This window comes from Panicum virgatum, chromosome 7K (assembly GCF_016808335.1).
Source record: "Panicum virgatum strain AP13 chromosome 7K, P.virgatum_v5, whole genome shotgun sequence".
In the NCBI taxonomy this organism is placed as follows: Eukaryota; Viridiplantae; Streptophyta; class Magnoliopsida; order Poales; family Poaceae; genus Panicum; species Panicum virgatum.
In genome coordinates, this window is record NC_053142.1 from 32326561 (window position 1) to 32387508 (window position 60948).

The 60948-nt window shown below is 50.3% G+C and overlaps 5 protein-coding genes, 2 long non-coding RNA genes and 2 pseudogenes across 11 annotated transcripts; 5 read left to right on the plus strand and 4 right to left on the minus strand.

Moving 5' to 3' along the window:
- Positions 1 to 15526: 15526 nt before the first annotated feature.
- On the plus strand, positions 15527 to 23615 carry LOC120640131 (annotated as a pseudogene).
- A 2412-nt stretch (positions 23616 to 26027) lies between these two features.
- LOC120640996 lies at positions 26028 to 28288 on the plus strand. The gene is made up of 2 exons (XM_039916940.1): positions 26028 to 26876; positions 27752 to 28288. Exons 1-2 carry the CDS (start codon positions 26127 to 26129, stop codon positions 28076 to 28078), a joined length of 1077 nt encoding a protein of 358 aa, XP_039772874.1. The 5' UTR covers positions 26028 to 26126; the 3' UTR covers positions 28079 to 28288.
- Positions 28289 to 30010: 1722 nt separating this feature from the next.
- On the minus strand, positions 30011 to 30185 carry LOC120643278 (annotated as a pseudogene).
- Positions 30186 to 32858: 2673 nt separating this feature from the next.
- LOC120643032 lies at positions 32859 to 33404 on the minus strand. Its single transcript, XR_005662833.1, has 2 exons — positions 33254 to 33404; positions 32859 to 33130 (listed from the first exon to the last, which is right to left on the minus strand). It is a non-coding gene; the product is annotated as an uncharacterized LOC120643032 (long non-coding RNA).
- Positions 33405 to 35674: 2270 nt separating this feature from the next.
- LOC120640999 lies at positions 35675 to 38418 on the minus strand. The gene is made up of 4 exons (XR_005662102.1): positions 38302 to 38418; positions 37665 to 37799; positions 36733 to 37563; positions 35675 to 36439 (listed from the first exon to the last, which is right to left on the minus strand). It is a non-coding gene; the product is annotated as an uncharacterized LOC120640999 (long non-coding RNA).
- Positions 38419 to 38769: 351 nt separating this feature from the next.
- LOC120640997 (subtilisin-like protease SBT1.5) lies at positions 38770 to 42275 on the plus strand. Its single transcript, XM_039916941.1, has one exon. It carries the CDS (start codon positions 38948 to 38950, stop codon positions 41264 to 41266), a length of 2319 nt encoding a protein of 772 aa, XP_039772875.1. The 5' UTR covers positions 38770 to 38947; the 3' UTR covers positions 41267 to 42275.
- On the minus strand, positions 41620 to 46222 carry LOC120640998 (thioredoxin M3, chloroplastic-like). Of its 4 annotated transcripts, none has more exons than XR_005662101.1 (3): positions 45820 to 46170; positions 44126 to 44937; positions 41620 to 43357 (listed from the first exon to the last, which is right to left on the minus strand). XR_005662101.1 is itself a non-coding variant. In XM_039916942.1 (2 exons), exons 1-2 carry the CDS (start codon positions 46079 to 46081, stop codon positions 44603 to 44605), a joined length of 597 nt encoding a protein of 198 aa, XP_039772876.1. In that variant the 5' UTR covers positions 46082 to 46222; the 3' UTR covers positions 41620 to 44602. The 4 variants fall into 4 exon arrangements, 1 of the variants encoding a protein (XP_039772876.1); XR_005662100.1 differs by having other exon boundaries at positions 43529 to 44937; XR_005662099.1 differs by having other exon boundaries at positions 41620 to 43457; positions 43529 to 44937.
- A 1840-nt stretch (positions 46223 to 48062) lies between these two features.
- LOC120641000 (uncharacterized protein At4g26450-like) lies at positions 48063 to 52520 on the plus strand. 2 transcript variants are annotated; one of them, XM_039916943.1, is made up of 5 exons: positions 48063 to 48167; positions 48349 to 50330; positions 51037 to 51217; positions 51349 to 51397; positions 52061 to 52520. In XM_039916943.1, exons 2-5 carry the CDS (start codon positions 48400 to 48402, stop codon positions 52111 to 52113), a joined length of 2214 nt encoding a protein of 737 aa, XP_039772877.1. In that variant the 5' UTR covers positions 48063 to 48167; positions 48349 to 48399; the 3' UTR covers positions 52114 to 52520. The 2 variants fall into 2 exon arrangements, with proteins under 2 accessions (XP_039772877.1, XP_039772878.1); XM_039916944.1 differs by having other exon boundaries at positions 48064 to 48167; positions 48352 to 50330; positions 52061 to 52437.
- Positions 52521 to 54743: 2223 nt separating this feature from the next.
- Positions 54744 to 56798, plus strand: LOC120643033 (putative magnesium transporter MRS2-D). Its single transcript, XM_039919572.1, has 6 exons — positions 54744 to 55217; positions 55316 to 55471; positions 55576 to 55704; positions 55880 to 56025; positions 56108 to 56270; positions 56377 to 56798. The coding sequence occupies exons 1-6, from the start codon at positions 54834 to 54836 to the stop codon at positions 56656 to 56658; spliced, it is 1260 nt and encodes a 419-aa protein (XP_039775506.1). The 5' UTR covers positions 54744 to 54833; the 3' UTR covers positions 56659 to 56798.
- The last annotated feature ends 4150 nt before the right edge of the window (positions 56799 to 60948 follow it).

Here is a 60948-nt window from a genome sequence, read left to right on the forward strand (position 1 = left end):
ATCAAGGTGGAGCCTAGGTAAAACTGAGAAAGAAAATCCCCTTTATTATTGTGGTTGTCACGGTATACATCAGAGGTCGGGATTACGAGGTCGGACCTCTACCGCTCCGGACCGCTTTTTGCCTGTTTGTGTGATAGGGCCAGAGGTCGGGTTTACAAGGTCAGGCCTTGACCGCTCTGGACTCACACGTAGGCGCCACGTTATTACAAAGGAGGAACTCTCTTAGTCCTTTCTTAGGAGTAACCTACGCTGCATGCTATACAGCATGTTCTTCTTTGGTTGGAAGTGGTACCGCTTCTCCTGGATTCTTCATAGTCGTTGGAGGCGAAGGCGCCCTGGATGAGCCTGAACTGCATCATCCAGCATCACCTCGGGAGCTCGGGGGGCCACTCCTTGCCTAAGAGCTGTCATATGCTTAAGTAGCATGAGACGAATTCTTTGGCTTTGAATGGAAGGGCCCCCTGCCGTCGTCGTCTTCCACCGGAAGCCAGCCCGCCTGCCGCTCGCTGCGGCAGAATCTGGACTTCCGTCGCGGCGCAGCACGAGATTGGGTGATCGTATGGACGAGCACGGAGCGTGGAGATGGGCGGTCGCTCACCGGCTTGTCCTTGGTGCTAGCGCCAGGGGCCCCCGCGCCTGGTGGTGGGGTCCTGTCTGCAGCAGCACCAAGAACCTTGGGCGGTGCCGGAGACGCACGACGACACGGTCAACTTCCTCCGGGATGGCCGTTGGCTCCAGGCTCCATGTTGAGAGGAAGCCTTGAGCCGACGCGATACCACCGCAGAGGAAGCGTGGCCGTTGCTTGAGAGAAAACCTTGAGCCGACGTAGGGGCAGCAGCGCCCAGCGGCGCCTCCGCTGTGCGTTGCCGCGCCAGCTCTGAGGTGTCGTAGTGGCGACGCACAACAGACGCCACTGCCGTGCGCCGCTGCACTGTGGGCGTTGGTGACCTAGTGCCACAGCATGTGGCGTGGGTGACGTCCTGCCTTCCTTCATCTTCTCGTTCGCCGTTGCAGAGGATGAACACAGCCCAGAAGCCTGAAGATCCAGCCAACACCAGACTTCCCCACGGACGGCGCCAAATGTCGTGGGATTTTTAGGGTACCCACAGCCGGGTGGCGGAGCGCACCCGCCTATTCCCAGTGAGGGAGTACTCGGGGAAGTACTTGGCGATTGGGCTGATCGGACACTGAGACAAGCACACAAGAACACACGATTTAGAGTGGTTCGGGCCGCTGGAGCGTAATACCCTACGTCCACTGGGAGAAGTATTGTTCTTGATTGTGTATGAACCTATCCTCTGCCGGGTCTTGGCTTTCACCCAGCCTGAGTTTTTCTTCTAGCGGGCGCCCCCTTTTATAGACCAAGGGGTGCGTATACATAGGACGTTGGGGCCCCGACAAGTGGACCCAACGTACTGTGCAGCATACTGCGCAGAGTACTCAAATGGCTACAGTGGTTACAAATCTTTCCTCCGATATGCTTCCATGCCCTGCTGACTCTCTGACGAAAGGAGGTCTTCTCTTGTCCCGTCAGCAAGGTGCCCGTTGGGGGAACGTAGCTTGCGGCGTGACCTGTTGAGGCTATTATGTAGGCGTCATAATGGGTGGAGCCGAGCCGTCGTATCCATCTGTTATGGCAGACTGACAGGCACGGCGTGGGCGGCGCCAGCAGCTCCACTATGCACCTTGGTAATACGCGATCAATGGTGCCCCCTGGTCAAAGAATCGCCTCGGCTTCTGCTGCATCAATGCGGACGTCCACCTACCACAATGAATGCAGTGGTGGGTGAGGCTTAGTATGGAGACCAAGCGACTTTGTATACGTGTCTGTGCTTGTAGACACGTGTCGGCTCCGGACCCCCCCCCCCGGGGAGGGGTGCCGATTCCTTCCCACGGTGAGGGGTCCGGTTACTATTCAGGGGTCCCGGACCCCTGTGGGGGTCCGGGACTCCGCGGGGGTCCGGACTTCCACGAGAGGTCCAGATCCCCCGGTTGTTCGGGCTGAGCGCCTGCTTCTCCCGGAACACGTGGTGCTCCCGGACCTTTCCCAACCAGGGGATGGGTCCGGGACTGTTGTTGGGCGAACAGGGCTTTCGGTCCGCAGAGGTCCGGCCGCTGGACGTAGTTAAGGATGACTACAAAGCTCTTCTCGCCTAGACACAGCAAGAGGGGGTACCCCAGTCCTGGGGTACCGACAGATGTTATCTTTATCAGAAAAAAAATTTGTATAATTTTTTACGCACAAGTTCATCACACAACTAATGAGTAGAAATTCTTGTTATACTTTTTTTAGTAAATTTTTATGAAAAAAATTGTCAAGAGAATTTCAGCACATAATAGAACGTAAAAAGGAGAAAAACTGAAAAGAAAAAATAATAGCGCTTGCACCGCGTAATAGAAAAAAAATAGAAATGAGTAATAGAAAAAAAATAGAAATGAGAAAAAGGAAACAACAGAGTACGTGGGTATGTAATCATGTGGGTGACTGGAGATAGCTTCATCATGCCAGTCGCGTCGTGCGCGAGGAGCCACCTAGCATAACGAGCCAAGCCGCCAGCAGAACTGGGCTGAAAAGAAAAAGAACGAACTGGAAGAAAGGGAAGGTGTGCTCCCGCGCTTGTCGGATCGATTGTTGGTAAGAGAAGTAGCGCGCGATGGCTAGAATGGATTTGCGGCTGGGATTCCCTCTCTTTTTCGAGAAATTTGCCTATTTGACACTACAAATAATCAAGGTTGCTCATTTGACATCCAAACTTCAGATCTTACCTACATGTCCCCAACTCAAAATTATGTTGCCAATTTTACACTTACGTCACTTCTGTTAGCGGTCACCGTTAACTGTGTGGGCCAGGCAATAGGAAAAGACCAAAATGCCCTTTGAGTAAAAAAGAAGCGGAGAAGTCACGAGAGCAGCACTCGCCGAGCCCTTCCTCTCGGCCTCCCCACACGGCTCCTTTACAACCCTAGGCTACGGCGCGTCCATGGAGGGGGCGGCACAGAGGAGGACGACGCGACAGACGCCAACACAGAGGCAGCCCGCGCGGGCTGGGAGGCACCCCCCGCGGCCACGGGATCCGGCGGCGCGGGCTGGGAGGAGCCCCGCGTGGCCACGGGATCCGGCGGCGCAGGCAGGGAAGCACCCCGCGTGAGCTCGGAGGCGGGCGGTGCTGGCAGGGAGGCGCCCAACGGGGCCTCGGAGGCGGGCAGAACAGAGGGCGCCCACGCAGCCTCAGGGGCGCCCCGCGCGGCCGAGGAGGCTCTCGGGGACTCGGCCGGCGCGGCCAAGGCAGGTCGACGCGCGGCCGAGGAGGTGCCCGGGGACGCGGCCGGCGCGGCCAATGCAAGTCGACTCGCGGCCAAGCTGAGGGTGAGGCGGCTGGCCAAGCAGGGGCCCGGCCAAGCAGTGGAGCCGGCCAGCCACGCAGCCAGTGCAGCCAAAGTGGCAGGGTATGTTTCGTGATGTCCTTGTCCTCCATAGCTTCACCATTGCAGCCATAGTTTCATGCCCTTGTTATTGTGCTCTTACAGGATGGTTCAGCTAGTTGTTATCTATTGAAAATTCATTTGCTTGGCAATCGCAAAAAGGCTAGAAAGGATCTCAAATGTTTTACTTTCGAGATGGTTGTTGATTCAGATTTGTCGAATTATAAGGATTTCATAGAATCAGTTACAGACAAGTACGCTGCAGGTTACTTGGAAGTTGCACATGTCCAATACTATGATGTTGTTCTTAGGAATTTTCCAGAAGTAAAATCAGACCATGATTTGATGTCTATGTTTGATATACACTGTAAGGAGAAATTTGTGCAGATGTCCATCTCTTATTGTGATCCCTCTGAGACATTTGAGCCTATCACTGAGTGGGAGTTTGTTGGGGAAGGATAGCCTGAAAACACAGTGCAGGATGAGGATGATTACCCAGAGGATGATCATGTTGGTGTTCATGAGGAGACCATGTACTTGGACATTGCCCCTGGATGTTCTGAGAAAGGGAAGGAAATTGTACCAGTGGAGACTAATCCTACAGAGGCTGAGGATGACTCAAAGGTTGAGTTTGATGATAACTCAGAGGATAACTCAGAGGAAGAGGCATATGAAGAAATAAATCCGCATCCAATTCTTGATTTCGATCAAGAAGATCCTCCTATGGTAGCGCGCACTTCCCCCTTTCCCCTCGCGCACGAAAGCCCGCCGTGGAGTCCTGATGCTGCCACGCGTCCGCCCGGCGAGCCCGTCACATCCGCGTCGTTCCCCGGCGTCCGGGCCACCCCTAACCCTAGTGCCTCGCCTATAAAAACCCTACGGCCCCGACGCCAAAACCCTACCACCCAGGGGGAATTCCCCTTCCACCGCCGCCGCCAAGAGAGGGGAAGAAGCAGAGGAAGGAAGGAGAAGGAGGAGGGAGCCGCCGCCACCGGAGCTACCCCGAGCCGGTGATCCGTACCCCTACAACGACGTTGCAGCTCGGCACGGCACTGCCTCGGCCCGCCTGCACCGAATCGCCGCAGCTCCGAGCACATCTTTCTCAGACCCGACGGGTGAGCATCGTTCGCCCTTTGCCCAAATCCCAGCTTCGGTGAGCCTTGGCCGCCGTTGAGCCGCCGGTAGAGAGCCCTAGGAAGCCTCGTTCCCTTGTTTGTGCGCCTGCAGGAACCCGTCAAGCCGCGCCGCCATAACCCACAAACCGCCGTCGCCTACCCTGTCCTAACGCCGCCGTGCCTAGCGCGCGGCCACGCCGCGGCTCGGGCAAACCCGATGTCCGCGCACGTGCGCACAGCCACGGCCAGGCCACCAAGGCGACGCCTTTGCTCGCCTTGGGTGGGCCCGTGCCGATCCGCACCATCGGCGTGCCTTGGTGCCACCGCGGGTGACGTTCATCACCGCCCCTACCGCCGCGGAGTTCCGCCGTGGCCTTGCCACGATGGAGCTGCTCGTGTGCACGTTCTTGGAGCAAGGCCAGGCCTTCGTCTGGCTGGTGGCCGAGAACGGGCAGCCGCCACTGCCTCACCAGACTACCATGGCTGCGCCGCCGCCTTGCCGGCGTGCGTGCGCTCGGGACCGGCCCAGACCGCCTTTGACCCTTCCTAGACTGCGTGCGTGCATGCCACAGCCAAGGCAGAGCCTTTGCTCGCCGGAGGCACGGGCATCGCCGCCGTTGTCGCCTCGGACCGCCACCCCGACGCGCAGTTGCCGCGTCGTCGCCACACCCACGCCGCGACGTCGCGTTCACGGCGTTGCGAGCCTGCCCTACACACACGGCCGCACACACATGCCTGTGACCGCACTGGATCGGATGGAAGATGCACCGGATCTCGGAGACACCGACAAGCGGGGCCCAGATGTCAGCGACTGAGAAGAAAAGATGAAAAAGAAAAGAGAAGGGAAGGAGGAGAAAGCAGGCCGATTCCAGCCCAGAAGGCCCAAGAAGGAGATAAGCCCAGAAGGAGATCCGGCCCGATGACGCGCTGCTCTTTTTCTTTTTCTTTTACACGGCACTGACACGCGGGTCCCACCTGTCGGTGAGACCTACTGACTGACCAGTGGGCCCCCTGAGACCGACGACCGCTGACTGTTGACTGGGTCAACGTTGACCTGGTCAACGATGACGTCTGCATGGGCAATGCTGACGTCATCATACCCGACCCCCCTGCTGACGTCATGCTGATGTCAGCATGCCACGTGGCACGCCCAGAGGCTGCCATGTGTCACTGATTTTCTTTTATGTTTTCCGAAATCCTTTTATTATTTCCAAAAATGCTTTTATGCTTAGAAATTTGATAATAAATTAACCGTAGCTCCGAAAATTATGAAACCAGTTTCATAATTCTTCTAAAATCAAGACCTACGTGTTAAAGTAGGAGTTGCTGTGTTTTGGATCTTCTTTTGAAGAGTTTTGTGCATCTTTGCACTTGGACCCTTATACTTTCCCGTAATTACGATTAGGACCTGACGCCGAGGAGCAGACCGGAGGCTACGACTACCCCGACTTCCAGGAGCACTATGAGGAGACCCCAGGTTCACGCCCATCCATGTTTTGAATACCTATTAGGCATTGCTTGCGAGACACGCTACGCCCCCAAATTGAGTGTTGAGATGAGCTTGCATAACCATTTATTACCGTATTCCTTGTTTCCCATATTTATCATTTGTTGATGTATGCTATTGCTACTATGTGTGTGTGAGATTGGGGTATGGGAATATATATATATGGTATAGTCCTTGCGTGCTGGAAGATGCCTCCACCTATACAGGAGATGGGGATAGGTTACAGCGGGGCGAGCGGACCCTTTCTCCGACCTTAGGGTCGGGAGCTGGGGGTTGTGTGTTGGGCACGATCCTGTGAGCACCTGTGATGGGTGACGAGCACCTGTGGCGGGTGCAAGGCTGTTCCCGTGGGAACATGAGTTGAGGAGTTGAGGAGGCGATACCTGTAATGGGTGCCGATCGCGAACCGTGTTTACGGAACGCAAACTGTGGACGAAGACGCTCGCCCTTGCAGGATTAAGGACTTGACTTTGTGGCCCTAGTGACGGAACTATGTCAGACATGCACACCACTTATCCTTTATGAGGGGGGACCCATCCCGAGCAAGCTACGCGCGGCACCATTACTGCAGGAGGAGAGTGTTTCAGTGTCAGGGGGAGTGGGCAGGACCCTTTAGCCCCCGATCGCAGGATCCATGGAGATTCCATTCTAGATAGCTTCACAGCCTCGGGAGACCTACTGCGGGAGGACGCGCCCTAGACCGGGAGTAGGATGGTGCCGTAGCCGTTAGTTTCGTTGACTGGTGCCTCGGAGATAGTCGGAGTTGCTTGCCGGCTAGATTCGGGGCGAGTGGGTACAGGTGTATAACTCTTGCAGGGTTAAAACTATATATATAGGCGCGTACTCGGTCATGTACAACTCTTGATCTGGCCCCACGAATGTAGTTAGATCCACATATACTTTTCTACCTTCCTCTAGTCCACTTTCCTGATCAGATAGCAGCTGAGGTGCGGGGAGAGGTAGTTCCCGCACCGAACTTGGGTAGTTGTTGTAGTGGAAGTTAGTAGACCGGGAGTCCGGAGTGCCGGAGCTGCCCGCGTCAGAAGGAGAATGGATGACTTATTATAAATGCTTGCATAGGAAACCATAACCTTTCCTTGGCATTGTTTTTACCTTTATGCATCCACATATTGCTTCATGCGGATGGTGACGTGGACCTATCCCATCCTTGGGGATAGATTGGGTAGATGCAGGGTATGACTCGGAGTACGATAACAATGACGACGGGTGGTACGACTGAAGGCGTGCTACACTTAAGGATGCCTGTGGAGAAGAGAATTCCCGGAGGAGGACCAGCATGAAGTCTTAGTTACCATTACGCTTTCTGTTTGCACCTCTTTTAGCCCATCGGGCTTGTACTCGGAGATTATTACTGTTATCCCAAATGTTGTAATAAGTTAAACCCATTAATGTTCTGTAATCGCTGGTATGACTGTGATTTCTGCCTGAAATGAGTTCTGTATGTGATAGCGACTGATCCAGGGACTATCACGACGATACAGGGAGTCGGGTTGCCCTCTCGGGAACCCGGTTCGTTTCAGTTGGTATCAGAGCCATACTTGACTGTAGCACGAGCCCTAGAATGGTCGTTAGCTTAGGAACGATCTAAAACTACTATGTCTACTCCTATATGCCCCCTTGAATTATAAATAACTACCTTTTCACTCTTACCACCTCCTTCATCTAACCATCTCACCTTTTGCTAACACCTTCTTTTATGTTCACGCGCAGATGGACAAGGTCGAGGAGATCGAGCAGCTGTTGAGGCAATGTCTCCACCACGACGAGGAGGCTTACCAGCTGCACCGCGCCGAGGCTTTCGGGTGGTTCGAGCGAGTTCTCGGGAAGGCCGACATCTCCAAGGACCGCGTCAAGTTCGCCATACAGAAGGTGACCGAGGGAGACTTTGAGAGCTACGACGCCGACTTGGTCGTGATACCTGATCCCACTACCCCCGGCTCTACCGGCTTGTCGGTTAAAGCAGTTTTGACCACAGCCACCGCCTGCGCCCAGCTCGCCGCCTACCGAATGGTGAAGAAGGTGGTTGCTCAGTACTGGGAGAGCAAGTTCTGAGACAGTAGCTACCGTCTCCTTCCCAGAGCAGTGCTACCAGGAGAGGACCCTGACGTCACCCGTCTGGAGACGTTCTCAGCACCCGTCCAGGAGGGGAGTAGAGGTGGTGCGTTGGTACACACCACAGGTTTGTACTTGCTCAGTACTGACCGTTTGCTGGAGGACGTGGTTGAGGAGAACCGCCAGCTGGACTCTATCTCGCGAGGCCACGCGAGGCTGATACCACGGTTGGAGCGAGAGAACAGGAACATGGCTTTTGCTCAGACCTACTTGGTGTCGATGCTCCGCCAGGTCCGCGAGTCTGAGTTGCAGACATACAAGATGATGGACGCCAGAGACAAGGCTGAGGAGAAGCTGCGACGGTCAGAGGCAGAGCGCCGCAAGATGGCCAAGCAGATGGAGGATCTTTACCGGATCATCGCCGATCGGAAGATCCTGGAGAGTACCGTCAGCGACAAGGTCATTGAGCTGGAGACCCATTAGAGGGAGAACCAAGACAACCTCACCCAGCTACTCCGCACTGTTGCGTATTACCGCGACAAGGCCGACCGTCTAAAGCAGACTTGGAGACTGACTGATGCAGTGAGGGTGTGCGAGCTACAGGAGATGCAGGACCAGCTTCCAGAGGGAAGTAGGACCAAGATCCGCAAGGAGAACTTCGAGCCTATCCCTACGGACCTACACCTACACCGTTGCCCCTATGAGAGCCTGCCGCCGGCAATTGAGACCCCGGAGGTTCTACAGAGTCTGAAGACTGTCGGGAAGATCTTTCCCCTCAGCTACCCAGAGGAGATCAAGAGGGTGCTCCCGTTCCGCAAGCGCCCCCGTTCAGGATAGAGAGTGTGAGTAGTAGAGCTAAAATAAGGTAGATGTAGAGTAGCAGCCGTCGATGTCCCATTCCGGCGTGAGAGTCATGAGTAGTCTAGTGCCGAGGACCAAAATGCCGGCAGTGTTGACATGATGTGTCTTGTAACCGTTAAGAGTCACCCCTTTTGAGTTTTTCACGATGTATCTCTCCAGAGCGTGAGTTGGGTGTGCTATCCAAGGGTTAGGGTTTAGCCTCGGATAGGCACTGGTGTCTCTTGTACCTCATGCATGATTGACTGAGTGTTTGGATCTTATGTTGGTGCTTTATGTTATTGTTTCGTTCTTCACATTGATTGTATAATTATTAAGTTTTATATATGACTCTTCTTTTTTTTAGTGACGTTCGATAAAGCTTTTTACCTTCGTTTCTGAAAGATGTCGATCCGTCGGTCCAACCGGATCATGGCCCGCTTCGAGGAAGCCGCTCGTGAGGAAGCCGCTATCGCCGCACGAGGCCGTGGACGTGGCCAAGGACGTGGCCGCGGACGCGGACGTGCTCCCGCGTCAGCACCGCCTGCGGGGCGTGGCAGGGGCGCAGCCCGGTTGCCCAAGCCCCTCAACAGTACCAAGGACAGGCAGAGGGAGAAGGTGACGAGGACGAGGAAGTCGACGAAGAGATCGAGGTGGAACCACCACCGCAGCACCAACAGGCGCTGCCACTGCCACCACCACTGCCTAACCTCGTTGAGGTCATGGCAGCTCAGACTCAGTGGATGCAACGCCTGACCCAGCTCGCCGAGCAGGGGGTTCAACATGGGGGACCACACCCCACCCCCCAGGAGGAAGGCCTGCACCAGAAGATCGAGAGATTCATCCATCTGAAGGCACCGATGTTCAGCTACTCGGAAGACCCGATGGACGCCGACGACTGGCTCAGGGTCATCGAGTCGAAGCTTGACCCCACCGACTGCAATGACGAGGAGTGCGTCGCCATTGCCGTGCACCAGCTGGAGGGACCCACTAAGTCCTGGTGGGACAGCTACTGCGACTCCCACGCAGATCCCGCTCACATCACCTGGGAGGAGTTCGCTAAGGCATTTCGCGACCAGCACGTGCCGAAGCAAGTGATGATTCAGAAGGCCCAGGATTTCCGCACAATGGTCCAGGGTACCATGAAGGTGGAAGAGTACGAGCGCCACTTCATGAAGATGATGCGATACGCCCCCGACGACACCAACACCGATGAGAAGAAACAGTTCTGGTTCCAGCGTGGCCTGCACCACAAGATTCGCCAGCTGGTGGCCGGATGCGAGTTTCCCACGCTCCGCCACCTAGTGAACCGTTGCATCGCCGCAGAGAAGGAGAGGCTTACCTGGGAGGATCGCCAGCGCAACAAGAAGAGAAGGGCTGACCAGCCAATGCACGACCACCCTTTCCAGAAGAACAGGAGTGCACCACCACCCCCGTCCAAGAGCAACTACCGCTCCGGCTCCGTCCCACCAAACAGGAACTTCGGAGGGGGAGGCAACCAGAACAACTACAACAGGGGACCAGCTCAAGGTGGAGGAGGCTACAACCGCTTCCAGCAGGGGTAGCAAGCTAACACCGGTACCGCTCCGGTTGTTTGCTTCACCTGCCACAAGCCTGGCCACAAGTCCTTCAACTGCACCGACAAGAGGACCCAGACGCCTGCGCGCGGTCCAGCACCCGTTGGCCGTCCTGCGTAGACGCCTCGCACCGCCGACCGTGGTCGCCTGAACCACATTACTGAGGAGGAAGCCCGTGAAGCGCCAGAGGTGGTGACAGGTATGTACCTAGTCAATGGTGCAAAAGCTTTGGTGTTGTTCGACTCTGGAGCGACTAGCTCCTATGTTTCTACCAAGTTTGCTACACAGAACTCCCTCCCCATGACCATTAGAAGCCGACCCATAGTAACCAGTTCCCCACTGGGAGATCTTAGGTGTACCCTTGAGTGCAAAGGGGTGAGGATCATGATGCAAGGAATGCCTTTCATGGCTGACCTGACTGTATTGAAGTCAGAAGGGATAGATGTAATCTTGGGAATGGATTGGTTAACCAAACATAAGGGAGTCATCTCATGCTCACCTCATCTTGTAACCTTAGAACACCCCAGTGGGAGGAAAATAGAGGTAGAACCCCTAAAATCCCGAGAGGTACCTCGGATGTACCACCTAGATAGTTCAGAAGCGCAAAAACTACATGATGTACCAGTAGTATGTGAGTACCCGGATGTGTTTCCGGAAGAGTTGCCAGGACTACCGCCTGACAGGGACATCGAGTTTGCGATCGACCTAGTACCAGGTACAGCTCCGATCGCTAAACGGACCTATCGGATGTCGGTGGAAGAACTGGTAGAACTAAAGAAGCAGCTGAAGGATTTGCTAGATAAGTGTTATATCCGACCAAGCACTTCACCATGGGGACCACCAGTCTTGTTCGTGAGGAAGAAGGATGGGTCCATGAGAATGTGCATTGATTACCGCTCCTTGAATGCAGTAACCATCAAGAACAAGTATCCGTTGCCAAGAATTGATGATCTGTTAGATCAACTCAAGAGGGCCAAGTTCTTTAGCAAGATAGACTTGAGGTCCGGTTACCACCAGATGAAGATTCGCCCCGAAGACATTCTGAAGACAGCTTTCATGACAAGATACGGCCAATATGAGTTCACTGTTGTGTCCTTTGGGCTGACCAATGCCCCGGCCTACTTCATGAACATGATGAACAAGGTGTTTATGGAAGAATTGGATAAGTTTGTCGTGGTCTTCATTGACGACATTCTAATCTATTCCGAGACCGCAGAAGAACATGCAGAGCACCTGCGGATTGTACTCGAGAAGCTAAGGTAGAAACAGCTATACGCCAAGTTCAGCAAGTGTGAGTTTTGGCTAGAGAAGGTTGCCTTTCTGGGACATGTCCTGACAGCCGAGGGTGTTGCAGTGGACCCCGCCAAAATAGAAGCTGTAACAGAGTGGCAGCAGCCAAGAAACATCACTGACAACAGAAGTTTTCTCGGATTGGCCGGATACTACCGCCGATTCATTGAAAACTTCTCAAATATAGCCAAGCCAATGACAGAACTGCTCAAGAATGGTGTACCTTTCGTCTGGTCAGAGAAGTGTGAAGCTAGCTTTCAAGAACTCAAGTCCAAGCTCACTACTACCCCGGTCCTTACGCTCCCGGACATCCGGAAGGACTTCGTGGTGTATTGTGATGCTTCTCGCCAAGGTCTTGGATGTGTACTGATGCAAGAAAGCAAGGTGGTTGCCTATGCTTCGCGCCAGCTTAGAAAGCATGAAGAGAACTACCCGACGCACGACCTTGAGCTCGCAGCAGTTGTGCACGCGTTGAAAATTTGGAGGCACTATCTGATTGGCAATAAATTTGATATCTACACCGATCACAAGAGCTTGAAATACTTCTTCACCCAGTCGGAACTGAATATGAGGCAAAGAAGATGGCTAGAGCTGATCAAAGACTACGATCTCAATATTTAGTACCACCCCGGAAAAGCCAACGTAGTGGCAGATGCGCTCAGCAGAAGAAGTTATTGCAATAACATGATGGTTCGAGATGAACAGCCTGACTTGTGTGACGAGCTAGATAAGCTGAAGCTTGAGATAATCGAGCAAGGGCAGCTGAACGAAATGATCATCAAATATGATCTCGAGGATAGGATTCGTGAAGCCCAGAAGCAGTGTCCCGAGATTCTCGAGATACAAGAACTAATGAAGGAGGGAAAGGCAGTCGACTACAGAGTTGACGAGCAGGGAACCTTGTGGTTGAAAGATCGCATATGCGTACCCAAGGATGAACAGATTAGGGGAGAGATTCTGAGAGAGGGACATGATTCCAAGTACTCCATACATCCGGGGAGTACGAAGATGTATCAAAACCTCAAAGACCGATTCTGGTGGAAAGATATGAGGACAGATATAGCCGAGTATGTGGCTAAGTGTGACACGTGCAGAAGAATCAAGGCCGAGCACCAACGTCCAGCAGGACTGCTCAAGCCTTTGGATATTCCAGTATGGAAGTGGGATGACATCAGCATGGATTTCATCGTGGGATTACCCCGTACCCAGAACGGGCATGATGCGATATGGGTGATTGTTGATTGATTAACCAAGGTGGCTCACTTTATACCCATCAGTGACCGATACAGGGTTGCCAAGTTGGCAGATTTGTACGTCGACAACATTCTGCGACTGCATGGGGCACCCAAGAGTATAGTATCAGATAGAGGGCCACAGTTCACCGCCCGGTTCTGGTAGAGCTTGCATGAGTCCATTGGAACCACACTAAAGTACAGTTCTGCGTACCACCCCCAGACAGATGGTCAGACAGAAAGAGTCAACAAGATACACGAAGATTTGCTGAGAGCGTGTGTTCTGACCTACGGCACAGACTAGGAAAAGAGCCTATCATATGCAGAGTTCACCTACAACAACAGCTTCCAAGCTAGTCTCAAGATGTCACCTTTCGAGGCATTATATGGCAGAAAGTGCAGGACACCACTGATGTGGTCAGAGGTCGGAGAGCGACCCTTCTTCGGACCAGAGGCGATCGAAGAAGCAGCAGAGAATGTGACCAAGGTTCGGGAGAACTTGAAGATAGCCCAAAGCCGACAGAAGAGTTACGCAGACAAAAGGCGATACGACCTTGCCTTTGAAGTTGGAGATCATGTGTACCTGAAGGTATCACCACTTCGTGGAACTCGGAGGTTCCATGTGGAAGGGAAGCTTGCACCAAGATACATTGGCCCATATCCAGTGATTCAGAGGATCGGAGAACTGGCGTACAAGCTGCGGCTACCAGAAGAACTTGCAGGTGTACACCCAGTTTTCCATGTGTCTCAGCTACGCAAGTGCTTGCGAGTGCCAGATGAAGCTATGCCGGCAGAAGCAGTGGATTTGCAAGATACTCTAGAGTATATGGAATACCCGGAGAAAATATTAGACAGAGCCGTCAAAGAGACAAGGAGGACCTCTATACCCTACTGCAAGGTTTTGTGGAGCAATCACACAGAACGAGAGGCCACTTGGGAGAAGGAGGCTGACCTGAAGGAGAAGTACCCGCACCTGTTCGAAACCCAGATAAACCCTTAATCTCGGGGACGAGATTCTCGTGAGGGGGGGAGACTGTAACATCCCGTAATTTTACGGAATGTTATGATCTTCGAAAGTACGAAACTTCAAAAACTTTTTGCGTGGAAGTGTTAGTAGCTAGGATCACTTAAGGGATAATGCTATTCTTTCCCAAATTCTTAGAATCTAAAATATAATTCTAACACAAGGACCTAAATGTTAGTGTGCTACATTTGGATTTGGAGTTTATTGCCTCTACTTGTTTCAAATTCGTTTGGATGGTTTTTGTTTGAATTGTGTGGCATTTGATTTGAATTAAAACCATTCAAATCAAATACAAAAGCTAACCTAACCCTCTAACAGAAACGGGCCGAGACCCACCAAACTTAACCGGCCCGACCAACCTTCCCTCCCCCCGTTCGGGCCAGAAACCACCGTTGCGGCCCGGTCGCGCAGCGGACGCGCCCGCACGGCCCAACCGGCCTGCTTCGCCCCGGCCTGAAGCACCACTCGGCCCAGCACCCGCTTCCCTTACCCGTTCACCGCCCAGGGTCGCTGACAAGCCAGCCCCGCCTGTCAGCTTTACCCCTCACCTCACGCCCGCCGCGCTCCCCAGCTTTTTCCGCCGTGGTGCAACGCGACAGCGCACAAAGCGTGACTCCCGCCGGCCAACTGCCCTGCTGACGCCTGCGTCTGCCCCCGCGGTCGGCCCCGATTCCTTGCCGCGTGCGCTTCCCCATTTCCCCTCGCGCACGAAAGCCCGCCGTGGAGTCCTGATGCAGCCACGCGTCCGCTTGGCGAGCCCGTCACATCCGCGCCATTCCCCGGCGTCCGGGTCACCCCTAACCCTAGTGCCTCGCCTATAAAACCCCCACGGCCCCGACGCCAAAACCCTACCACCCAAGGGGAATTCCCCTTCCACCGCCGCCGCCAAGAGAGGGGAAGAAGCAGAGGAAGGAAGGAGAAGGAGGAGGGAGCCGCCGCCACCGGAGCTACCCCGAGCTGGCGATCCGTACCCCTACAACGACATTGCAGCTCGGCACGGCACTGCCTCGGCCCGCCTGCACTGAATCGCCACCGCTCCGAGCACATCTTTCTCAGACCCGACGGGTGAGCATCGTTCACCCTTTGCCCAAATCCTAGCTCCGGTGAGCCTTGGCCGCCGTTGAGCCGCCGGTAGAGAGCCCTAGGAAGCCTCGTTCCCTTGTTTGTGCGCCTGCAGGAACCCGTCAAGCCGCGCCGCCGTAACCCGCAAACCGCCGTCGCCTACCCTGTCCTAACGCCACCGTGCCTAGCGCGCGGCCACGCCGCGGCTCGGGCAAACCCGTTGTCCGCGCGCGTGCGCACAGCCACAGCCAGGCCACCAAGGCGGCGACTTTGCTCGCCTTGGGTGGGCCCGTGCCGATCCGCACCATCGGCGTGCCTTGGTGCCGCCGCGGGTGACGTTTGTCACCGCCCCTACCGCCGCGGAGTTCCGCCGTGGCCTTGCCACGATGGAGCTGCTCGCGTGCGCATTCTTGGCCCAAGGCCAGGCCTTCGCCTACCTGGTGGCCGAGAACGGGCAGCCGCCGCTGCCTCACCAGACTGCCATGGCCGCGCCACCGCCTTGCCGGCGTGCGTGCGCTCGGGACCGGCCCAGACCGCCTTTGACCCTTCCTAGACCGCGTGCGTGCATGCCACAGCCAAGGCAGATCCTTTGCTCGCCGGAGGCACGGGTACCGCCGCCGTTGTCGCCTCGGACTGCCACCCTGACGCGCAGTTGCCGCGTCGTCGCCGCACCCACGCCGCGACGCCGTGTTCGCGGCGTGGCGAGCCTGCTTTGCACACACGGCCGCACACGCACGCCTGTGACCGCACTGGATCGGATGGAAGCTGCACCGGATCTCGGAGACACCGACAAGCGGGGCCCAGATGTCAGCAACTGAGAAGAAAAGATGAAAAAGAAAAGAGAAGGGAAGGAGTAGAAAGCAGGCCGATTCCAGCCCAGAAGACCCAAGAAGGAGAGAAGCCCAGAAGGAGATCCGGCCCGACGACGCGCTGCTCTTTTTCTTTTTCTTTTACACGGCACTGACACGCGGGTCCCACCTGTCGGTGAGACCCGCTGACTGACCAGTGGGCCCCCTGAGACCGACGACCGCTGACCGTTGACTGGGTCAATGTTGACCTGGTCAACGATGACGTCAGCATGGGCCGTGCTGACGTCAGCATACCCGACCCCCCTGCTGATGTCAGCATGCCACGTGGCACGCCCAGAGGCTGCCACGTGTCACTGATTTTCTTTTATGTTTTCCGAAATCCTTTTATTATTTCCAAAAATGCTTTTATGCTTAGAAAATTGATAATAAATCAACCGTAGCTCCGAAAATTATGAAACCAGTTTCATAATTCTTCTAAAATCATGACCTACACGTTAGAGTAGGAGTTGCTATGTTTTGGATCTTCTTTTGAAGAGTTTTGTGCATCTTTGCACTTGGACCCTTATACTTTCCAGTAATTACGATTAGGACCTGACGCCGAGGAGCAGACCGGAGGCTACGACTACCCCGACTTCCAGGAGCACTACGAGGAGACCCCAGGTTCACGTCCATCCATGTTTTGAATACCTATTAGGCATTGCTTGCGAGACACGCTACGCCCCCAAATTGAGTGTTGAGATGAGCTTGCATAACCATTTATTACCGTATTCTTTGTTTCCCATGTTTATCATTTGTTGATGTATGCTATTGCTACTATGTGTGTGTGAGATTGGGGTATGGGAATATATATATGGTATAGTCCTTGCATGCTGGAAGATGCATACACCTATACAGGAGATGGGGATAGGTTACAGCGGGGCGAGCGGACCCTTTCTCCGACCTTAGGGTCGGGAGCTGGGGGTTGTGTGTTGGGCACGATCCTGTGAGCACCTGTGATGGGTGACGAGCACCTGTGGCGGGTGCAAGGCTGTTCCCATGGGAATATGAGTTGAGGAGTTGAGGAGGCGATACCTGTAATGGGTGCCGATCGCGAACCGTGTTTACGGAACGCAAACTGTGGACGAAGATGCTCGCCCTTGCAGGATTAAGGACTTGACTTTGTGGCCCTAGTGACGGAACTATGTCAGACGTGCACACCACTTATCCTTTATGAGGGGGTACCCAGCCCGAGCTAGCTACGCGCGGCACCATTACTGCAGAAGGAGAGTGTTTCAGTGTCAGGGGGAGTGGGCAGGACCCTTTAGCCCCCGATCGCAGGATCCATGGAGATTCCATTCTAGATAGCTTCACAGCCCCGGGCGACCTACTGCGGGAGGACGCGCCCCAGACCGGGAGTAGGATGGTGCCGTAGCCGTTAGTTTCGTTGACTGGTGCCTCGGAGATAGTCGGAGTTGCTTGCTGGCTGGATTCGGGGCGAGTGGGTACAGGTGTACAACCCCTGCATGGTTAAAACTATATATATAGCCGCGTATTCGGTCATGTACAACTCTTGATCTGGCCCCACGAATGTAGTTAGATCCACATATACTTTTCTACCTTCCTCTAGTCCACTTTCCTGCTCGGATAGCGGCTGAGGTGCGGGGAGAGGGAGTTCCCGCACCGAACTTGGGTAGTTGTTGTAGTGGAAGTTAGTGGACTGGGAGTCCGGAGTGCCGGAGCTGCCCGCGTCAGAAGGAGAATGGATGACTTATTATAAATGCTTGCATAGGAAACCATAACCTTTCCTTGGCATTGTTTTTACCTTTATGCATCCACATATTGCTTCATGCGGATGGTGACGTGGACCTATCCCGTCTTTGGGGATAGATTGGGTAGATGCAGGGTATGACTCGGAGTACGATAACAACGACGACGGGTGGTACGACTGAAGGCGTGCTACACTCAAGGATGCCTGTGGAGAAGAGGATTCCCGGAGTAGGACCAGCATGAAGTCTTAGTTACCATTACGCTTTCTGTTTGCACCTCTTTTAGCCCATTGGGCTTGTACTCGGAGATTATTACTGTTATCTCAAATGCTGTAATAAGTTAAACCCATTAATGTTCTGTAATCGCTGGTATGACTGTGATTTCTGCCTGAAATGAGTTCTGTATATGATAGCGACTGATCCAAAAACTATGACGATGATATAGGGAGTCGGGTTGACCTCTCGGGAACCCGGTTCGTTTCATTGGGGGCCGGGGGGGGGCGGCGGCTGCGGTTGTGCTCGCCAGTGGAAGCAGAAGCACACTTCCCTCAACCGGTGCTTCGATTTTGTTGTGCTCTTTGCTCCCATGTCTCTATCTGGTGGTGATTCGGAGTTCATGACACCTTTTTTTTCTGCTGGAGATTGTTGGTGACGATTCTGCAGTTCCAGCTCGCATCAGTGCCCCAAGGCTTTATTAGTAGAAGCCCAAATGATTGAGGTCATTACGTTTTCTCCCCTGATGAGGGTTTGAGGTGCGGGGTCACCTTTCTGGGGAGCAATGGCATAAGCAGAAATTGTTCGGGCGCGGCGCATGCGTCGTCTGCCATGGGGGACCTCACTCCGCTCGGAGCTCGCAGCTTGGAGTCCTCGCACGGTCGCACCATTCAATTCGCCTTACCAATAGGGTTGCTGTACTCCACTGGGCTGCACAGTTGCCCCTGTCCCTTTGGGAGCGCCCAGGCCTCTCTCGGCTTGGTTTAGTAGCCGTTAGATTTTGCTCTCCCCAAGTTCCTCCGTCCTCTCACTTAGCGTTATTGAATCACGAATTTGTTTTGACTTCGCCTTCACCTGATGTTTTCACGTGGGGTGTTTAGACTTGTGCTCGATATAATACTGCTGAATAGTTGAATTTCTTGACTTGAATCCATCCACGCTTATCCGTAGGTACGCCGCATTCTGAAATATCTGGTTGTAGCATGTTGGATCGTCCTTGATGAAATCGGGGGACCAGATTTGGAATTTATTGCATGTTCCGTTGGTCTTGCAAGATACGTATCTCTTGTACTGGTCATGTGATCTGAGACATTCACTTCAGTTTCTGTTTTCTAAGATGCAGATTTTGTTCTTTCTCCGTAGTATCTCCCCCCAATTTCAGTAAAGCTATGGAGTGATTAGGGTGCTCTTCAAAAGTTATTTATTATTTTTAAGCTTCATTGTATCTGTACTTTTGCAGCAGCACCCATTATTCATAACCATTCTTCCATCATGCAGACTGCCCTTTGGATTTGAGTTGGCCCAACTACGGACTGATAGCTTCCGTCTGCTCGGATCAAAATGGACACTCAAAGTGTTGCCGCTACATCAATGCTGTTCTTGCGGTTTCATCTGCCATGTATGCAAACACGACAGGCACACTTGGGGTTCCGGATGAATTTTCTGATATCTGCATTGCCAATATCTCTGATACATTGGTGTCCAAGGGGATACTGCCCACTGCCGCTTCGTTCTGTGGCCTTGGGATCAAAATTCAAGTGTCCTATCAATGTGTTGGGATGACCACCATCGTTCAGATGTTGCAGTCTCCGAATTTCAGTGATGTCACAAGAAGCTGTGCAACTACGCTTTCGGATGATATCACTTGCAAGAGGTGCTTAAACTCTGGTCTGTTGTACCTCCGCCATCTCGTGGGGGAACAAGATAATGTCACGTTGAATACCTGCCGTGATGCTGCTTTTGTTGCATTTGTGAGTCAAGGGAATATATCTACTGTTGATACAGCCGGTTGCTTTTTTAGCGTTCAGGGGCTTAGTGCTCTTCAAGGTTTGCATATTTGATAAAATAAACTTGCCTTCCTTTTCTGTACAATGGCCGGTGTCATTAGAATTTTGTTGGGCAGAAATTCTCTTAGATTCTGTAAACTTAACCATGCTACCTCTTCTTCCTGTCCTAAATGGCTTTTCTTTCTGTTTCGTGGAGTGAATCACCTTAAATCATAAGCCTGGTAGCTCACATGATCATTTCATAGGTTTTTTTTCAATGGATAAATACCAAATGATTTCTTTGGATATTTTTTCTAATTCTGTGAAGCAAGTTTATACATGTTACTATTCTAATATATATAAGTAACAGTAGGTATCCATCTTCAAACATTCATAATAAGCATTCATTTAGTACCGCTGTTCTGATGATATTTAGCTTTTGTTGTAGTAGTTAGGTATGAACAAACTGCTTGTTTTAATCATTGCGTTTGTTCATATTAAAAAGTTATATATTTCTATATAGTGGTTGCAAAGATGAGCTATTGCTTTACATCTGCTTTTGTTATGCAAATTTGTAGCTGTATTTCTTATACTTTAGGTACTTATGTGTATTGAAATGCTCTCTCCTAAAAGTATCTGCTTGTTGTAGTTCAGTCGTTTGTAGCTTGGCCTTGTCCAATATGTGACCTTCTCACTATTGAATATACAATGCAGCGAACATCTCTGGACCGGCCCCTGATGGACTTCTTGCGCCAGATATATCTCCCAGTCCACTTATAGTGCAAGTTCCTGTAGTGCCACCCAAGCATCATCGCAGCTACAAGCTCGTTCTATTCCCAGCTATTGGAGCTTTGGTTACAGGACTAGCCATTCTACTAGTGATAATACTGATTCTGCTAATCCGTAGAAAGAATAAAGAACTCGAAAAGATAGAAGGAAATAACCCTCTGGATGCATGGAGTTTCTCTGGTGTTAAGAAGAGCAAAGAAGGTAAGAATTTCCTGATTTTTTTTTGGTGTGCTGCTGTAGTTCTTTCAAGAATATTTGCTCATTTTGATGTCCAACTGCTTTAAAAAATAATGAGGTTTATGTTGCATGCAATACAAGTGCTGGGTAATAGCTTACCATTCCTTAGCAAAATATGGTTGATTTTAGATGACACAAAACTCATTTATGAAATCGTTGTGCAAGTGATGATATGGGAATGAGAATTGTAGCCCACGGGCCATGGCAAACATGACGGAAAATATAAGGCCCTGGATCCCGTATGTTTGGCTGCTTCCATGCTATTTGAATTAAATATAAAAGATCCACCGTTACACATCAATATCTTGTCAGTTAGGTATTCCATTTGTACCCATTATCCTAAATAAAAAACTAAACCACCTAGGTGGAGCTAGTATTACTAATGAAGGAAATTCAAGCTGAGGACTGAAGTCACAAGTCACACCTCCCAAAGTTGAGCTAGGCTCAGTTCCTTTTAACCATTATCCTGAAGTTATCAACCAATAATATGGAAAATTATGTGTGGTCTGAATTTTTTCTTTGTGCAACGCATCATACTTAAAACTATGATGGACTTCCTGCAATTTATTTCTGAAACTTAATGGTTGAAAACTGGATATATTTGCCTGAGGCTGACTCTTCAAATTATTTTAAAATCAGAATCGATTCAAGAGCCATTTCAATTTTATTTGCCTAACAGGAGTTTTTTTGCAGGTAATTCTGCCATTTTTGGCAGATTTAGTTACAGAGAAATGAAGAAAGCAACAAGGAACTTCAGCACAGTGTTAGGAGGGGGTGAAAATAGTACAGTATTCAGAGGCCAACTGCTGATGGATCTGTGGTTGCTATTAGACGCGTTGATAGTTCGCCGAAACAAATTCAGCAAGAATTTTGTAAGGAAATGGAATTTCTTGGGTGGTTGCATCATCGGCACCTTGTTGGACTAAGAGGCTTTTGTTTAACAAGATTTGAGAGGTCAATATCTGCCACACTCAAATTCAGATATCCATCAATTTACGGTTCTTACAGTGCCCTGTAATCCAGGTTCCAGGTGCATGAATACATGGAAAATGGAAGCCTTCAAGATCACCTACATTGTAATATGTCATGTTTCGTTCTCATTCGTCTTATTGCACATTATTTTTGAATTGCATACTGAAAAACATCTGACTCTTTGCAGCGCCAAGTAAACATCTTCTACCATGGAAAAACAGGATCCAAATTGCCATTGATGTTGCTAATGCTTTGGTGAGTTTCAGGAAAACTGTGATCTCGATTATGAATAGGGTTGTTCTTTTCTCTCTTTGTTCAGAAGTCATTGATCGTTATAGTGCTCACCACATCAGTTGTTTCTTAGAATTTGATCAATGTGTGTCAAGTCTACATAATCTATATCACGCTCATTGTCGCGACTGAATATATTTCAAATGTTATATTTAGCTTGTTTATAATGTTTGGTTACAGGAGTACCTTCATTTCTATTGTGATCCCCCACTATACCATGGAGACGTCAAGCCTAGCTACTTCTTCTTGGATAAGAATTACCTTGCGAAGGTAATTGGTGCAGAACTTTGCCACAGTTTACAATCCTTCTTACTTTGGGTAAACCAACTGTTTATGCTTCAACAGCTTGCTGGTTGCGGTCTCGTGCACCATTGCACAAGCAGTGGCAATACAACTCCCAGTTCCACCCCAGTGAATGTCAAGATCCAAGCAACTCCTGGTAAGGCACACTTTTGTTTCCTCATCTCAGATGACTGAATACTATCTGGGCTTTTCATGGCTTTTTTGATACATTCAAAAATAAAGAATCAGTTTCATGAGTACTGTACTGCGTACTAGTATCTCAGTAGCAATGTCATCAAATCTCATGTGAGCAGGGTACGTAGACCCCCGAGTACGCGGTGACCCAGGAGGTGACCCCGAAGAGCGACGTGTACGGCTACGGCGTGCTGCTGCTGGAGCTGGTGACGGGGAAGCCCGAGGTCCAGGGCGAGCGGAGCCTCGTGGAGTGGTCCCGCGAGCTGATCGGCACGGACTGCCGGCTCCACGAGCTGGTGGACCCGGCGGTGGCGGGCGCGTTCAACCTGGACGAGCTGCAGGTGGTGACGGACGTGATCCACTGGTGCACGCACGGCGACGGCGCGGCGCGGCCGTCCATGAAGCAGGTGCTCCGCATCCTGCACGAGCGGCTGGACCCGCTGTCCGGGCGGTTCGCGCGCGCCGTGGAGGGCGAGGAGGGGTACTACTACTGCGCCGCCGCCAGCGGGCGGGCAAAGGGGAAGCGGGCGGGCGGCGAGGCGGCGGTCCAGTTCAGCGGCGAGGCAGCGCGATCGTGGCTGCCGTCGTCGAGCAGCACGTCCCGGTCGCACTGCAGCCGCAGCGTGCTGCTGGAGTGCAGCTCGCCCGAGCAGCAACTGTCCCCGCCGGCGGCCCACGGCAGCGGCGCGTTCCCGGCCTGACCGACGCCGGGCCGTGCGGTGCAGTCCGTTCTTTTTGGTCTGTGGTGGTCTGGTGGAGCTAGCGGCGGCGAGCGCTGCTTGCTCCGTTGCGTCGACGGATTCTGCAGGCCTGGCTGGCTGATGCGGTGACGCCAGCCGGCTGCCATTTTTCGAGGAGACTACTCTATTTTTCATGGTATGGTTCTCGGATCTCGGTGGCTCGTGATGACTGATGGCCGGGCGCCCGGGCCGTGCCGACGCACTGGCCCGCGGCAGGATCCTGCCTGCGAGATCGGGAGACCAGGAGAGCCTGATCTGACCCCTATGCGCAGGAGTGATTGGAGTGGAAAGCAAGGCGCCACGCGTGAGAGCGACTGATTGGTGTTGGTTCGGTTCCCTAGGTGTTGGGTGGTGGTTGCTTGCCATTGATCGCTGCATTGATGTGCGTGTGGAACATGGCTACGCATTCAAGTCGTGCGTGATGCAGGCTGCTTCACCGGGATACTCCTACGCGCGGCGCCCGTTGTTTCCGTTTTGAGTGCGCGCCGCATGTCTCCAAGCTTCGTGCGCGGCTCTTCTTGGGAGGGATGAACCAACCCAGAGCTGCGCGCCGGCGTGCGGACAACGCCGCGGTGGTGCGGTACTCCGTACTGCCCCTGCGTGATATGGCGAGGGCGAGGCTCCACTTCGCAGTCATGGGCGGCCATGCGGCACGCGGTGCACGGGTTTGCTGCCAGTGTAGCACAGCAGCGCAGCAATACAGCGCCATCGCGTGCCGTGGCTGGAAACTCGAAAGTGTATCAATTCACATGGATGCCGCCGGTGGAAAACCGGAGCAGTTTGGCGTCCAGAGCGTTCGGTCCTGTTTGTTTCTTTATAAAAAAAAGGGCGTTCGGTTTGTTGCTGAGTGGTTTGGGGGTAGTAGCTGCTGGATGGATTGGAGGTTCGGACCGGTCGTGTCTTTGTGCGGTTCCAACTTCCAGGTTGGAACGAGGTTGCAGTTGGAACCCCAACGGCGGACGCGCCTGTCGGTTGCAACAGAAGAGCCGGACCGACCACGCCCGGCGATGGGTGTTGGGTGGTGCTCCACCACCGGAGGTCAAGGCGCGGCATGATCAGGATATCAGCCGACACGCACGCGCGCGGCGTGCCGGGTGCCTGCCCGCAACCTGCAAAGGCAGGGACACGGTGCCGGGATGCCGGCGACGCCCGCGCCGTGGGGCGCACTAGCTAGAGGCGGTTCCACCACATGCCAGCCCAGATGACCGGATCCCGTCGGCGCGCGCGTGCCGTGGCAGCCGACGACGATGCCCCGCTGGCGGACGCGACAAGGCTGACCTCGGGCGCGTGCCCGGCGCCAACCGGATCGGCCGTAGCAGTAACCTCCCTACTACCCCTCTGAATTTTTCTACCGTACTCGAGCCAAATACGGATTCCGCGTAACTACACCCGTAGTCGCAGAGGATGGGAGTACAGGGCTACAGGCTATGGTCTATGGATCGGGGGCACGCCGCACCCGCACGTGAACAGTGAACTTAGATTACAGTCTAGGGATATGGGCCGGCCGAGAGATGGAGAAGTCAACGCTACCATCGCGGCACGCGATGCGCCGGCCCCCGGAACCGCGCGCGGTCTGCGCTCCACCGGCCCCCGCGTCGCGAACGGTCACCGGCGAGCGCTCCCGGGCGGCGTCGATGCTGCTGCCGTCGGGGTCGAGCCCTCGCCGCGTCGTGCGCACGCACGCCGCTGTCCATCTCGGTCTCGGAGGGCAGATGGGCTCCGGTCGTCGAATCCGGCGGCAACCCGGTGCTCCGCGCAGCTGCGTCCGGGGAAGCTGGAGCTGGTGGTGGCTGCTTGACACGGCGAGGTGACCAAACCTCAAACCTGGCGATGCGATGCTCGTCGACTGTACGTGGCCGTGGCTCCCTTTCCACCAGTCACCTGAAAGTGCGAGGAGGGACAAAAGGCAGGCAGACAATGACATGTCCAAGGCACGGGCACACCAGCCGGATCGGAACAGATAAGATCGGACCTTAAGCTGAACCAACGGATCGATTTGAAATCTGAGATTTAAGGTGTGTTTGAAATCTGAGATTTAAGTTTAGCACTGGCCTACCATTCACGAGCTCTAATGATGTGGGCTAAACTTCAGTCAAATCTTGAAAATTTTAGCAAGAATATGAGTTCTTCTGGATGCTAAAAGTTAGTAGCACTTTTAGCACTCTGTTTAGTTCCAAAAAAATTTCTACAGTACCCATCATATCAAATTTTTGGATATGCATAGAGCATTAAATATAGTTGAAAAATATCTAATTACACAGTCCAACTGATTAGTAAAAAATAAATCTTTTAAATCTAATTAGTTTATAATTGAACATTAATTGTCAAATAACAACGAAAGTGCTACAGTGTCAAATCCAAAAAATTTCGCAAGCTAAACAAGGCCAAACAAACCGTTAGCACTTAGCCGAGCAGACTGCAGAGTAACCACCAAACCCGGGGGGCGCTCCCGTTTTCCTAATCGGCCAGCTAATACCTGGGCTGTAAACAATTCCCTGCACTTATAAAAAAAAACAATTCCCTGCAGCCGCCCAGCAAGTAACCTGCGCATGGGCGTCGCGTTCTACTTCACCCTTCCATCTCGCTGTCCCCCACGTCACGGCTCACAAGTCTATCGCCGTCCCGACGCTGGATTCAGACCGTACCTGACCTGCAGTTAGGTGCCTGGTTGCCGTCGTGAGCCGGAACGGTCAGCCGCCGCCGCCGCGGGACACGTCCATCGTTGCCGCCGCGCCGGCACACATCGCAGAGACAGACACGCGAGCCGGGAGCCGGTCACGGTTCAGGTTCAGGTTCACCGAGCCCCCGGGCACCGCACCCCCGCCTCGCGGAAACCAGCAAAAACCCAGGGCAGGGTCGCGGAGTGGTGGGCGCGCACCACTCTACTTGTACCCCCCGCTGACCGAGCCCCAGCGCGCCCACACACGCCGCCGCGAGCGCGAACAAAATGCAGCGGCAGCAGCAGCAGCAGCAGCAGGCCGCGCCGCCGCACCGGCACGCGAAGACGGACTCGGAGGTGACGTCGAGCATGGCGCCGTCGTCCCCGCCGCGCGCGGCCTACTACGTGCAGTCGCCGAGCCACGACGACGGCGAGAACAAGACGGCCGCCTCGTCCTTCCACTCCTCCCCGGCGGCGTCACCGCCGCGCTCGCTGGGGCGGGCGTCCCGGGACTCCTCCTCCTCCCGCTTCTCCGCCAGCGCCAAGGGCCCCTCCTCCCGCGCCGGCGCCGGCGGCGGCGCCGCGCCCGGGGGAGGAGGCGGGCGCGGGCGCCGCGGCGGCGGCGGCGGCGCGTGGATGAAGGAGGCGGCCATCGAGGAGGAGGGCCTGCTGGGGATGGACGACGACGGCGACGACGGCTACGGCGGAGGCCGCGGCGGCGGGTGGAGCGGGATCCCCAGGCGGGTGCGGTACGGGATCCTCTTCGTGGGCGCCTTCTTCGGGCTCTTCTTCTTCTTCGCGCTCATCCTCTGGGGCGCCAGCCGCAACCAGCGGCCCGTTGTCACCCTCCACTCCGCCACGTTCCACCGCTTCGTCGTGCAGGCGGGGACCGACGCCTCGAGCGTGCCCACCGAGATGGCCTCGCTTAACGCCACCGTCAGGCTCAACTTCCGCAACACCGGCACCTTCTTCGGGGTGCACGTCTCCGCCGAACCCGTCACGCTCTACTACACCCAGCTCCAGCTCGCCGCCGGCAATGTAAGCTTGTTCTGATCCCTTTCTCCCTCTCTCTCAGCCTTACTGCATGTTCATACTTCATGATTGATCGATCGATCAATGCGCGCCGCTTAGATCAACAACGCGGTCGTCGTCGATTCAGTTATAATTGATTGATTCCCAAACTCTCTAATAATTTGAGGATGAGTGGCGTGCATTAGGATTTGTCACTTCGATGGTATTAGTAGAAGCTAAGGACTGAACTAAGCTTGGATTACTGAGTGCAATCACCTGAGCTAGGAGAAACACTAAGAGTAAAGACTGTTAATTTGTCACTTTTATTTACGCCAATCTTCAGGATATCTTGAGGGATCTCTTTGATGTTAGGAGCAGTCAACCCTCAAATTTTAGCAATAGATCGCCTAGATTTTTTTTTTTAAAAAAGCCTGCCAATATTCAAATATCGTCAAAACAGGCCACCAATCTTCCAGTCATTATCTTTACTTGTGGCAGTAGATGTTATGAGTATGAACAGTGGGCTACAGCTGCACACCGACGTTGACCCACCCGAACAACGCGCGGTAGCAGGTGCGGTCGACAGCGACCGCTGGCGGGAACGCGAGAGCGCGTTCACCGCGGCCCGTGCCGTGGAAACTCGAGCAGGCACAGCTCATCCCCTCGCAGTTCCCGCACCGTCTCCATCTCTAGCTGTCATCCAGTTCCCCCGGGTCGCGTTCCTGCCATCCTGCATGGCTGCTGCATCGGCATCGCATTCGCATCGCATCGCATCGCATCGTCCCCATTCCTGTAGGAAAATGGGGGCAAATTCTTTAAATTTTTTTGGGGCGAAAGATCTTTGCTTTGGGAAATGATGGATGGCTGACGGCGACGTGCTCGCCGGCGCTGCGCTTCTGCAGATCAAGTACTTCTACCAGGCGCGGAAGAGCCAGCGGAGCCTGGCGGTGTCGGTGGTGGGCGACAAGGTGCCGCTGTACGGCGGCGGGGCGGGGCTGAGCAGCACGCCGACGACGCTGCCGCCGGCGAAGAAGAAGATGCCGCCGGTGGTGGTGCCGCCGCCGCCGGTGCCGCTGCAGCTGACGGTGCGGCTGCGGTCGCGCGCGTTCGTGCTGGGCAGGCTGGTGAAGCCCAAGTTCCACAGCGAGGCGCGCTGCAACGTGACCATGGACCAGACCAAGCTCGGCAAGCCCGTCTCCCTCAGCAAGGCCTGCACCTACACCCACTGACTGATAGCCCTCTAGACAAGTTCGATCGTCTGCTGGCTGGCGTTTGCTACCGTCTCCGTCGTGATCTTTGTTGTTGGTGTTCTTGAACTTCTCTTGGTCAGATATACTGCGTGGGTGGGATGCGAGAATTGTTGGTCGATTGCTATGTACAGAGGAATTTTTGATGTGGGAGAGTTCGAGATGGAATAATAATTAAACTTTTTTTTCTTTGATTGATGCGTCGCTAGTAGTATCAGAAGATGCTTCGCCAGTTATGTTTCAGAAGCCATCTGATCTCCAACAGATAGATGGCTGACACGCCTCAAAGCAACAGCTACCGTTTCAGCACTTGGATTGCGTCAGGAGCCCTGAAGAAATCTCCTCCTTTTACATCAACCGCTGATGGGGTCTTGTGTTCTTTCATCTGAATCACAAATGTAACAACAAAGGCTTCCCTAAAAGAAGATCATCACGAAGCTGGATCCGAGATAAATGAGCACATCCGTGTCACTGTTGCAAAGCAGCAGGAGGAACGCACAAGATGCGAGCGATGCATCAGTCAACTGATGTACCCTGTTCTAGCGATCGGCCGATCCTTGCGCATTGAAGTAGCAGGGCGCAGTGAAGAGAGAGAAAAAAAAGGCGTCAAGGGATGGAGCTCACATGGACGCTGTCAGGCTCAGACAGCCAGCCAGAGATCGGAATTCATCCTGCTAGTTTGCGAATAAACAAACAGCGATCGAATTCAGGCTTTTTTGCAATGGCATGGGATAAATCCTGACTGTGATGGTGTGAAGGAAGTTAACTGTGATGGTGCTTTTTCAATCCTGAAACCAAGCCTGTATGGTGCCTGGGGCTTTTGTCATCATCGGTGACGGTGACAGTGAGGTGCTCCTATGCGCGGGTGGGGGAAAGGATTCTTGTTTGTTTTTTTTCAGTTTAAAGTTATAAGTTCCGTCACATCACATGTTGAACTTATAGATTGTACACAAAAGTTCAATGCTCCCCAGTGCAAGAAAACGAAATAAAGGGACGCTACAACAAGGCATGAGTACTTCAAGTTCCTGGAGACGTTCTAGGCCTTGTTTGTTCTTGAGGATTTTTTAAGTCCCTGTCACATCAAAAAAAAAATATTATTTTGAAATATCAAATAAAATTTGTTTATAAATTTCTTTTGACAGCTGAGTGGTAATTCGCGAGACGAATCTAATTAGCCTAATTAATTCATAATTTGCTACAATAATGCTACAGTAACCGTCCGCTACTCATGAATTAATATACCTTATTAGATTCGTCTCATAGTTTAGTCTCAAAATTCTGCAATTAGTTTTATAATTAATTTTTATTTAATACTTCTACATATTAATTTTTTTTATGTGACATAAACTAAAATTTAGCCTCTGAAATCAAACAACCTTTAGATGATCCTGCGATGATGATGACCGTCGGCATGTGCAGCGGAAGTGCGGAACGTCAGAGGAGCTCGCGGTCGACATTGTTGCCGTGGCACCTCTCGCTGGAGAGTTCACGGCGGCGCTGACGAGCCGCGCCGGCCTGGCACCAGCACGGCGGGCGGCGCCTGGGAACGCGGTGGCACCATGGCCGGCGCAGTGCTTGGCGTTCTGACATCTGACTTCAGCGGTGTCCGTGCCTGCGGCGACGGCGAGCAGCTTCACAGGCACGACGAGGAGGCTCGGCGTGTGCTCGCTGCCGCACGGCGATGTCACAGCACAGCACTACTCTTGAGGTGACTGGTGAGGAACACTAAAGATAGTTTTCGATCCGTGACAGCACGAACGGGAAAGATCATCTGAATGTTCAGAATCCAAAGGACGTATATTCAGTTTCAGTAGATCATCAGGGCACTGTCATGAAGGCAATAGTATCATGGAACGCCTTCTGATTTCAATTTCATTTCATTTCAAATTCAAAATTTTTATAAGATTGTTTTGGTTGGAGTGCGCCTAACCAGGGCAATAATGCAACACCCAAGCGACACATGAGAACTCCTGTGGCAAGCAACTGTTGCGATCTCTCCCCCACAATAAATAAATTTAATATCAAAGCGGGCACATGGCCCATATCAGATATTAAACTGATATCTTAGCCAAAAGGCCAAGAAGGGTATGAATTGCTTGGTTGGCTCGGCTCTTCTTTTGTTGCCCCTGTGCGAGCTTAGGCCGGGACTATACATCGCGCGTGCTACAAAATCACGATCCATCGCTTGAAGGACGTGCGCAGCGCCGCACGGCCCAAAGCACTCGGCCCAATAAATATTTGACATTCTGCATTGATTTGTCACACATAGTGGGTCTGTGCCATGCATGATTCCCTGACTTTCTAAGTCCCTAGGTGCTATATTATAATGCTTGGAAAACAGGTCTAGTGCACATGACCTCAAATAAAGCTGTTTGAGCAAACACATGCATCCGTAGGCATAAAAAGCAATCTTTCTTTGTGTTTTTCTTTTGTGTTGATTCACTTCATATTCACCTTTTACCATATTCTGGTTGATATTTTTTATTTCATTTTTATATTACTTATTTCACCATTATTTTTTATTTTCTTTTTTTATGGACTAAGCATATGAATGTTGTACATATAGTAATACTTAATATTTATTTTGTTATATTTTCTTATGGTTTACGGATTTATTTTTTATTTCATTCTTTATTTCTTTTTTTATTTATTTAAAGTTTCTTACATTTTTATTTAGTTTTCATTGACAGAGTCTATTGATAGACTTCTTCTCCTTTCCTTTTCTTTTCTTTTAGCCCTCCTAAATTTCTTTTTTTCTATATTCATTTTGTATTCTTATTTTTTTTCTTTTCATGTCCATGTCGACATTTTTAATTTTAACTCAATTTTTTTTCTTATTTGGAATATATTTCCTGTATATTATTTGATTTTATTTGTTGGTGGATGAATATGTTTTGTTCACTCTTATGAAATAATTATACATCGCATGTGTGATTTATGAAATAATTATACATCGCATGTACGATTTAATAAATTTTCTCCTTAGGTGTTCCTCTACATGATTGTACCATAGCCGATTTTTCATACAGACTCATTCGGTATGCAAATATGCTTATAATTCTTTATATAAAATTATTTATATGTGCGTAACTAATTTGTTCACAATGTCAAATTATTTGTTCCTACTATAGACTAAATTGTTCCGTAAAGTTGATCCATTTGTTCGCAATATTAATTTTCATTATCTATCCTATACAATCAAATGTTCGCGATCTGTAATATTTTGTTCGTTGCACACTATAATTTGTTCATTATGTTTAACTTTTTGTTCATAGAAAATGCTTATTTGTTCATATTCTTAAAATATTTGTTCCCAGAATCTAAAATTAATTATTTAATATTATAAAATAAACTTTAAAAAATATCGCGCAAACATAATCAAGTGTGGTCTTGTTTTGAAGATATTGTCATAAGAAAAATAATGGTGCAATCCAAATTTAATTTGAATATTCGATTTGATAGTTAAAAGTTTTTTTAGTTTCAGATTTAAATGGATGTAAGTGACGTTAGCATTAGTTTCAGATCTTGTCACTGCTTCTGTCTATCTCTGCATCATGCAGAAGTTGTCTCCTATTTAGCACCAATCAAACAATAAATGGGCCGGTCCAAACTAATATCACACAATAAATTACCGTACACTTCAGGTGACCGTTGGCGAAACCATCACCCGAACCGATGGATAATCGCGCCCGCAGGCGTAGCCCTGCTCTTGCCCCTCGATGTGGGACTATTATTACAAGTCTAAAACAGGCGTGTCTAGTGTGTTCCCTGACTCATTAAGCGGATTGGGCCTCTTAAACTGGATCCTAATGGGCCAGATTGAGATCCAAGCCTGGCAACTATTGTAAAATAGGAGGACCTCCCAGCCCACCTGGCGGAGTAGGCCGTACCTGTACGGCAAGAGGACCTAGAAAACCCATCTATCTTCATGTGCATGGTTTGATAGTCAAATTTTGCAATTGTGTTTTGTGTCCAATTTTACTATTTTTTCATATGAATATTCTCTCGGATCACCGGAGATGCTACGCTGCAACAACTAGGCTGTGGCCTGTGGGCAATTTCCCACTATTAACTGAATAATGACGGCAACAAACTTACATCATGGTTCAAAGGGATTAGACACCAGCACTGATAGCATATTATATTTTATTTACACTCGATGGTTATAGAAACCTTTGCGAAGTATGGATGGCTATTAGTAATAATAGGAACCGTGCTTAGCGATCCTTTTTTCCTGCTTTTGGAAAAGAAACTGCTGTCGTTTGTTGGCACACTGCTGTTTGGTAGCATTTCTAAGTAATCCATGGATAATACTATAATAATAAATGAGATTGTGTATTGTGTACATGTATTTCAATGCACGGTTCGGGGTCTAAAATAAAATTTTCTTCTTTAAAAGATAATCATGGTGCATATTTTAGGGTCTGTTTGGAGGGCTTATTTCAACTTCGGTCTAACCTATTCTGCGCAAATTTTAAGATAATAAATGTGAAGCTGTTGTGTAAATTTAGGCTAAAATGAACTAAAGTTGGGTTAAGCTAATTCTCAGCTTCGTTAGAGAAGCTGTTTTGGAAGAGGCTCTAAATGGACAGTTAGTTGTCACTGAGACGGTACAGTTTTCAGGCAAGATGGGCCCAAACGCCGAAGAGACAAGAAGCTTGGGCCGAGTTTCAGGCTCAAATAGCTTTATTTTAAGTTTTTTTTCCCCTCCAGGACCCAACAACGTGAGAGCTGGAAGGCGACACATCAAACTTTGTCTTAGGACACTTAAACGTCAAACTTTATTTAGAACACTGAATACTGAACACATACACATCAAGCATATTTTAGATTAAGATATTTGCTAAGCTTTAGATAAGGTCCTGAAACAAAGTGATCTTTCATGGTACACCCCTCCTTTTTTCTGCTCGGTATCCTTGTCTCCGCAACAAGCAAAAGCCGCACGCCTGGGCACACCAACCACTTCAACAGCAATCGACCTCAGCAAAGCAGCATCATCACCGGTCACCTTTGCATCATGCTGCCGGCCTCTCGCTTCATAATCACACCAATCATCAGTAATCTCCTTTGAAAAAAAATGCTTTGCCAGGACAATGGCCACCCTGCAAGCCTCTGCAACCACTGCCATTATACTACAAGACAGTACGAATCCCTTACCTTTTGCCTTGCAACTTCTGCCCAGCTGCATTCATGGAGTTAGAAATCACGAGTCTGATGCGCCATACCTTCGCAATGAGTTTGCAAGAAGCAAAGCCTTTTGGACTGGAATAATGGCCGGGGTCGCAGAGGCTTTCATTCAGATGGAGTACTCAACTGGACTCTATTATGGATCATGGAACAGTGCAATGGCAGGTGGAGTGCTCGAAGCCTCAAGTGTTTCAGATAGTATAATGCTCGGTTTGGAGACCGCAACAAGCAAGTCCGACGATGCCACAGCGCGTCCACTGATTCCTCCCTGGAAACCTGATGATTTGTGCAACGCCGGACTGCAGCCTGACCCTGACAGGGAATTCAGATCACTTTCAGGTACCATCGTCGTCAGGAATTAGAATCCGTTACGGAAAAAAAAACTCAGAATTGAATAGGCATGCAACCGTGCTGCACTGTTCCACCAGAAAATCTCCCCATTCCTCAAAATTTCAGTAGATATAAACTCTAAATTGATCTGAATCTCGCGGCAAGCAAGATCGACGATGCCGCACCGCATCCACAGCTTCCCACTGAAAACCTGACGGTTTGCTCGATGTCCAACTGCAGACTGACAGGGATGTCAGGCTATTTTACCACCATCACCGTCACAGGATTAAGGAATCAGAGTCTGGTACGCTTAAGGCCCCGTTTAGTTCCCAAAATTTTTCCTATCCATCACATCGAATCTTTCGACACATACATGAAGTATTAAATATAGTTGAAAAAAATAACTAATTACACAGTCTAACTGATTAGCACGAGATGAATCTTTTAAGCCTAATTAATTCATGATTGGACATTATTTATCAAGTAACAACAAAACGTGCTACAGTAATTTTTCGCCAGCTTTTTGCAAACTAAACGGGGCCTAAAAAGGGAATTAAATGGACAATGCGATCCCGGGAATTAGAACCCATTACGCGAGAACTTAGGATTGAATGAAGAACGCAACCGTCCCGCGCTCCCCCACCCTCAACGGTTTCAGTCATTCTCAGTGCTCTGCTTCCAGTGATCCGGCCAACCGGATGGCGCTGCGCCGCTACCGGAGGCGGCGGCGAGAAGGCGGCCGGCCCAAAAAGGGATCAGAGCGCATGAACGGGGGAAGGCTGGCAGCTGGGCAGCACACACGCGACGACCGCCCCTCGAAAGTCTGGATGGAGGATGGAATGGCAGCCTGACTGAGTGCAGGCAGCACCCACAAACGCAGAAACACAACCCTGCACTAGTGTGCTTCTGTTTCTCCGCTGTTCTGCATCAGCTTCATTTCCATCCGATCGTATCAACATCTGTCGGCTGTAGCAGGAATACACACTTCTACTGCAGCGAGGCAAGACTCGCGTAGTCATCCGTAACTACGCGGTAAAGGGCAGAGCAGCCGGGCCCCACGAGTCAGGCCCTTACCTCACCGGGCCAACGGCCCCGGTCCCGCTCCCCGCTCAGGGACGGGTCCGGAGACGCCACGTGTCCCTGAGGAAAGGAACCTCCGAGCTGACAGCCGAGGCCTCGGACCCCCGTAGGGGTCCGGGACCTCCCGCGTCCATCCGGACCCCCACGCGGTAGAACCAACATACCACTGGGGGGTCCGGAGCCGCCACGTGTCCTGAAGGCGCGGGCGCGAGTCTTCCGCTGGAAGACTCGTCCACCCACCGCATTCAATGCGGGTGGTTGAGGCGTGCTCTGCCGCCACGGCACACGGGGCAGCCTTTGTCAGGCCTCACTGTAGACCGCGTTTTACCGAGGTACTCAGTGCAGCCGCCTACGTAGCAGCCGCGTAGAGCCCGTCTGCCGCATTAATTGGATACGACGGCACGTCGCTTTTCCATCATGCCGCCTACGCCGCAAGCTACTCGGCCGTTCAGCTACGGGGCAGGCGACGCCGCTAGCTACGGCTGGCGCCGTTTCGACAAGACAGCGCCTGGACATGCTGAACGGGGGATTCCAGGAGCAGGCAAGGAAATCCAGGAGAGAGATCTTCTCCGCCTGCAACCACATAATGTATGAATAGTACGTTATTTTATACTGCACCGATTGGGCCCACCTGTTGGGGACCCAACGGCCATGTACGCGCTCCCCTTGAGATATAAAAGGGAGGCGCTCGCTGTACACAACAAGCTCTCCAGAGCACACACAGACGCACGCTGGACTCAGCACCAGTTCACCCAGACTCAGGCAATACAACACACAGTGCACGTAGGGTATTACGCTCCGGCGGCCCGAACCACTCTAAACCTGCTGTGTTCATCGTGTTCTTGAGCGAGATCGAACTAGCCCTAGCTAACCCCCGGGTGCTCACCCTCTGGGTTTAGGCGGGTGCATTCCGCCACCCGGCTGTGTTAGCCACACCACGACAACATCCATCACAAATAAAGATAACAAATCCATCTCCAAATCATGCCCCCACTTTTCAACACATAGTTCGATACGGAAACTGATAAAATTACATCTACTGGTCATCCCAGTCATGCATAGTTGAACACATAGTCCGATACAGAAACTGATAACATTACATCTACTAGCCATCCCAGTCATGCATAGTTCAACACATAGTTTGATACGGAAACTGATAAAATTACATCTACTGCCTACTAGGGCCACTGGAACCATCATCTCTGAAGCTCATCGCAGAGATCTTCTGTTTGTTGATGTAGTATTCACGAACCCACGGTGTCATCTTGTCGACATGCATGCTCATGACCTGTTCTTCCCGATCTTCCTTCTGGAGTTGGAGCATCTCTTGTTGTATTTGCACCTGCACTTTCTGAATTTGCAGCTGCTCTTCCTGTAGAGCTAGTTTGCGATCAGACCGAGAAGCTATGTCCTTGGCCTCCTTGTTGCTTGCGGCCTCAACCCGTTCTTCATAAGCGCTCCGGTCTATGGACATCTTTTGCAGCACTTCAAGGCAAGCTGAAGATGAGGAAGCGGTGCTGCTGCGTGCCTTCTTGCCCTTGTCCCTGCAACTGGCCTAGCAATTCGAGGAGGGAGCGTGGGATCTAAGTTTTCCTCAGCAGGTTGTACATGCGGATCTTCGTTGCTTGCAGACATGGAAGCGAGCCACTCGTTCCATTTCATCTCATTGCGTAAGATATACCAACAATGAATGAACTTGAAAGTGGTTCCGATAATACCCTCATACATCTGGATGGCGTCTTTGACCTGCACAAACAACCATGGATATTGCATAAAAAGTTAAGGCAAATAATGCATCTGCTGGAAGAACACATCGTCCTTTTTGGTTTGATCTATTTTTGTCAATTCATCTGGTAAGCTAAAACAATAAGACATGTTGTACAGATAGAAATTAAATGTAGCCCAACTATAATCTGAAAGGAATATGATTTATTGCTCCTTATTTTTTTTTATTTTGTGGTAATGTAGTCCAACAGATTAAGCACTTCTATACACTCCAAAGAACAGTTTCATTTTATGTAAAGAGTGTTGTTCCTTACCTTGTCATTTTCGCTCTCGCCACTCTGGTTTTTCCTTTCAATCTCATAGTAGAACCCACAAAATCTTGAAGTATCCTTCTGGATATCAGCCCATCTATGTTGCAGGGCAGAGTTGGACCTATCAATTTTACTGTGTTCATCGTAGTAAGCTTTTATCCTTGCCCAGTAAGATTGGATTGGCTGGTTGATTCCCCCAATAGGATCCTTGCTCACATTAATCCACGCCGAGCATAAAAAATCATCCTCCTTTGTTGCGAAGTTCTTTGTACGTTTGGCAAGGTATAAAATCGCGGGCTAAGACGTTTAGCGGAAGCTCTTCCAAAAAGCTAAGAGAGCTATAGCGAAAGCTATAGCGGAGCTATCCATTTAGCGGTTTGCAAAAAAAATATGCATAATGTGGCCAATAACATCAGTAGTGCAACCAATTTCAGCAAATTTTTCATAGCCATAAGTCCATAATACATATAAAATTAGAAGCATCATTGGTCTAACATTCTAAAATAGACTCAACACGTCTCTTGACTGCCTAACTGTGCCCGTGATGCTTTGTCTATGGTCCACCCTAGTTATATTGATTCTTTATTTCTTTTGGCTACATCTTTAGCGGAAGTAGCGGACATTTATTATCACTAAATCCTATAAAAAACCCCTATAGTGGACATAGCGGACAAATATTGTATAGCGTAGCGGGAGATCTCTTAAAAAGCTAATAGCGGACAATAACGAGCTATTAGCGGGCTATTTTGTACCTTGACGTTTGGCAGTACCCTTCCTGCGTCCTTTAGGAGCTCTAGGTTGTGCTGGCACGGCAGTGTTCATGTTTTGGGACCCCTAAAAAATGGAGACAAAAAAAATATATAGTCAGTGCTAACACATTCAACAATGATTTTCTAAATGACACTTCAAAAGGTACCATAATTTCAATGCCATACATCTGGAGGGAAGTTGTTAAGCTGCTGCTCGGTTGACATGTAGGGCTCACCTATGTCAATGCCATGGGTGTAATTCACCTCACCAATTGGCTGAGAAGCATTATCCATTCCTTGCCACAAGTTCTCCATTGAACCCTGCACATATGCATATCCTCTGTCAAAACTTGATATGGAGGAAAATACAGGACCGTGAAATATATTCATACAGAGGATATGCAATGGCTTATGCCTTGCCATTGTTGGTACAGACAACAATCAGCGCGGGTATTATATCATGTGCAGACATCTCTAAATAATTCATTCTTACTCTTTGTCCACGACCCACTCAAGCCAGTTGCAGAATGCAGACCCATGGTAGGGTTGATAGAATTCTACCGCATTCGATACTGGGATGGGAAGGAGGCAGCCAGCACAGCAAGCCATACCATGGAGCTACCCAAGCCATAGCCCGGGCCATGGCTGGGCGGCCAGAGGCCTGTATCCGCCCCTGGACATCGTTGTTCTTCCCCCGTGCCCCAAATCCCTGGATCTACGAATTTCCCACACCGGTGGAAATATAAACTGCCCTATGCACTTCATCCGCCTCCAGATCAAGCTCTATACCACTAATCCAGACCAGCGAGATCAAAGGACTCACCTTGCAATAGTTTGTCGTCGGAACCGGCGAAGAACGGACGCTCCCCGGTGAAGATGAGCCTTGGGATTCAGAGCGCCGTCCCCGCTTTAGGCTTCCTTGACATGCTCCTACGCCCCCCCCCCCCCCCCCCCCCCCCGCTGTGTCCTCTTGGATTTAGACTTGGACTCCAGGTCGGGGGCTCGGGGCGAGTCTTGGTCGGGGGAGACAACCTCGGCGCGACGGGCAGAAGAGTCCGGGGCTGGAGAAGAGAGCGTTAGTTGGTTTCTCGTGGTTGCGCGAAGGAGAGAGAATGAATGAATATGCGGTGCTTGCGGGGCCAGACCCCTTTTTGCGTGGCCGCGTCCGCACCCTGCTGGAAGCCGCTACAGTTGCTCACGAGTGCGTATTTTGCGGTTGCGCATCCTGATAGGGGCTTTGCTGGAAACAGCCTAATGCATCTGGTAGGGTGGCACCACTGCGCCGGCGACGACGCGACCGCGACCGCGACCGCGAGTGCTCTCCAGTCGTGGCGTCCACTCACTCACTCAGTCTCAGCTCAGCTCGCCACCTTCGCCGCGGATGCATAAGAAGCGGCAGCTCTGAGCTCAAGTGTCTCAGCTCAGCTCAGCTCAGTTCATCTACTCGCTTGAAGCCATTCGGCGACGCGATGGTGTTTCGGGCCGTGCTGCTCGGGGCGATCAGCCTCTTGCTGCTGCTGCTGGCGTGCGCCGGCGCCGAGCCGGCGCCAGGAGGTGGCGGCGAACGGAGGTCGTACATCGTCCACATGGACGTGGAGAAGATGCCGGCGCCGTTCGTGGAGCACGAGGCGTGGTACCTCTCGGTGCTGTCGTCGCTAGCGTCCGCGACGGCGGCGGCGGCCGCGCCGGTGCACCTGTACACGTACACCCACGTCATGCACGGGTTCAGCGCCGTGCTCACCGCGCGGCAGCTGGAGGAGCTCAGGGCGGTGGAGGGCCACGTGGCCGCGTTCCCGGAGACGTACGGCCGCCTCCACACCACGCGCACGCCGGAGTTCCTCGGGCTGAGCGCCGGCGCCGGCGTCTGGCCGGCGTCCAGGTACGGCGCCGACGTGATCGTCGGGATCGTGGACACGGGCGTCTGGCCGGAAAGCGAGAGCTTCAGCGACGCGGGCATCCCGAAGCCCGTGCCGGCGAGGTGGAAGGGCGCGTGCGAGGCCGGCCAGGCGTTCGCGCCCTCCATGTGCAACAGGAAGCTCATCGGGGCGCGCTCCTTCAGCAAGGGCCTCAAGCAGAGCGGCCTCGCCATCTCGCCCGGCGACTACGACTCGCCGCGGGACTACTACGGCCACGGCTCGCACACGTCGTCCACGGCCGCCGGCGCCGCCGTCGGGGGCGCCAGCTACTTCGGCTACGCCAACGGCACGGCCACCGGCATCGCCCCGATTGCCAGGGTCGCCATGTACAAGGCCGTGTTCGCGGCCGACACGCTGGAGTCCGCGTCCACCGACGTGCTGGCCGCCATGGACCGCGCCGTCGCCGACGGCGTCGACGTCATGTCGCTGTCCCTGGGTTTACCGGAGACGTCCTACGACACCAATGTGATAGCCATCGGAGCCTTCGCCGCCGCGCAGAAGGGCGTCTTCGTGACGTGCTCGGCCGGGAACGACGGCTCCGGCGGGTACACCATCATGAACGGCGCGCCGTGGATCACCACCGTCGGCGCTGCGAGCATCGACCGGGACTTCACCGCCGCCGTCACGCTTGGCAGCGGCGCCACCATCCACGGCAAGTCGGTGTACCCCCAGAGCACGCCGGTCGTCGGCGGCAGCCTGTATTACGGCCACGGCAAGAGGAGCAAGCAAAGGTGCGAGAGCCTCAGCCGCAATGACGTGCGCGGGAAGGTCGTTCTCTGCACTGCCGCCGCCGGCGTGAGCATCGGGCAGCAGATGGACGTGGTGCAGAGCAACGGCGGCCGCGGCGCCATCATCGCGAGCGACATGAAGGAGTTCCTCCAGCCGGAGGATTACTCCATGCCGGTGGTGCTGGTGACCGTGTCGGACGGCGCGGCCATCGCCAAGTACGTGGCGGCGGCGTCAGGCAGGAAGGCGCCCATGGCGATGCTCCGGTTCGGCGGCACGGCGGTCGGCGTCAAGCCGGCGCCGACCGTGTCCTACTTCTCCGCCCGCGGACCGGGCCAGATCAGCCCGACGATCCTGAAGCCGGACGTCGTCGCGCCGGGGGTGGACATCCTCGCGGCGTGGGTGCCCAACAAGGAGATCATGGAGATCGGCAAGCGGAAGCTCTTCACCAAGTACGCGCTCGTCTCCGGCACGTCCATGGCGTCGCCGCACGTCGCCGGCGTGGCCGCCCTGCTGCGGTCGGCGCACCCGGACTGGAGCCCGGCGGCGATCCGGTCGGCGATGATGACGACGGCCTACGTGAAGGACAACGCCGGCAACGTCATCGTCAGCATGCCCACCGGGTCGCCGGGGACGCCGCTGGACTTCGGGAGCGGCCACGTCAGCCCCAACGACGCCATGGACCCGGGCCTCGTGTACGACGTGGCGGCTGATGACTACGTCAGCTTCCTGTGCGGCCTCGGCTACAGCAGCCGTCAGATCTCGACGGTCGCCGGCCGGCGAAACCCCAGCTGCGCCGGAGCAAACCTCGACCTCAACTACCCGTCCTTCATGGTCATCCTCAACAGGACAAACTCGGCCACACGGACGTTCAAGAGGGTGCTGACCAACGTCGCCGCCTCGCCAGCGAAGTACAGCGCGTCGGTGACGGCGCCGGCGGGGATGAAGGTGACGGTGTCGCCGACGGCGCTGTCCTTCGGCAGCAAAGGCAGCAAGCTGCCGTTCACCGTCACGGTGCAGGTCAGCCAGGTGAAAAGAAGCTCAGATGACATTAACTTCATTGGGAACTATGGGTTCTTGAGCTGGAATGAAGTTGGAGGGAAGCATGTTGTCAGGAGCCCAATAGTCTCAGCATTTGCTCAGTGAGGAAGACATGCGCATAACAGGAGCGAAAATAAGAGCATGACCGTAGAAAAGATACTATATTTATAGTTAATCCTGATCAAGAACAGGGAAAATATAGACTGAAGAGGTGGGGTGGGGGGGGGGGGGGGAGCCTCACCAGATACTAAATTACTACAGTTGAAAAGTGTTTATATCTGATAATCAAATTATAGATTCCTCAGTTGTTTTCTTTTCCAGCCATATCAGGCTCTGCTGCAAATGAACTGCATCCATATCTTGGATTGCTTCAAACGAACACAAATGAAGAATGGTCAAAATTTAAAAGGCACTGCACCACATCTTTGGAACCTGATAATCAGATGGATGTTCTGTTCTTCATCATCAAGAACACCACGAACATCAATTTACTACCCATAAACTACAAAACCATACAGTTAAGACGCGGCAAAACATGTTAATAAGTTTCATACAATGAGTAGGAGCCAGGTACATCTCCGCCTTCACTTCTATTATTTGTACCAATGGGCAGTGACAGATTAGATACAAGATAAAGCAAAGGCAACTTCCAAGCTCTAATCATATCATTGTGTTGTGAGAAAATAGTTCCCCAAAGTTGAGCAAGAAGAAAACCCCGGCATCTCCACAGTCGACTGAACTGCTAAGTGGGGATACTATTGACACTATCAATGATAGTGGATACCATTAAACACAAAGGCATTTGATGTCCAAAGCATCCAACACTATTGTGTCCTTGGCTCCACTGAGACAATTTGCTACGCAGCACAAAAAATCTTGAAAACTCATGGCCATCTTGCTGGTTGCTGCTACCACATCACTGCAGATCTGCAGTCCTTGGACACCATTCCTACAACTAGTCCATAATCCTACTCATTTGCAACTTCTACCTTTAGGATCAAAGTCATTGTCAGCAGAACAAGACCTGCAAATGATTATCCATATCACATCAAAGTCCTTTGCCACCCGCAGTTAGGTACTTCTCCATGCTGTTGTTGACCATGTTAGCACGGGAGATGTACATGAAAAACTGAAGCCCAATAAAAGCATAGATGAGCTATTGAGTGGCCTGACTGCTAGCTGTGCAGCTTCAGAGGTCTAGTGCCCTGTGCCCCCGTGTAACACAGATGTATCTCTTGTAATGGCGAGGCAGAAAGGGCCAGCACAATTCTGAGATGATACCAGGTAATGCCTCACTAAGCACCCAAAGGCTGAGGAAGTTTTATAAAAGAGACATAAACACCAATTGCAGTACATCTGATGACGGCAATGACAATGCACCCAGGGACTATGATGGTCATCAATCACGCATTCCATGGTTTCAACAACTCATCCTGCATTACGGTGGGCTGCTTCAGCTGTTCATTACCACCATAAAAAGTAGTCTTGCACTAGTTATAGTCTCAGCATTTCCTTTTTCATCAGCAGTCGCAGAATTACTTTCATGGTTACTGCAATGGATCAGATAATGACTGGTAGCATCCACTTGAGTATCCGATGTTTATGAGGATCAGAGGTCTCCAACAGTCTGATAACCACAGGCTGTCTTATACCCATGGTAAAGGTGATATGTGTCAGCATGCTCAACTGGTGTGGCTCCCCAGGGTACACCATCACAAATGTCCCAGACCAAATTGTGTACCAATTGACATCTATCACCAACATTGTATATAAGTCGTCCAATAATTTTCTTATGATGACATGACGGAAGCTGATAAATTCCAGTAGTAGCCATGAAGTGGTCAACTAGTCATTGTGGCAGATGGTGTGCAAGTACTCCAGGAACTAAGTGATTTCCTCATACTAAGGCTGTATATAAGGCTCTTAAATGATGGACACGCCAAGAACTATATACATGGAAGCCGGCAACATGTGCACATAAGATCAATGTCCATTTCATCATGTTGACTTAGGGCTGAAATGAATACCATGAGTCATGGGCTTCTGCTGAGGGAATTGAGTGCTGAACAAGAATGCATGGAGATCAGTGACACCAAGCTGATCATCCAGTACACACTCATTCTATCATCACCATATAACCATACAAACTCGCTTTGCCACATGAGATGCAAAAGTATGGGGTAGTAAGTATCCAGTCTGCCATGCAACATGTTTGGTCAAAGTAATGATAATAGCACATTTGGTCAATAAGGCCAGTAACAAGATCGACAGCACTCAAACTAGAGTAGGCACAATTCTGCAGTTTTTAGGTAATAGCTGTGTCATGTTAAAACTTCATGTAAACTTTATAAAATATAAATTATGCACCTGATCCATGTTTCTTGACTAGAGTAGTTATGTTTGTGCCTCAACGAATCTTTCTGGGGGCAGTAATGACAAAGATATCCCACACTAACTCTGCAGATACCCAATCTTGATATAGGCTATCTCTCCTCATCATTCTTGAGAAGAGCAAACAATTATGCAATACTAGATGGGATCTTGGGAATAATTATGTAATCTACGTCCAATCAAAATATTTACATGGGCATCCAAACTGTGGTTAACAAAACAGTGTTCAGAGCTCCTGTCGTCTCAGCTCAAAAGAGCGAGGGAGGGACAGGGTATATACCATACATTCTAAAAAAATGATCTTAGCACAAGCAGAAGATATATATATGTTTTGAACAACATAAATTGTCCTTCAGGATTCCAGTTATGTTCTTGCTACAGGTAAGTTCATTTCCATAATACTGTTATGGTTCCTTAATATATGTTCCATATAGGTGTGATAACCTAGAAGGGAATAGAAAAATATCTCCTGCCTAACAAGTAAGAACCAGGGTTTTGCCAGTTTATTCTATGCATATCCAACATTGAACAGAATGAAGACGGTAGCCAAAAGGTTTGGTTAGTGGAACATACCTTGAAGAGATGGCTGAGAAAATCAGCTTGGTATTGGTGTAAATAAGTAGCTAAACTAGTACTCACGTAGTCACATAGTGGCGACGCTCCTTTTGAGAATAAAAACTCAACTGGTTAGCTGCTGTAGAGTATATAGGTGTGATAAGAGGTGTTAAGTTTTGTGGAAATAAAGATTGTCAAAACCAAGTTGCTGCAAGATTTGTACTATCGACAGAAAGCATGAAGGATGAAACATATAACATTAGATGATAGATATCACAAGAAAATGAGGGAAATCTGCTTTGACTTCACTTAATAAGATATTGCTGAGGGACTCAAATATGCAGCCCTGTAACGCATTATATTTACTCTTGTTATTGCATAGCAAAAGGATAACCCACAATCTCATACTTCTAGGTAAGATGCTCATGTCGTAAACTCTGCATTATCTGGTAGCAAGACAAAGTACACAGATTCATTAATATGGACCAAAGTATACTAATCAAATATATCATTGTCTGAAATATATTTCTCAATGGCTTTCACATACACAGCCTTTGGCAGTGTCCCTGTAATACTATGTATTTTCTCTCCATCCTTGAAGAGTAAAACAGTTGGAATCCTCTCGATACTGTAAGCAGTAGCAACCTGCGGGTAATCATCAGTGTCAAGCTTATAGCATTTTATTCTCCCAGCATACTCTTGTGCTATCTCATCGACAATTCGTGTGACCATCCTGCAAGGTCCACACCAGGAGGCCCAAAACTCAATAAGGACAGGTACATCACTGCAGATCACATATTCGTTCCAAGAGCATGCAGTAATTCTTTCAGCTGTAGGAAAAGACAGAATATTGTCATTAGACATTTTCCATATATTTCTAGACAAGCTTCATTGAGAAAATTCTGAAAATACATTTATTCGAACATAAAGCAGTTGTTCTGCTCATGTAACAGGAAATTTGAAAAGGTAAAGAACTGTATAGGACATCTGAGAGTCTTATACTTAGGTGGAACATAAAGATGACCTAAGTAGTTGGCTTACTTTATCACACAAAGTTAATGAATAAAATGGTGAATGAGATCTACTCAATAATACAAACTGTAGGAACAGCAGCAGACACCAAACTATCATAAATATGATGGGTGCAGCTAAAAACTATGTCACACATAGATAACAAAATCCATTTACTCGTGAAATTTTCATTGCATGGGAACAGCAACAGCTATCAGAATACCTCAACACGGTTCCAGGCAAGCTAAGTTCAATTTTTATTGAAAGAATTGTTTACTATTATTAGGGGGCGGGGGCGGATTGCTAACATAAGCTACTTCTCAACATGTATCCACGGTTAACAGTCCATCATTCTCAGCCAATCACAGCTTCAACTCAAAGGATCAATTGCACTGGCCTAATTCTTCTGCCACTGCTGTCTCAAAAGTCTCCTGCCACTGCCTCATTCCATGGGTTTAGCTTCAGCAGGCTGCGTTTCACCACAGCATTTAGGACGAACCATCGGAGCACAGAACACCCATAAGCAAGTAAGCTCACAAAGCAATGGCAAGCGGCAACTACAATGGAAACTTGAAGCAGGCTATTGGCAGTTTGGCACATTCCGTCTGACAGGTGGTGGTTAGCGAGCAGTAAGAAAGAGAGCATGGTAAATAAAGCTTCACGCCTCACGGAACGGGGGATTCAATCAGCTAGGCCCTTACCGCCGGGGGAGTAAGCGCAGCTCACCCTCACCGCCGCGGCGCGCCGCGACGGCGGCGGGCGCCGGATCCGGGGCGCCGCGGACTCCGGCCGGTGCGCCCAGCGGCGGCACGTCCACCGCCGGGCGGAGGAGGAGCCGTAGCCGTCCGCCCTCCGGCGGCAGGACGCGGCGTGGGAGGAGGGCGCCGGCAGCAGCGCCATGGCGGAGCAAAGCCGGCGCGGCGGCGCGGGGCAGTAAGCCGCGGCGGCGGCGGCGGCGGCCATGTGTGTGATTCCGCGAGTGGAGCTCGAGCCGCGGCGGGGAGAAATGCGGTTGGTAGAAAATTCACGAGACAGCCGCACACGGCCGATCCTGCTGCCTCGAGACAGCGACGGTTGACCCACAGCGAAAACGTGCCAACTGCCAACGCCCAAAGGGTCCCTTCACCCTTCTCGTTTCTCTTACGTCCCTCTAAAGCAACAATAATCCTTTCAAGAAACTAAAACAAAAATATTTTGGGCGTCAGAATGTAATAATTAAGCTAAAAATACATTTCAATTTGTGGGAAGCATGTAAACTCTTTAAATCTTTATCTCTATCTCTACCTCTACTATTTCTAACGCAGGCAATGTTTCCTTAGTACGACAATCGGAATCCTAATCAAAGTCTGAATAAATCAATCCAAATCCTAATAGCAGCCGGACAAATCATTTGGAATCCTAACTAGCTCTTGATCCGGACACCCGTCGACTTGTCGCATGGCCTCTCGCAAGTCGCAACAAGGCTGCCGCGTCTAAGATTCTCAACGGAACGAAAACAACTGAAACGACGCTCCGTTTGGGGTGCTCCCGCTAGCTTCGGCTCCATCATTGTAGTGCTATTTGTAGCACGAAGCTGGGAAGCCAAAAAGTAGTTCTGGAGCTATTCAATAAACAGTGCTGCGCGACCGGTGAGAGAGGAAGAGAGGAGAGAGAAAAAATGGCTTCAATAAATAGTGCTGCTATAGTGGTGTGTGCAGTGGAGCCGGAACCGCTCGAAACTTTCCAAATAGGGCCTATATTGTGGAGCCGCTCGAAGCCTTCCAAAGGGGCCTATATCGTGAACCATGCAAATCAACAATCGGGCTTTTTTCCAAGCGACCGTCGCTGGCATCTAGTATGATAAACCCTGCGAGCGGTGGGATCAAAAACATTTACAGAATCTTAACAAACAAAATCTATATTCAAACCGGAGTTTGTCTTAGCTTGGGATATATTTGATTTTCTAATATAACTTAGACTTCCACGGTTCCACCATAGCTATTAGTTTGCTTATTACACGTGCTGTAATTAGGATTGTTGTATATATGGTCTCAAATAGAGATACAAAGCAATTGGTTTGTCTTAGCTCACAATTTACAAGCGAATTGTGCAATTGGTTTTTTTTTTATTTTGTCCATATTTAATACTTCATGCATGTATCCAAATATTCGATGTGATGTTTTACATAGTTTTTTGAATCTAAGGCCCTGTTTAGTTCCCAAAACATTTTCTACAGTACCCGTCACAACGAATCTTTGGACACATGCATGGATCATTAAATGTAGTTGAAAAAATAACTAATTAGATATAATTGATTAACACGAGACGAATTTTTTAAGCCTAATTAGTCCATAATTAGGCATTAATTGCCAAATAACAACGAAAGTGCTACACTGTCAAAACCCAAAATTTTTCGCGAACTAAACTAAGCTTCTGTAGTCCTCATCATCTCCACGCTCCTCATGCTGCTAAGCAAACAAAATTTCTGGATAATCTTCTTTCTCTTGTGCACCTGAATCCATATCATTCTTAACGTATCCAGTTTTATGTGAAATTTATTTGGAGGTACAAATCTCCATTTAATATCCATCAATACAATGTGTGTTTCTCCTAATTGTGGTAGCAGCATCTATGCAATAAAGGAGTAGGATTTTAGAGCAGAGAGTCAGTTGTGCGGTGGCAGGTCTGCATGAGGGTGATTTACTGATTTAGATGCACCTCGCTGTTTAGGTTGATCCACCGGTACGAATTTTTAGGAATAAAAACTGAAGAATGTTCACACTAAGTCTATTTTAATTTAGATTAGAGTGGATTACTATATAGTATCGACCAAGAATGTTAATTTCTTTAGTAGTTGTTTGGTGTAATTAAATTATTTTTAAAATATAATTTTTTTAACACGTGTCCGTGCCTCTCCACTCGTGAAAAGGAAACATGACAAGGAAATTTATCATCCCTTTATTTTTTTTTCTCTTATCATCCAGGAACGAGAAAAGAACACGAACCCTGACTCCGATCGTCGGCGGCTCGCCGCCGGCGCCTCAGCCGCCCCCACCGCCGCCGTCACCCCGTGAGTCCTCGCCCCCCTCCCTCGCCTAGGGTTCGATCCGCACGCCAGAATCCGCACGCCCTCTTAATTGTTTCGTTACCATCCATTTCCCGTCTCCAATTTTCATTCGCTCGATTTGCTCTCGCTGCATCTGATTCTGCCCCCCCCCCCCCCCCGCCCCTGCGGAACGGATTGGGCGCAGCAGCAGGGCGTGAGCTCGCCGGCCCCGCGATCCGAGCTCCACCCCCCGCGGATGCAGTACCACCACGGCGGCAGCCGCAGCCGCATGCCGCCGTTCGCGCGCGGCGGCGGCGCCTACGGCCGCGGCCCGAAGCCGTTCTACCCGCCGCCGCCCATCCCGGCCGCCGCGCTGCCTCCTCCTCCGCCGCCGCTGAACAAGTATGAGGTGCTCTTGGAGGCCGGCCGCCTGGCCGCCGAGTACCTGGTGGCGAAGGGCGTGCTCCCGCCGGACTCCCTGCAGCAGCGCGGCGGCGCAGTCGGTGCCGGGGGATGGGGCCAGCTGCCACCGCCTCCTCCTCCTCCTCCGCTGCCGGCGGGGCAGGAAGCCCCGACGTACTACAACGCCAGGAGTGGCCGGCGGCAGGTCGATGATGAGTGTGGTACTCGTAACGCCCGCTCGAGGCGGAACCGTGGTGGCGATTACAGTAGCGGCAACAGCAGCAACTACAATGGAAGGTGGAAGAGGAAGTTTGGGGCTGACAATAGGTATTCGGATTCGGGGAGGGATAAGGGAAGGAGCAGGGGATATTCAGATACCCGGAGTTATGATGAGGACGATGAGGATGGGGCTCCTGGGTTCAAACGGGAGTGGCGAAGCAGTGGTGGGATTGATGAGGTTGGGAGCAGCGTGTCAGGGCTGGCTGGGGAGGGGCCATCATCGAATGTGGTGGAGATGGGGGAGTCGAAACTGGAGGATACTGGACCAAAGGCTAGTTCTAACAGCAATGATCAGCAGAAAGCTGATGCTTGGCATGAGGTGGAGGATGAGAATGAGGCAAATAAAATGCAGGAGGACAGTGTGGTCTCTAATTCAGAGGTAGTGGAACAAACGTTGAATTGTGAGGGTAATGCCAACAATGATTCTTCTGGTGTTGTTCAAGAGGCTGAGACAAAACATTTGCCAGTATCCTCAGGTGAAAAAGTCTCAGATGGGAGGCCAGAAGACAGTGGCATTCTGAGTGAGAAGGTTGAAGATGATAAGACTTTACACGAGAAGGCTGAAGATGATAAGGTTGACGATGATAAGACTTTACATGAGAAGGCTGAAGATGATACGACATCAGATGAGGTCTCCATTATGGCGAACAATTTACCTAATGATCCTAGAAATTTGCTAAACTATTGTAGTTTTGCAAGAGTTCCAACAAGACCGCGATCAGTGCTTGCAAACAGGAACGCACGACCAGCCCAAAGAGAATTTCCTATGTCTGGACAGGGCAGTCTTGTTACCACTGAAGAAATGTCCCAGACGGCAATGGATGGAGAAGCTAACACCAACTCCATGACTAGTATGCAGGAAGACAGCAAAGATGAGGTGGTTAGACAAGAACATGCTGAACAAAGTACTCCATGTAATCATGTGGCAGAATCAGTGACATCCAATGAAAAGGGAACACAAGGTGAAACTGAAGAGATGGAACAACAGAAGAACATCACTCAACATTACGGTCTCGAGGATAATAATGAGTCCAATGAACTGTCTCCTTCATTTGCTTCTCACCAGAATAGCTTCAGTTTGCAAGTTGAGGAAGGAATACAAATTTACAATTTAGATATGCCACCACAGGATGAAGTGTTGATCGATCCACCCAATAAAGGAGAAACTGTTGATTCTGAGTTAGTACCTAATATCAAAGCAGAAGCTTCTGTCACAATAGAAGAGGAAAAGCTTGGTCAGTCAAGCTCATTTAAAATATGCGATCTCAACCTGGTTGGTTGTCCAGAGGTTGCTGACATGCGAGCTGATCCTCGTTTAGGCCAAAGCTCCACTGCTGGATGTTCAGTGGAGCAACAAGATACTCAGCAAGTTGACTTTGAAACAACTCTAGGTAACAATTCAAGTAGTACTGACACATTTTTATTGGGAAATAAGGCAGTTCAAGTTATTGATATCCAAGATGATCCACCAATTGAAGCTGGTGCTTGTGACACTTCAAAAGCAGAGTGAGTTTTTCTTCTCTGCTGTTTCATTCTGGTGAACGATATTTTGAGTCATGGAGTGAATGTCTTGTTTTTATTTCTGATATTATGAAATACAGGGAATGAGAGCCCTATGGGAAACTTGGATTAGTTACCTTTAGGTGACCATCTTTTTACTGGCAATTATGAGTGTTAGCAATGAGTTATTGATAAATATGTTGCTATTGGCAAACAAGGTCGACAGCTGTCGTGCGAGTACTCAGTTCATGTCTGATTCCTTGTAAATATTGCCATTATGTCAAATAGTCAACAGCAAGATGCACACTTTCTCATTTATGTTTAGAGTTTAGTGGAGTAAAACATGGAGCCCATTCGTAGCGGCTGCAGCGTATGGGTTTTGGGCTATTGTGCAATCAATTTTTACCCCTAAGAACATTGATCGGACTTGTTACAGGTTTCTGGCTAGCATGCATTTTGATTACAGAAACTATGTCGTAGCAGTGTTGAAGACTGACTGGTCACTGTCTTTCAATCTAATAATTATAGGCCCATGCCACAGTTATTTGTGCACGGTGCACTGGTAACATGGAGCAGCCATCTCCGGCCATGTTAGTCTAGGCACCAGTTAACTGCTGCTTACTGGATATGCTTATTTACCCCCTGTGGCATCTGGCCATATACTTTAAATCTGATGCATTTTGGTGTACTAATCCAATCTACTATCAATCAGAGGTGACATGGTGTATTCTAGCATGGAGAACATGACGAACCCGCCCACGAACATCGATGCCCTTCATGGTATCCAAGATGGTTATGGTCTTGCAATTTCAGATTACCTTGGTGCTGATATGCCATGCTACCAATCAATACAAACAGATCTTCAAGCTGGGATGGACCTAAATGGTTCAGAGGTGAGGTTTCCTGCTATTTTGAGACCATCACATTTACACTTATGATATATATTTCAGAGTCAGATCTTGCCTCATTTGTGTCATCTGTAGTGGAGTACTTACATCCTTTTTTTTCTTTATTGTTCATGCAGGGCATAACTGTCGTGGATGATTCTATATATAGTTCTCTTAGCGACATAAGTAACTTTTCTGCATCTCCAATTAGTCTTTCTACAATTATGCGCTTTATATTGTCGTTTTGTTGGTAGATGTGTATTGCATATTTGTATGCCACGATGGCACGATGCCTACATTTGTGGCTTTGCTGACATTCTCTCAGTTTTTTTTTTGCCTGGCTTTTTAAAACTTGAAAAGGACACAAGTAGGCTTAAGCTTTAATTTCTTTATTTTCTAAATGAGAAAACAAGGGTGACACGAGTAGGAGACATATATGTGGCCGTTGCATTTTCCAATCTCCAGAAATTCATGCAATACAGATATAATGAAATTGCTCACGTCTAGCAGCATATATTTTTTTAGTCCAATGCAGATAGATAGTTCCAATGGAAATGCAGTTGGGAGGTAGCTTTTGCTATCTTTTTTTTTTTTTGGGCAAACTGGCCAAGTAACCATCTCTAGTCTGTGTAACTTCCTGCGCTGTATATGTCAACCAGGAAATCTATGAAGGGTAATTTAATGTATGATGTTCTCATTTGAGTCGTTTCTGGTTGTCAGTCCCCAGAAATGTGACTCAAACTTGTGTAGTTCACTGGAAGCCTGGAACTGTTTCTTAGCATGTTAGAATGCATCATGTCCTAAGATCCTTGCGTGACCTTTGTTGAATTTTACTCCTTTTGATTTCAGGTTTTATGGAGGTTTGGGACCAGCAACCTCAAGACTACGAGAAGTTCTTCTGAGGAATGAACTCGTGGTGCTGTAACTGTGGCAGAGTTTGATAGATAAATACAGAGTTACACAACACTTGCATAGATAGAAATAAAACAGCAGATTGTGCCTAACACATATAATTCCACATGGCCGTGCGGCAGCAGCATGCATTAGAGACTGTCAGTTTCTCGCTTAGATCCATAAAATTTTAAATGTTGGACATGGAAACTCTCTAAATATTGCATAAAGTTTTTAGCGTTAGACATGTAAACTCTCTAAATATAGCGTGCGACTTATGACTGATTTATATTCTTTGAGAAATGATCCTGCCTATATAGTGTGCCATTCGCATAGAGGAACCATCATGTGAGGTAAATATAAGGTGTGACGTTAAGTTTGTGCTAAAGTACATAATTATGATATATTTTGGAAACAATTATGGTGCTCCGAAGTATTGCCATTCTATTTGATGATTTGCTTCAAAGTTCAAATGTTCCACATTATAGATGAAAGTAGATGCAACCCTAAGATATATATTTATATGTTTCCGTATGAAAATGTCTGGCTGATTTTTCTCACATTAGCACACGCCATTGCTTCTGATTTCTTTCATCCTCTATAACAAGAAGAATTGGAACATATATCTACACACCAACCTGATGCTAAAGTTTAGAATTATATATATAGAACATCTTGCTAATCGTGGCTGATTTCAAAAAGGTACAAGCGGTTTGTTTTGCTTAAAAAGGGTTTTAGTGAGAAGTGGAGCAATAATTCAATTAAGCAAAACTATTGGTTCTAGTTTAGGCAAGGTTGTCGATACTCTCGATACCTTTTTGTCCAGGTGCAGATGGAAAACGATTTCATTTCGAAATCTCGTGTCAAAGTTAAATGAAGGTCTATTCTTGAATCGCTTTAGCATACTACAATCAAGATGGGAAGTTTGGTTCTTATTGATCAAAGAAGCGATATGGGTCGTCTGTGATGAGACAAAAAGTAGAGGCTGAAGTCTGAGGGGGTGTTTAGATTGAGGGACTTCAAAAAAGTCCTAGGGACTTTTTAGTATTTAGAAGTATTAAATAAATATTAATTATAAAACTAACTGCAGAACCCTGGGGCTAAACTGCGAGACGAATCTAATGATGTATCTTAATCTATGATTAGCGAATGGTTACTGTAGCATCACTGTAGCCAATCATCGATTAATTAGGCTCATTAGATTCGTCTCGCGAAAAAGCACTCAGCTGTCAAAAAACATTTATAAACAGATTTTATTTAATAATATAAAATAGTAAGATTCCTTTTGATGTGATAGGGACTTTTGGAAAAAGTCCTGGAGCCAAACAGGCCCTGAATGAACTCACTCCACTCCTGCAACAGAGAGCTCTTTCTTCCAGAAAGGACCGGCTTTTTCAGGGACACCCGCAGCTTTGTCGTCGCCGGTGTGGCCTCTCGGCTCGCGCAACAAGGCTGCCGCATCGGAAATTCTGAACGGATCGAAAACGAAGTGGCATTGGATCCTGCGCCTCCCGTGAGGCCGTCCAAATCACTGGCCGGGCTTTTCCCGAGCGACGCCTACGTGTTCGCCGGCCTCCGGTAAACGGCAAACCCCTGCGAACAGTGGGGCCGAAAAGATTTACAAGACCTTAACGTTAAAACTGGAATTAGTTGACGGTCCTTTGAAATTGAACTGAATCAAATAATTAAACTAAAACACGAGTTGCATGTTGACCGATTGCCCTTCTTGCTCCCTCCAGTGTCCAAGTCAATCAAACTGGACGTTTTTGATAAGGAAAACAAGGAGAACCACAAGCTGTGCCTTCGTTACGTGAAACATCAAACCCCAAGTGAAACTAACTGGAGGTAGTATTACGTTACAAATTTACACCAGCATACATGGATGTTTATCCTATCCTATGTACATATGCGGGCGCGCGCATCCTATCCATACCAGTAGTTTCAAGAGATTATGTCGTCGGTATGTCTCGACGTTGATGGAATCCAACATGCGAATCGAGCAGCATATCTTTGATGTTAACGGTCACCACGCACGCAGTCATCCTCGACTGCTACCAATATATCTACCAATAGAAAGAATAATCAGCTGTGTACTCAAACCCGAGTACTGGACAGATTCTTCTACTTTGTAATACCAAACCAATCCGTTCACTGTTACTTTTACCAGATTGTGTAGAGCACTGTGCTCCACATTGGGCGGTCCTTAGCCCAGATGAATCAAAAAGCCGGGCATCGAAACGCACACGCAGTGACGCGAGTGAAGCAGTTGCAGTAAGCTAAGCTCGCGCGGTCGCCAGCTCGCAAGGACGAACACTACTAATCCACGACTATCTTGTTAGTACTATTATTCCTAACAGCTTGCCGATAAAACTAGAGAAGCTCGTCTGTGCGTGCCTGCAGGCTACGGCAGTAACCTCTTCCCCTTGTTATTCCCGGCATCGACCATCGGCTACGCTACGCAACAGCGGAGCCGCGGAGAGACCAGACCAAACCGGCGGGCAGATCCGAGGCGCGAGGGCCGGCAGGGCCCACAGGGCAGCGACCGGCCGGGCCGCCTCTGCAGGCCGCAGCTTGAAGCTTTTTTAATTTCCCTTGCTCGTGCCGCCACGCGCGTGCCGTGCGCACGTACAGACATAGCCGCAGCCGCCTCGCCGCGGACGCCAAGACCGCGCGCCAGCCAGCCCTCCCGGCATCCGGCTGCAGCAGCTCCGAGCCGCACGTGCGTGCGGCCATGGCGTCGACGCGCCGGAGGCACGCGGGGGCGGCGGCGGCGGAGTGGGCGGCGGTGTCCGGTGCGGGCGCGTGGCGCGTCGAGGCGGTCGGCAAGCTCCAGCTGATGCGGCGGACGGGGCTCCCCGCGCGCGACCTCCGCGCGCTGGACCCGGCGCTGTCCTACCCGTCCAGCATCATGGGCCGGGACCGCGCCGTCGTCGTCAACCTGGAGTGCGTCCGCGCCGTCATCACCGCCACCGAGGTGCTCGTCCCGGGCCCGCGGGACCCCGCCGTCGCGCCGCTCGTCCGCGAGCTCCGCGCGCGCCTGATCGCCGCCCCCGCCTCGCCCGCGCCGTCGCAGGTCTCACTTCCGCCCATGCCCACACCTCCGATCCGATCCTCGGTCTCTTCGCTCTCTCGCGCCGGCCTCCTTGGCCGTTTCTCCTGGACTCATTCCTGAAGCAAAGGTCTATTTGTTTTTCACGGTGGAAGGAGGACGAGGCGGCGGATCACGGCGGAGCGTTGCCGCCGGCAGCCGGAGTGGGCGGCGAAGGCAAGGACGCCCAAGCATTGGGACGCGAGTCCAAGGCCCTGCCGTTCGAGTTCAGGGCGCTCGAGGTGTGCCTCGAGTTCGCGTGCAAGTCGCTTGAACAAGAGGTACAATCAATGGCCTGCTGCCCTGTCAGTGGCCAGATCGCAGCGCTCAACTACTGCTCTGTTGTTGATTTCATTCTGTTTCAGAAACTTGTCCGTTTCTTCAGACTCGTACATTGGAGGAGGAGGCGTACCCGGCTTTGGACGAGCTGAGCTCCAACGTCAGCACTCTCAACCTCGAGCGCGTGAGGCAGATAAAGAGCCGATTGGTTGCGATTTCTGGGAGAGTTCAGAAGGTAATTAAGTTGCTCGATCACTCTGTTTCTCTCTTGGTGCGAGCTGCATGCACAAAATCAAATGTCAAAGTCTCTCATCCAGATGATCTCCAAATGTCGTTCAAAGACAGATGTGTGACAGGAATTCGTAAATGTCTTGTATGATCGTGCGCCATTGCCGCGCATCTGTCGACAGGTCAGGGATGAACTCGAACACTTGCTAGACGACGACGTGGACATGGCCGCCATGCACCTGTCGGAGAAGCTCGCCTACCAAGCCGCTGATGGCAACTCCTCGAGATCCAACGTCGACATCGAGCCGAGCGAGTTCGAGGAAGACAGGTACCGATCGAAATAAAGCTGATGAATTCCATGCTAGAGCACAGGCGGTAAGCATCAATGTGCCAATGCGTGCGTGATGTAGGGACGGCGGAGAGGTCGAAGAGGAGGGAGGGGGATCATCCGAGGGCCGCGGCTATGGCAACGGGACCTCCGCCACCGTCTTCACGCCCAAGATCGACGAGCTGGAGATCCTCCTGGAGGCCTACTTCGTGCAGATCGACGGCACCCTGAACAAGCTCTCCACTGTAAATACGCAGATCTCGATCGCTCCCTTGACGAACGAAATTGCTAAAGCTTTATCTCGCCATGGATCGCGACGAACTGAATCGGGTTGCGAACTGATGGCTGAAGCTGCGCGAGTACGTGGACGACACGGAGGACTACATCAACATCATGCTGGACGACAAGCAGAACCAGCTGCTGCAGATGGGGATCATGCTGTCCACGGGCACGCTGGTGGTCAGCTGCGCCATCGCGGCCACGGGCGTCTTCGGCATGAACATCACCATCCCGCTCTACACGGGGGCCACCAAGGGGGTTTTCTGGCAGGTCACTTGCGGCATCGTCGGCGCCGCCGCCGCGGTCTACCTCGTCGCGCTGCTCTGCTACAGGAGGAGCGGCATACTGCAGTGACACTACTGGAGCATGGAACGGGCTTGGATTAGACGTGCAGATGAATGCACAAGTGGGGGAATATATATGAGAGGGGAAGAGGCGCCGAAGTGTTTTAAATAAGCCACTGCATTTGGATCTCTCCTGCTTGAGAAAACTCCTTATTTAACATCAGACGACCCTGGGAACCATCACACACTACAAGAAAAAGCTCCATTACATGCCGCCGTTAGTACCGGCTGGGTACCGGCTGACCGGTACTAAATGGACAACCGTTTAGTCTGGTACTAAATGTACCAATCTTTAGAAAAATACATCGGGATAATTGTGCGTGCACCGGGGCTCGAACTTGTGATCTGTGACCTCGCGTGTAGTCTCCTCTACCATCCCACCCACACAACACATGAGTGGATAGAAGATGCTATCCTTTCGATGTAACCAAGACGAACCATTTAGTACCGGGTCATGACCATTTAGTATCGGGCCGTAACAGCACCCGGTACTAAATGGTTGGGAGGCCCCGGGAGCCATTTAATACTAATAGCATTTTAGTACCGGGTGATGTTATGGCCCGGTACTAAATGGCTCTGGAAGTCACTGTGTTATAGAACCGGTACTAAATTGGTATTAGTACCGGGTTTAAAGCAGCCGGTACTAATTGGAGGTGGACGAATGACTCTTTTTCTAGCGGTGACAAGTGATCTTTTTGTTTTGCTCATTGACGCTTTGTTGGCTTTTGGCGCCTTCTCGCCAATGATTCTCCCAATTTTCCGATATGGCAAAATTTTGGTCAGGTTTATTGTATAAACATCTTGAATACTGTGTTGGAACCAAGTGTTAGACCATCCCCAACCCTCCTAGTAGGATGTTGTCCATAGCATCAATGAGGCTGCCACATAAGCAACTTGGTGACATGGCAAGAGACTCAATGAGGAAAAATATAGACATGGTTTCTCATGCAAGACACCATGTCTACACAAGAATCAAGAAAGGGTGAAGAGTGATAGGGTGAAGTAATGAGAGAGAAGAGAGAGGATTGGATGAGATTTATTTTCTTCATTCATCATAGAAACTATGCATTGGAGAGATAGTGTCTATAGCTAATTTCTTACTCTCTTTTTTATTTAGACATCACCTATGGACACTATGGGTTGGGGATGGCCTTATATAGGGTACTGTAATACCCCCTCCATTCTTTTTTAATAGCTATTTTTCAAAAACTCAAATAATTTGCTATTGGTATGGACTGTGGCAATAAATAACACTAGTAACGAGAAGTTCCCGGTTAAAATATTGGAGGACAAAAAAGTCTGTGTTGCATTTATTACATGATAAGTAAGGTTATTTTTCTTAGTTATTGTGTCAAGGTGAAATATATCTATCAAAACAAACGGAGAAAGTACTGTATAGCAACCAAGTGCTCCATATGCATAAAGATTTGTTCGTCAGATTATCAGGATAAAGGGTTATTTTCGCCAAAAATATAGAGATATATATAGGGGAAAGCTATATTACACTCGAGCATTTCTACTCCTCCCCACACTCGAACTTTGCTGCCTATTAAATCGCGCGTCGAGGTTGGAGGGGTGGGAGGTGGGCGGCGGCGGCCGGCGGCGAGGTCGCCGCCGGCCGCGGGCGAAGGTCGAGGCAGCGGCCTTTAGGGTTTGGGTTTCTGGGGGTCGGAGGAGGCTCCAATGGCCGACGGATCTAGAGGAGGTCGGGGGCGGCGGTAGGACAGGCGGAGGTGGTGGTTCGGCCGGCGGCGGAGGGCGAGGCGGCGCGGGAGCGCCGGCGGCCGGGCGGTGGAGGAGGCCGGTTGGGCCAGGCCGGGGCGGGGCGACGACGGCCATGCGGCGGCGGCGCCGACGGCGACGGCGGGAGGCGCAGGCAGAGGAGCCGCGGGCGCGGTAGGGTCGCGCCGGAGGCGCGGGGCTCCGGCGTGACCCTCCCGCCCCCGCGGCTGGGGAAGCAGGGCGGCGGCGGGGGCGCCGGTGCTAAGGAAGGAGGAGGTCGGAGGTTGAAGATGAACAGTGCAAGGAAGATCCACCACCGTCAGATCTTCATCCGGTGGTAAAAAAAATTCGGGTGTGGAGAAAGGAAAAAATACCCGGGTGTGGTATAGACATCCCCTATATATACCAGACTTGGATTAGACCGAGGCTTTGTCTTGTATCTTCAGGCTCATGGATGGAGTCCCCAACACGCACCAATAGTTTAAGAATTTTCTTGGATATAAAGACATGTCTAAATTTATATAGTTTAATTAACGTTTCAATTAAATCCAAAGACCCCGAACTGTAAAAGATGGAGTGTTGTTTACCCAAGAGGTCACTCTAAGACCTTCCTCTGGAAAAAAATTGAAAGAAAATAGAGAAATATCATTAGCTTTGAATTCTATATGAAAATATTAGAGCCCTTTCAAACAAAGGATACACTATATGAAACTTTTATAAAATACTTCGTGGTTTTAGAGAATTTTTTCCATGAGACCTCTTGGAAATTTTGTGTTTGCGCCTCTTTTACTATTCATGTGTCATTTACGCGCCCCATCCAAATAGTAACTAGTGCAGTTTTTCTATTTTACAGAATTTGAGCTGTAGCAGTACTGTGCTTTTCTTCTTAGCAGTTCTATGTTAATCACGGCTCATTTAAATGACGCGAATCAGCTAGTTTATAACTATTCACGTTACTTTTTTATCCATGTGAAAGAGAGAGAAAGAAGAGTTATCTCTTATTTAAGAGATAGTTTCACACACACATCCAGTGAAGTTGATATGTGGGCTTATCTATATGTAAAAGCTAGAGCCTGACTCTAGATTGTTGGAGGATATATCTATTGCACTATCAGATGTATGAGCACTACCTCTAATCTTTTGGGTGAGACTGGCATTTGAAAGGAGATAAGACCTTGTTTGTTTTCAGAAATTTTTGTTAAGTCTCTGTCACATTAAAAAAATCTTAATATTTTATAGTATCAAATAAAATCTGTTTATAATTTTTTTTACAGCTGAGTGCTAATTCGTGAGACGAATCTAATGAACCTAATTAATTTATAATTTGCTACAGTGATGCTACAGTACCATTTTCTAATTATGGATTAATATACCTCATTAGATTCGTCTCGCAGTTTAGCCCAAAGTTCTGCGGTTAGTTTTATAATCAACTTTTATTTAATACTTCTAAATACTAAGATTCTCTTTGATGTGACGTGAACTAAAATTTAGCCCTTTGAATAGGGATGTAAATAGTACAGATATTTTCCGGCCGTATTCGAATTCGATTCGGTCTGGAAGGATTTTTATCCGTCCGTATCCGATTCCGAGTATCCAATATCCGTAACAGATCCGTATCTGTCGGTACCCTGCAACTGGGGTACCCACTCCTACTGTGCCAAGACTCGCGTAGTTATCCGTAACTATGTCCTAAGGAGCTGAGCAGCCGGACTCCTGGGTTCCGACTCCATCTCACCGGACCAATGGTCCCGGACCCGCTTCCCGTTCGGGGACGGGTCCGGTGTCACCACGTGTCCCAGAGGTGGAAATGCTCAGCACCTGTGACCGCGGACCCGGACCCCCGCAGGTGGGTCCGGGACCTCCACGTGCCATCCGGACTCCCGCAGATGCGTCCGGGACCTCCACGTGCCATCCGGACTCCCGCAGATGCGTCCGGGACCTCCACGTGCCTATCCGGACCCCCGTGAACTCTCGGCTCAGCTAGCTGCTCGGGAGGGGTCCGGAGCCGCCACGTGTCACGCAGACGCGGACGCGGGCGCAAGCCTTCCTCTGGAAGCTCCCTCGCCCACCCGCATTAAGTGCGAGTGGTTGAGGCAGGCTCTGCTGCCTCTGGGCGCGGGGCAGCTTTTGTCAGTCCACACTGTGGATCGCCAGATACCGAGACAAGCATTAAAGACTCAGCGCCGCGTGCATGAGCGACGAGTCATGATGACCAGCTACTGACTGAAGCAACAGTGCACGCTGCTACAGTGACTGAGTCAGTAGTTCGGCGCTTCATCATGACCTCAACACGCGACTGCAAAGGCTAGACTCTACTCTGACAGGACAACTCAAGACCATCCCTGGTCAGAAGCTACGCACGGAAGCCGACGACAAGATCTCCGGATCTGAGGCATTGAAAGCCAAAGTTTAGTTTATAATACATCGCCGGGTCCACATGTCGGGGCCCCGCTCAGTGTACGTGCTCCCCTTGGATATATAAAAGGGAGAGCACGCCCGCTAGAACACAGGTTCACATGGGCTCGAAGGTTCACACGGGCTCGAAGGACACACAAGCTCTCGCGAACTCCCTCTCTCT

What these genes read in the sequence shown, in the direction of transcription:
- LOC120640996 (XM_039916940.1), top strand. Translation starts at nt 26,127, where the DNA reads ATGCAGCGGCAGCAGCAGCAGCAGCAGCAGGCCGCGCCGCCGCACCGG. An exon ending in TCCAGCTCGCCGCCGGCAAT is followed by an intron (nt 26,877 to 27,751) that starts GTAAGCTTGTTC and finishes GCGCTTCTGCAG; the next exon opens with ATCAAGTACTTCTACCAGGC.
- LOC120640997 (XM_039916941.1), top strand. Translation starts at nt 38,948, where the DNA reads ATGGTGTTTCGGGCCGTGCTGCTCGGGGCGATCAGCCTCTTGCTGCTG.
- LOC120640998 (XM_039916942.1), bottom strand. Translation starts at nt 46,081, where the DNA reads ATGGCCGCCGCCGCCGCCGCCGCGGCTTACTGCCCCGCGCCGCCGCGC. An exon ending in CTGCGCTTACTCCCCCGGCG is followed by an intron (nt 44,938 to 45,819) that starts GTAAGGGCCTAG and finishes CTTTTCCTACAG; the next exon opens with CTGAAAGAATTACTGCATGC.
- LOC120641000 (XM_039916943.1), top strand. Translation starts at nt 48,400, where the DNA reads ATGCAGTACCACCACGGCGGCAGCCGCAGCCGCATGCCGCCGTTCGCG. An exon ending in TGTGACACTTCAAAAGCAGA is followed by an intron (nt 50,331 to 51,036) that starts GTGAGTTTTTCT and finishes ACTATCAATCAG; the next exon opens with AGGTGACATGGTGTATTCTA. An exon ending in TGGACCTAAATGGTTCAGAG is followed by an intron (nt 51,218 to 51,348) that starts GTGAGGTTTCCT and finishes TTGTTCATGCAG; the next exon opens with GGCATAACTGTCGTGGATGA.
- LOC120643033 (XM_039919572.1), top strand. Translation starts at nt 54,834, where the DNA reads ATGGCGTCGACGCGCCGGAGGCACGCGGGGGCGGCGGCGGCGGAGTGG. An exon ending in AGCGAGTTCGAGGAAGACAG is followed by an intron (nt 56,026 to 56,107) that starts GTACCGATCGAA and finishes TGCGTGATGTAG; the next exon opens with GGACGGCGGAGAGGTCGAAG. An exon ending in CCCTGAACAAGCTCTCCACT is followed by an intron (nt 56,271 to 56,376) that starts GTAAATACGCAG and finishes TGATGGCTGAAG; the next exon opens with CTGCGCGAGTACGTGGACGA.